The sequence below is a fragment of the Aotus nancymaae genome, unplaced genomic scaffold (genome assembly GCF_030222135.1).
Source record: "Aotus nancymaae isolate 86718 unplaced genomic scaffold, 86718_ANA_hifiasm-v0.15.2.pri h1tg000006l, whole genome shotgun sequence".
Classification (NCBI taxonomy): domain Eukaryota; kingdom Metazoa; phylum Chordata; class Mammalia; order Primates; family Aotidae; genus Aotus; species Aotus nancymaae.
In genome coordinates, this window is record NW_026988417.1 from 9,833,735 (window position 1) to 9,905,823 (window position 72,089).

The 72,089-nt window shown below is 36.7% G+C and overlaps 1 pseudogene; it reads left to right on the top strand.

Moving 5' to 3' along the window:
- The first annotated feature begins 17,353 nt into the window (after window positions 1-17,353).
- Window positions 17,354-50,585, top strand: LOC105725699 (ADP/ATP translocase 2-like; annotated as a pseudogene).
- The last annotated feature ends 21,504 nt before the right edge of the window (window positions 50,586-72,089 follow it).

Below are 72,089 nucleotides of genomic sequence, written 5' to 3' on the forward strand. Positions count from 1 at the left end.
ATTAACTTGTGCTTCTGGTCATGCTTATACCTCTAATCATAATCGTACTACTCTCTTAAATGTCCTTGAACTTAGTAGAACCAAATCACCAAAAAAGAACTTCTATTAGGAAACAAAAAGGGGACAGAAAGAGTACCAGCTATGAAGTTAAAGCTCATTTGGAGGCCGGGCGCGGTGGCTCACGCCTGCAATCCCAGCACGTTGAGAGGCCGAGGTGGGTGGATCACGAGGTCAAGAGATCGAGACCATCCCGGTCAACATGGTGAAATCCCGTCTCTACTAAAAATACAAAAAATTATCCGGGCACGGTGAAGTGTGCCTGTAATCCCAGCTACTCAGGAGGCTGAGGCAGGAGAATTGCCTGAACCCAGGAGGAGGAGGTTGCGGTGAGCCGAGATTGCGCCATTGCACTCCAGACACTCCGTCTCAAAAAAAAAAAAAAAAAAAAAAAAAAAGATCACGCCTGTAATCCCAGCACTTTGGGAGGCCGAGGCGGGTGGATCACGAGGTCAAGAGATCGAGACCATCTTGGTCAACATGGTGAAACCCCGTCTCTACTAAAAATACAAAAAATTAGCTGGGCATGGTGGCGCGTGCCTGTAATCCCAGCTGCTCAGGAGGCTGAGGCAGGAGAATTGCCTGAACCCAGGAGGCGGAGGTTGCGGTGAGCCGAGATCGTGCCATTGCACTCCAGCCTGGGTAACAAGAGCGAAACTCCGTCTCAAAAAAAAAAAAAAAAAAAAAAAAAAGAAAAGAAAAGAAAAAAAAGCTCATTTGGATGCTACTGATTTGTTTTTGGTGTTTCTTTGATAATTTTAGTATTCTTTGTTACTTTCTGCCTCAAACTCAAGCAACTGTTTCAAATCTCAAACATTTTCTGACCACTGAGGTTTAAAACATTGGCTTCATGCGTTAAGTGTTGATTCAAGGGTCCTGAATAACTTAGTACCACTTGTTACATGTGCTGTTGGAATCTAGGTGGCTGTCAAGAAATAATGCTTTTATCTTCTTCTCCCAGATTCCATCCAATTGAGCAGGTGTCTGAAGGTAGAATTCTTCACAGGTCCTGGAACTCAGAAATGTCATTGATTAGTGGTGAAAGAGGAAGCTAATACACAAAGGTCTTTTAAACAACCCCTACCAGGTCTATAAAGACACCGTTTCATTCAACAATTTCATCAAAAGGATGGCATATTCCCAATCATTTTTACAAATCTTACCGGAATGAAAATAAACTCTTTGCTTTCAACAAGTATATGTTTTTCTTTTGCCTTGCTTAAGATATCAAACAATGCATTATTCCATAATCCTTTCACACACACATACAAAAATAATGATAATCATAAATAAGACTGCAAAACAAGTGAATTTTGAACAAGGGGTTTGCAAATCACAATTTTTCTACTTTAATGTATATTTGGAAATGTCTCAGCAACTCTGGCATTTATTCCTAAACATCAGACCTCAAAATCTATATGTCTTATTTGGCATTGGGAAAGGGCACAGTCACTATATAGTGAGAGGTAGAAGGTTTAATTCGAGTACTTTTCCAAAGATTACTCTGTAATATAATATTAAGATAGGATTTCTTTCTACACAGATGTTGCTTCTTATTCATGTGCAAAGTGGGATATTTTCCCTTTCGATACTTTGAGGCATTAATGCGATCATTCAAGGAACATCGTTGTGCATTTGATAGCCTCTTTAATTCCCGTTTTGGAGGAAACTTTGACTCCATCACAGAGAAATTCAATAAAATGTAGTTACAATTAGGACTATTAGCACTAAAAAGGTCCACAGAATTCTCAGCATTCTATTAATCCAACAATAACAACAACAAAATCCTTACAAGTCTACATGGGCATTTTTCTTTAAATGCATTAGATAATTGGGTTGCATTATTTAGATAAAGGAATCATTTAATTATAATTACGCCTTAGCACATTTACTAAGTTATTGCAACTGTGAGTATAGATATATTGATGAGATGAGAAATTTGCCATCTACGAGTTCACTGACAAATTAAGAAAAAAAAATCCTTATATATGTATAGTTAATTCTAGGTAGCTAGAGATAAGCTTCTTAATTAAATAACACCTCTCTTTTCAACTATGATTGTCTATTTTTTAATGACAGCTTTTATATCTCACCCCCTTTTCCCCTTTCTTTCCTATCTGGGCTAGCTAAGATTAAAGCCTAGGTGCTACCTTATTTGATCCCCATGAAAGATTAAAACTCATGCAAGCTTCCGCCTACATGTGAGGACCCTCACCCCGGTCCCACCCTGAAATCACAATGAAACTCAGAGTCAGTCTCCCTTCCTGGTTCTCCCAAGCCATTAAAAGACTTGAGAGGCTTGTCCAGCCTTTCTCAGGGACCTCAAAAAATAAATAACAAACACTTTCATACTTCCTCTGCTGTGTGTGACAACATCGGTCTCAACATTCAAACCAGACTTTGAGTGCAGGTCTACCCTGCCTTTGAGAGGGAAACACAACATCCACTCAGGTTTGAAACCAGTTGAAATGTCACAGGAGTCAGACTCATGGAAATTCATATAATAGCTATTCTACAGATAAAATGCTGAGATGAAGCACATTTTTAGACATGACTGTATGAAGTAGTTTCTCATCCTCTATCCCAGGTAACAATCAAAGTAGTCTGGGTTATTCTAGAATAACAAATATTCCTAAAATATATACATGGCAGTTAATTCCCCTAATTACAAGCACAGCTGGAAAATCACAGTTTTCTGTCATAGCAGTATTACCACCTTATAAAGAGCAGAGCAGAATATGGGTGGGGGGAAGAGAAAGAGAAAGCAAAAGAGGGAGAGAAAGAGAGAAGGGGGAGTATATATTTATATTTATATAATCATATATTCATGTATATAAATATACATGCAATTTATAAATATACATAAAAATATATATATTTATATACACACATATATCTCATAATCTGGCATTATGTTATAAATTATAAGTCATTTTGATATGAAAGGATAACAATTATGTAACCTGGAATAAAAGAAAGCCTTTTTTAATTGAACATACTTCAACTTATTAAAAAACAAATAATTTTAATTTTCCATTTTTTAAATGACTAATGACAGCTTTATCACAGACCTGCACCAAACTCTTAATGACAATTGAAGACATATTTATAAGTGCAGAAGACAATCATGGAACCAGGTGAAAGAAAGATAAACTAAGTCTGACATTGATTATATAAAAGAAATTGATTCTTTCTTAAACAATAATTCATCTTTCTCTTTGAAAAAAAGGCCAGATTATTTAAAAAGTGCTGTCTTATCTTACGATAGCCTCCCTAACACAGGAAGATTCAATAAAAGGCTGTGTAATGAAGTCTGACATGCCCAGAGGATTGTGAGAGAATAGCAGCATTTAGTAGCTGCCTTTCGGGTGTCAGACACAGTACTAGGTCCTGCATATCTATAATCTCCATTAATGCTAAGAGAAGCTGATGAATTTCCCCAAGGTCATACAGCATGTAAATGGAAGACATGAAATTAAAATATAGGCCCACTTGTGTCTTACCATTGCTTCATTTTTCTTCATGTGTTGTATCCAAATATGGCTGGGAAATTGGACAGAGTCCACACAAATATCTCCACCAGTGTGAAAGTTCTGGATCTTGCTCATCTACACTGTGGCAATCATATAGAAGGGAGATGTGGATGTATCAAAAGACAACTGAGCCAAACCCACTCTAACCAGGGAATATGCCACAGAGGTCCACCTAATACATGTTTAATACTGTGTAGCTAATTCAAAACATCTATGAATCCAAGTCATTGCATAATCCAGGGTGGCAATGAGAGAATTGAATAGTGTAACAATCAGGACAGCTAGGAAGGCAGCCAGAAGACGGACTGGATGGACTGGAAGTATTAGGGGAAGATTCTTGTAAGAGACATGGCAAGATTCATGAAGTATAAGAACAACTTGTTCAAGAGGACACAAACCTAGAAGGAATTACATTTTCTCCTCTCCAGTCCCTGTTCACATTACAACACAGCTCACATGTAGCTTTCCTCTTGAACATGTCTCCTATCTCATTCTTTCTCTTTCAGAATTACAGGTCTTCCACTTTGCAACTATTATAGTTGCTACTTGCGGACACTTATGTCTTAGCTGTCATCTATTGCTCAGCTAAGACATTTCTCTGTCTTCCACTATATCCATAATTGTTACTTCCCTGAGGAAAATGTCATATCAGTTACAGGAATGTGTTTGTGTATGTGTATGTGTACATCCATCTTGCAGTAAATAGCAGAGGACCAACTTATGATGGGAGTTTAACACAGTTTTCATGCCTTGAACAAAGGAAAAACATCAACAAAGAAATGAAGGTCCTGTGTTTGACCAGACTAAATAATAGGATGAAAAGAAAGAATTTGTTGAACATAGTATTGAATCAAATAATGTGTTAGGCAATTCCATACCTAAGAGGTTGCAGTCTCCACTCAAACATTTTACAGATGAGAAAATCAAGCTCCACAGAGTATAAGTTGACTGCCCAAGTTAGGACAACTGGCAAACAGCAAGACAAATAATTTCATTTAGGTTTTGTGAATCTCAGATCCTTTCAGTTTTATCACCCTATGGGTCTGCTGATGGCATAGTTGGTCTGCGGAACAGAAGAAATTAGTTTAAATGTGGTATTTGAACCCATCTTGAAGTTGCCCTGCTTCCTCCTTAAATCATCTTGATCCTTTTCTTTCTCAGTGGACTCGGGGTCAGCAGGTACTTTTTGTTTCTGTGCAAGATTTCGCCACCCCACCAATCTTCCTGCTGCTTTTCTCTTGGCAAGGGTCCTCTTTTCTCTATACATAGCTAATGCCCCTGGAGTCATGCTGTAGATTACCCACGGAGCTGAAATGCAATCATTCCATGTCCTTAAGGGCTCTTAACTTTATGCTCTTCATTCATATTCTTCCAAGTCACAGCCTCGGTTTTTGTGGAATGAAATTTTCAGGCTACTTTACAAATGTCAGTCCCATTCCATTTTCTTATCAGTTTAATACGAAGACAGCAGAACCAGAATCTGCTGCTCAGATTGCATTTTGTTTCTACTGAGGGCACAGCTTTGAAATAAGCAAAATAAAATTTTCTTTCCTATTTAAAAAGCAAACTTGGGGAATAAAATAGAATGAGAATAAAAGGAATTATTTTTAGTGACTATTGTATCCTACAAATCCTTTTTAAAATGAAAAGAAAAAGGAGCAAATCATAAAAAACTACTCACGCATATTGAAAATATAATTGCAAATAAAAACAAGTATAATCAGGAATATACATATATTATGTACAAATCTTACAGACATTATGTATACATCACACATTTTATATATTATATGAATTCCTGATTGTGCAGGTTGTACATATATATGTTTATGTATGTTTTATATATATATATATTTACATCTATAATCCTACTAATTAGAACAGCTTCCCAAGAGTAGTCTGCAGATCACCTGCATCTCAAGCCCCTGAGAGACTTGTTTAAAAATGTAGATCGGGCCAGGTGCAGTGGCTGACGCCTGTAATCCCAGCACTTTGGGAGACTGAGACAGGCAGATCATGAGGTCAGTAGTTTGAGAGAAACCTGGCCAACTTGGTGAAACCCCATCTCCACTAAAAATACAAAAAATTAGCTGGGTGTGGTAGGGAGAGTCTGTAATCCCAGCTACTCTGGAGGCTGAGGCAGGAGAATAGCTTGCACCCAGGAGGCAGAGGTTGTGGTGAGTGGAGATCATGCCATTGCACTCCAGCCTGGGCGATAGAGCAAACTCCGTCTCAAAATAAATAAATAAATAAATAAATAAAATGTAGATTGTTCCTGAGCCCTTCTTCAGATTACTGAATCAGAGATTTTAGGCCTCTAGACCAGAAATCTACATTTAGACAACCTCCTTAGCTGCACCAAGTTTAAGAATGCATAATGTAAAAATATCTACTTAAAAATGTATTTTGGAGCATTTCTCTCAGTTCTTTTATGCATGCTTTTTCAACTAGATCCTGTGTGTATCACTTAACATTGCATAAAAATTATCACACAACTTTGGCATGTCTTTGTAAACATCATTTTTAATGGCTGTATAATATAACCTGTAAATATACTCTAATTTACTTAGTTGTCATATTTTTCAACATTTAGATTACTTCTAGATTTTTGCTTTATACAAAAATATTGGCATGGATTTCTTCAGAAATACAATTTCCCCCACATGTATCTATTCATCTCTGTGACTATTGTACTGTACATACTTTCCAGCACTGAATTATCACAATTTCTCTGATAATTTAACCTTGAGAGTCAAATTTATATGATTTTTAACTTCACATTTTTAACTGATTGCACAGTGCTGAATATGATTATAATCATTATTCTCTATTTTATGTAGCATTTGTGAACTTTACTGTTAGTGTTTGCTGTTTTTTCCACTAAAAAACTTATCTAAAGAGCTATTGATTAAGAATATTATGTCTCTAATGCAGCTGTTGCATACTTGTTTGCTATCTTTTTGTCTTTGAAGTTTATTCATTTTAGCTCTTGCGAAACACATTCACTTCAGTCCTTTTGTACTTAACATTTTGCAACATTTCTCTGTTTATTTCTTTTTAAAAATATATTTTATTGTGCATATTAGAGGTATAAAGCATGTTTATTGTATTTTTTCTTAATTCTCAGATTCAAGCGTTTAGCAATTAGTAACTTACTTAATCTTCCAGACATTTTGTGTGTGATTTTTATGTTTTATTGTATTCTTTGGGAGTTATTTTCATGCACATTTGGGGGAGATGACTAGCTCATCAGCCCTATTGTGATGGGCTTGTGATCTCATGGGAAAAATATTGCTTTGATTGTTGGTTACTGAGAACAACCTTTAACAAGCCACCTCCTAAAACCAGGGCCCCAGCATCTGAGCCAGGCTGATCCCAAAGGAGCAAGTAATGGAAACTCCTTCATGTGTATTAGCCAGACACATGGAAGAGGTAAAAAGTCAGAGAGCTCTCCTGAGAGAAGAAACTCCGCATGGGCATTTAGATTCAGGGGAGGCATGCTGCCATCTACCCCAGAAGGTCTCAGTCTTTGGAAAGACTAAAATAAATTTTGGGGGGAGGTCCTGGAGGTCCAGGGATGGCTTTGTTTAAAGATAGAATGGCAGAGGCAGAGAATCAGGCACAAGAGCAATGATCAGTGGTGGTGTGCTTTTTATTAGGTTTGTTTTAGTAGAAAATCATATCCTACAAAGAGTGTCTCTGGCTTCCTTGAATCAAATTTGTTGGCCTTGAGCAAGAACCTCACTTTTATCAACCGGGATATTTTCATAAGGAAGATATTTATCAATAGTATGCATCATTCAAGCTATGGTTGAAAAAGACTAAAGGAAGTTAATCGTAGATATTGTTCCAGTAGTATATAAAATTACGCATATAAGCATAGCTTCTCAAACATTTATCTTAGTCCAATTTTTGGTTCATGAGAAGCACCTCAAATTATTTGACTTTCTCCCAGCCCCATTGGGCACACCACCCAACATCCATCCTAACAAAATGACAATTGGTGCTCACTTTCCCATCTGCTGTATAATAAATTTCATTTCTTTTCACCGTGGATAAAATATTGAGTCTGTTGTAAAGTAAGTTAATCTATATAGGACAGGATACATAATGTATTTCATTATTTAACTGAACTTTCTGAATCATGGAATACACAAACATTTCATGACCATTTTAAAGAGTGTTATATTAAAATATGTATATTTGCATACATAGATAAGAAAGAAATATAGAAATTAAAATGACTACGTTTGGGTAATGGAAATGTGGGTAACTTCTTTCTTCATTTTTTCAATAATTTTATACCATTTATGACACTTTATCAAATGGAAAAGTTAAAAAAATGAAAATGTAAACCTGTTATAATATTTCGATGGTATTACCTTTTGCAAAAGTGAAAGAGGATTTTCTGTCTCTAACTTAATAAAATTCATAGCCAACTATCCCAGTAATTCTACCCTTTCTTTTTGCAAATTTCCCTGTTCCTTCTGCACCAACAGCAGACCTCCTCTTTTTTTTTTTAATAACAGAAGCATTTTTTTTTTCCTGAGGTAAGCTGATAAAAAGACCATTTCGTACCTTAAATTTTATCTCTATTTTCTCATTTTAATAGTTTCCTTTACCATCACTCATAAAGGTTTTTTAAGTTAATGGCTGCTGCTAGATTGTAAAATGACTACAGTTTGCCAGACTTTTGAAAGGGAGCCACATACAGGATTTATAATTAAGTGATGGCTGAGAGGTCCTCCCTCAGAAGGAATAAAAGCAAGTCTCAGCATGAAGCTGTGCAGTTGGGCAGAATAAAAGATTGATACTGCCAAGAGTAAAGGGTGTGAAAATAGGGACTCTCAAAATTCATTCTGTAAACTCTCTGGAGCAATCTCCAGAGATTACTGAAGTTACAAGGTACTGGGTCATTCAGACCTTCATCCTCATCTGTAAAATGGCATATGATTCATTGCTCAGTCTAATCCACATGACTATTGTGAGAAGCTAAGAAGATAAAACATTTAAAATAGCACTGAGATCACGTAAGGGCTTCCAAATGAAGGGCACAGATTTGTTCATTCTCTCTACCCCCAAAGAGCATAGCCAGTATACTGAAATGCACATTGGTGGAAAGTTAGGGACTCCTACGTCTACGTCTGCTCAGCTGAAAGGAGATAATGAACAAAAACATCAATCTGTGCAACTAGCTTTTTGACTAGGAGATAAATTGTTGGAACCAGCTTTGTGGGGGCAGGTGAGCCAGCTGATGCTGCTACCAAATCTAATTCGTTATAGTGTTGATTTCTCTATCAACAAATAGAAAATGACATCTTGAAGCCCAGTTTTATGTCCCTAAGAAATATGTCTGTTTTACAATGTATAAACACCATAGAATACTTACTTAGTCTAAGCCGAGCTGTGCCAAAATCAGCCTTTAAAAAGACGCTATTGTTGTTGGCAAAATTATAGTTGTTGATGTTGGCAAAATTACAGCTATGTGAGAAAAATTGTCTGCTATAGAGACCTTGGGAAATTGTTAAATCCCAGTTTTCTTTTTGCGTGTTTAAAATATCTAGCAATCCTATTGTTTTTCATATGTAAACGAAATTATTGGTTTCAATGAAGAAATCAAATAGACGGTGCTACTGGTCAGTATGTTTTGATTAACCACTTTCCAGATAAATTAAATAGCATCAGTAGTTATTAGCTTCATAAAGCTATCATACAGTAGCCAGAGCTATTCCTCTTCCTAAAGTCTTGTATAGAATTTTTGAAAAATAAAATTGACCCAGGCATATAATTTGAAAATTAAATGGTCAGAAATTACTGGCATGTTTGTCCTATCCTAACATGACCTTATGATAGATGTGGGATGGGGTGGGGTGGGGTGGGGTGAACGGCTGTATTCTTTCTTCATCCAACACCTATTGAGAGCCTCTGTTGTGTCAGATATTGAGACCTGTTCTAGAATATTTGATAGAGGCTTGTTATTTTACCACAAGCCTCTATCAAATATTCCAGATAGGGGCTTGCATTGTCTAGAATTGTACTATACACCATTCATTCAGTTGCCATTTAAAAACTATTTATTAAATGTACTACATTTATATACTTATTAGAAGTAGAAATTTTGGCCAGGGGAGGCATTTATGTTGTCAGTTTCTTGAAGACAGAACTGTGATTGTTCCTCTTGCAATTCCTGCAGCAAACAGCAAAAATCCTTTGTACATGATAGGTATTTAGTGCTTATTAGTTTATTTAAGTTAACAGAGAGGGTTTGATAGAACTTGGATGTTAGACAGGTTCTTTTTATAAGGAATATTGTGTTTTTTTAGGAAAAGGACAGCTGCAGTCTGTCATCCCTCTAGAAGTATGCCCATAGAAAAATATAACACCTTAAGTCTAAAAGGAAAGAATGGGTGGAGTACAGTGTATGAATCTAGAGGCAGGGAAGAAGACAGAACAACTGACATTTGTTGAGTTCCTTGTACATCATGGACCCTGGATGACATTGAGATTAGTATCTGTGTTTCTAGCCCTTGGCTGATGTGTTCTTTGGTTACACCAACCCCTCACTTTGGAAACATTATTTAGCACATATTTATATAAACGGCTTAGTATCATTGTGTCACATGCTCTGTGTGACCTGGCCCTTCATTATTTCTCTACCTTTATTCTCTATCATGTTTTGCTTATCTGACATAATTAGAATGTTTGTCCCCACCCAAATCTCATGTTGGATTGTGATCTCCCAATGTTGGAGGTTCAGCTTGGTGGAAGATGTTTGGATCATTATGGTGGAGTCTTCATGAATGGCTTGGGCCAACCCCTTGGTAATAAGTGAGCTCTTACTCTGAGTTCACATGAGGTCTGGTTGTGTAAAAGTGTGTGGCAACTGACCTCCACTTTCTCCTGCTCTCACCATGTGAGATGCCTGCCCCCATTCACCTTCCACCATGATTGTAAGCTCTCTAAGACCTCCCAGAAGCAGATGCTAGAGCTACCCTTCCTGTACAGCCCGCAGAACTGTGAGCCAATTTAACCTCTTTTCTTACAAATTACCCAGTCTCAGGTATTTATTTATGGTAATGTAAGAACAGCCTAACATATCATCTCAACTTTATTGGTCACCTAGGTCATTTTGGCCACTGTCTCAAATATACCAAGTTGTTGTCCATGCTGGGACATTGTACATGCTATTTCCTTTTCTTGGAACATAAATACACAGCTCTTTGCATAGCTGCTTTTTAATGTTTGGATTTCAACTAAAATATAATTTCACATCAAAGTGATCTTTCATTAAATAATTGCCCATTTTTTTTAATCTCATTCACAAATTTCATGCCTTCATCAAACTTACTGAGCAAAAATGTTTATCTTGTTTGTCACTTTGTTTTTGACTGATATCCACTTGGACAATACTAATGCCTCAGAATTCAAGCACCAGAAGTATAGAAGATACAGAAGACTTGCTGGCACATGTATTCCAGGGGCAGAACCTGGCATATAATGGAGGTCAACACATATTTCATTATCATTACTAGCATTATTATTTGAAACAGGGTCTCAAGCTGTCACCCAGGCTGGAATGCAGTGACATAATTATGGCTCACTGCAGTCTTGACTTCTGGGGCTTAACCCATCCTTGCACCTCAGCCTCCCCAGTAGCTGGGACTACAGGTGCATATCATCATGCCTGACTAATTTTTGTATTGTTAGTAGAGACAGGGTTTTGCCATGTTGCCCAGGATGGTCTGGAACTCTTGGGCTCCAGTAATCCACTTGCTTTGGTCTCTCAAAGTATTGAGATTACAGGCAGGAGCCACCATACCTGGCCACATAATTCATTAGTAAATAGAAGACTGAATGAATGAATGTTAGATGCTTAAGGCATCTGACATTTAATCTGTTGGAGAGTAAATTGTTAGAAAAAGAGGCACAATGAGCTATTGCCCTGAGAGGTATAAGCCAAGAGATTTGGGGTAGCCTGATATAGGGGCCTTGAACCCAGAACTGGGAAGCCAGAGATTAGGGCTTAAGGCTCACCTCAAGAACCAGAGTTAGACCTGAGCTTTCAAGAAGCTGAGGAATAATGAATAATGATAAATTTCACAGTTGAATGTTAAAATATTGCTAAACTGAATAGTGCCCTAGACCTGGCCCAATTTTCCTTTCTAGTCCTCCAGGCCTGTGATGGGAGGGGCTGCCATGAAGACCTCTAACATGTCCTGGAGACACTTTCCCCATTGTCTTGGTGATTAGCATCTGGCTCCTCATTACTTATGCAAATTTCTGCTGCTGGCTTCAATCTCTTACCCAGAAAATGGGGTTTTCTTTTCTACTGAATTGTCAGGTTGCAAGTTTTTCAAACTTTTATGCTCTGCTTCTAAAACACTTTGCCACCTAGGAATTTCTTCCACCAGATACCCTAAATCATCTTTTTCAACTTCAAAGCTCCACAGATCTCTAGGACAGGGGCAGCATGCTAAAGCATAGCAAGAGTCACCTTTATTTCAGTTTCCAATAAGTTCCTCATCTCCATCTGAAACCACCTTAACCTGGACTTTATTGCCCACAACACTATGAGCATTTTGGTTAAATCCATTCAACAAGTCTCTAGGAAGTTCTAAACTTTCCAACATCTTCCTGTCTTCTGAGTCCTCCAAGTCTCTAGGAAGTTCCAAACTTTCTTACATTTTCCTGTCTTCTGAGCCCTCCAAGCTGTTCCAACTGTGGCAGACCAGATCTCACTAATAATTGTTTCAGTGATGACTGAGAGGTTAAGTTTAAAAAAGCCAGTGTCTTTATACAAAGGCTGGCATGTAAAAAGCACATGAAGAAGTTTTGCCTAGGCCTTTCCTGGGCCTTAAAGCATGACAAAATTATGAAGGAATTCTTAACAGGACTGACCCATTTAGGATTAAACAAGTTTTATTGTGGGTCTGAAGAAATTCCCCAGGCCACTAGAAACAAGTTTATTGGGGGTATGAAGGAATTCCTCAAATATCTGTAATTTTGCAGGAGATAAGATAAGGGTAATCACCCCAGCACCTGGACCTATTTAGATTAAGTAAATTTACTGAGGCTCCAGAATAAGGTCTTTTGGAGTCAGACCTTAATTATAGATCAAAAGAAGTCAATCACTTGTCTTTAGATGAATGCACACTTAAATGGAGAATACAGCTTAGAAGGTATATAAGCTCTAGAAAACTTTGTAAGTTTGAGATGGTCTGGCAATAATCTCCAGCCCTTTTCCCTGTAACCAGTTATGGAAATAAAAACTCTCTTCCTCCCCAGTTCATCTGCATCTCGTTATTGGGCCACAAGAAATGGCAACTTGACCCTCAGTTTGGTCTAGGAACACAACCTCTGCCTATTACCCAGTTCCAATGTTGCTTCCCCATTTTCAGGAATCTTTACAGAAGTGCCCCAATACCCGGTATCAATTTACTGTATTAGTCTGTTCTTACGCTGCTAATAAGGAACTACCAGAGACAGGGTAATTTGTAAAGGAAATAAGTTTAGTTGACTCACAGTTCTGAATGGCTAGGGAGGCCTCAGGAAACTTACAGTTATGTCAGAAGAGGAAGTAAACACATCCTTATTCACATGGCAACAAGGAGAAATGCCAAGCAAAAAGGGAAAAGCCCCGTAAAACTATCATATCTTGCGAGAACTCATTCACTATCACAAGAACGATGTGAGGATAACTGACCCTTGATTAAATTACCTCCCACAGCCTCCCTCCCAAGACATAAGGGATTATAGGAACTACAATTCAAGTTAAGATTTGGGTGGGGACACAGTCAAACCCTGTCAACCTTCTTCACAGAATGAAGCATGTTATAAGATATGTAACAAGCACATAGCATGTACTCAAGAATTTTGCTATTAATACTGGTAATGTACCCTTATGAGGGTAGCAATATACGAAGAATCTACTGTCATGACCTAATCACCTCTCAAAGACCTTACTTCCTAATACCAACTCATGGAGATTAGGTTTCATCATATTAGTTTTGTGGAGACACCATCAGTCATTGTATAGCAATGCTATCATACAATGTAATATTACTATATGAGAATGTTATCCTTATTATAGTGTAGTTTTAAGTGCAGATAAAGGAGGGAAGTTGCCTGATGTCAAATACCTGGTAAATGGCAGAGCAAGAATCCCAACCCTGGCATTATGTCTACAATATTAATATCTTTAACATTAATCTTTTTTGGAGGTCAGCATATCTTGTGTTGGTCCTATTGTGTGGGTATGACATTTTAAGCCTCATGATTCATACAGGCTCATGCTAAAATAAATTCCATTGGATTTTATCCACTGCTTTGTGAGCATCTGGCTTAGACCTTAGAGCACACGAGACATAGGACTTAATTGATCTCTGTAATTTAGGGCAACTTTGTGCAAAGGCAAGCTATTTGTTTTGTAGAAACAATGGCATATATGCAGGGTCCAGGCCCGCAGGGTCTAGTGGGTATTCTTTTGTGTGCAAAGATGATAAATCACAGGAAAGAAAGACACAGGTCACAGAGATAAGAGAAGGATTCAGCTGGACCCAGGGAACCACTGCTACCAAGACGCAGAGTCCAATAGTGGCCCTGAATGCCTGGACATGCTGATATTTATTGTATACAAGGCAGGGGGGCCAGGGCCAGGAGAATGACTCATCTGACATGATTGGTAGGGGTCAAGCAAATCACATACTTCCAATACTGGGAGCCACATGGGTACAGTACAGGGGGTCACGTGGATATAGCCCAGAGGATCACGTGGGTATAGCACAGGGTACCCTCCCTATCAAGTAGCCGCTGCAAGGAGGGGAGGCATATAGCGTCAGTATCTTTATATGCACCTATCAGAAAGATCAAAGGCTTTTAGTATTCCTCTATTCTTACTTCTCACGACTTCTAAGAACTTAATAGGAGCACCGGGTGGGAAAGTGAAACACGAAAGTGGACAAGAATAGTGACCATCAGAGCACAGCACTATGAAGAGGCGTTTAAGCCCCTGGATGTCTGCGGGCCGGACTGGCTAATGTCAGGCCTTCCTTAAGAGCCGGTCAGAGCAGGGTTTTCTCTGAACTCCCCGAGTGAAAGCGAAACTCCCCTTCATGGCCTGCTAAGCAACAGGCGACTTCCCAGGCTCTGGCATTACCGCAAGGCTTTAACTCTCACCTCCTGATCACTTCTCACAATGTCCCTTCAGTTCCTAATTATATTTCACCCGATTATGTCTATACTATAAGACTAAGATGTTCCTATACTGTAATATTCAAGCAAAGACTAATAATAGAGAATAGTGATATAATAAGATTGATTATATAATTGATTATGTGATTGTATCTCTATGTGGTGACAATGCTATAACTAAGTAATCAGTAAATATATGATCACTATAACTAAGTAATCAGTAGACATATCATCACTATAACTAGGTAATCAGTAAATGTATTTGGTATCATTGCTATATCTAAGTAATCAGTTACTTATTATGCTGGGACAAACTGTGCCTTCTGTCTCGTGCCTTGGCACCTGGGCAACTTTCCTCCCACACATATATACAAACCCTTATGCAATAGGATCCTGGACTTTATTTGTTTTAAGAAAGGGGAAACTGTAGGAGAGGTATGGACCTCAGGACTCAGGAAAAAGGATGGACACTGGAATCAGTAGCAACATAGAAGTCCTGAGACGCAACAAAATCATGGAGGATGTGGTCTGAGATGCAAATATTGGGCATGTTAGCCTCAGCAAAGATGAAGGCTTCAGTGAAGCTGAGGATCGCCTATGCAATTTGAGGGAACCACCTGGTAGCTCTTAGACTTTGATCACAAATATCAAAAGCTTTACACTTAGTACCCTGCCCGTGACATTGGCCACAGCAGTTGCTTGCTCCATAAAGCCTAGCCACACAGACTAGACTACAACTGGCCTCAGCAGGCAGGTGTGCCAAGCTGCTACAAGCTCATCTTGAGCTATGACTCAACTTTACCCAAATAGCTTTAGCCCAGGCAAATATTCCACCAAAAGATGAAAAGTCTTCTAGGCCTTTTAGACATTCAAGGATAGAGTAATATTCTCCGCTTTCAAATTTTAGGTGCATGAGTTGCCCATGAACTGTGCAGAAGTACTGGAACCTTAGTTTCAAATTATTATTTCAAAAGTAGGCAGGTAGGGTTAGGTCAGGTGCTCCTAATGCCAATCTTCTTTCAGGGACAGGAGCTAACTTTGGATTCGCAGACACATTTCTCCATAGGCAGATTTATGCTGAAGCTAAGAAAACAGACTCCTTTCTAGGTCTGAGAGTTTACAGTGATGTGTTTATAAGGTCATAGATTCTGTAAAATTGGCAAAAGTAAGACATTGTAGCCACAGTTGGTGTGACAACTGCTTATTTGGACTTCATCTTCCCCTTCATCTATCTTCCCCAGTTGAAACTTGGGAAGGGAACTGACATAGACATTTTTGGGATCCAACTAAAGGGAAGTTTAACAGGGACAGCTTTAGTTTGAGTTGAGTGGGATATATCTATGTGGCTTGTGATCACTTTCATGAAGGGTCAGTGTGTTTGTTAGACATTCTGGTGTAGGCACGGCTTCTGAGAATACCGCTACCATTCTCCGTGCTGACCCACCCAAAGGCATTATACAAAGGAGCAGGGACAATGTTCATGGCTGATTTTGTTATTATTTCATATTATTTGATGTGTGTGTGGCTGAGGATCCTTCAAATATTATAAACTGTATCCCGCGTGGGGCCTGAACTTGACCCTGTCCGTGAGCTCATCCCTGCCAGATGGCTTTGGGTTCATTAAGTTTTCATAGGGAAAAAAATGTTGGTCTAGGAGACAATTCCAAAGTAAAGAGCAGTAGAAGGAGGAACTGGGCCAACGGACTTGAAATGTCTAAACAGGAAAGACTGGGCATTATGTTACTGGAAAAAATCTGCATGTTGGCAATTGTTTTCAAGGATAAAAGAAAAAAGAGGGATGGATATAGATATAGGTATAAATATGAAAGAATATATGTACATATGTGTGTATGTGCATGTACATATAATACAGGAAGAAAAATTATTTAAATATTTAACATATCTGACCTGCCAATATTGCATATTTCTAAGTTTTGTGAGAAGGTAGAAATATCTCAAGTGACGTTCTCTGTCAGACAGCACCATAACAATATGAATTCTATGTGGAATTGTTAAGAAGTAAGAAATTTTCCATGGATCTAAAATAGAGAGTTAGGAAAAGAGGGAAAGAAGGAGAGAGCAATAGAGGAATCCTGAGGAAACTGAGCCCATATAAGAAGTTGAAAGAGGGAACTTTAGATTGGAATTTTCTTAAACTCCAATAAACAACAACAACAAAAAATTATTTTAAGCATTAATTCCTTTGCTTAACTTTCTACGTTTTGTAATTTGTGAGGTTATTATTATTGTTTTAATTTTTGGACTTTAATTTCTTCTGGAAATTTTGGGATACAGTTTAATTTGAATTTAAGAACATCTTTACATCGTTTGCATTTTTGGGCATTCTATAGCATTTAATCTCATTGTAGAATCACTAATAAGATACATAAAACATGACTGAATGTAACTTGAAATGAAAAACTAGAAAAACCAAATGCATTTTTAATTTCAGGTTCTGATCATGATGGAATGAAGTAGTCCAGAAATATTCTCTGGCAATATTAAACTAAACAGACATGGACAGAATGTAGAAAATAACTATTTTAAAACATTGGACAACATGCAGAAAAAACATGATCCCTGAAAAAGGAAAAGGAAACAAGGTAGGTCCCAGGATTGCTGTAGCTTTTGATTGAAGGAAATTACTGAATGAGGGGCAGGCAGGGGAAGCCAATCAGAAACCAGCAATCTTGCTGAACAGAGGGGGCAGGGGCCAGAGTTAAAGGAGGCCAAAGCAGCTAGAATGTGTTGGAGGCAGTGCCCCAAACAAGGGAGATGCGTAGAAAAGGAGTTCCAGATGTTTTTACATGTGTCCTCGTGAATGTTTATTTGAATGTAATCTGCTTATCTATTACTAGATAATTTTGGCTGACCTAGTTTAGTGGATTTTCAGTGTATGTTGTCTAGTGTTCTGTTTAGGTATAGAATGAAAATGCACAAGATCAGATAAGGAAAGTTTCCAAGAAAAGAAACATTATAAACCAAATGACTATTAGAGATAGCATTAAATTATATATTGTTAGGTGTCTCTCCAGCAGAAACCTTGGGGAATATGCAGTGCAATCAGTAGTAACAGACAACAGGAGAGCCATGTGCTTAGTGTCCTTAGAGGGGTATTTTTTGGAATAAATATTCTTCTAACTTCACCTTTTCATCACAACCCCAAAAAAAAAAACCTCTAAAGAACAACTGTCAAAATTATTAATGTAACACAAAAATAACTAATTGCCTGCCAGGTAAAGTCAATACTTTTTAACAGAATAAAATAAAATCTAGCAATAAGGAACTTCAAATTACAAAGTATAGTGGTTAAAGAATATTAGCCTATGGGGGAAAAAAACATTAAAATGTAACTCATTGGAGAAACATTTTCTTGTAAAAACCTGATCTTAAAATGACAGAGATGATCACTAGCAGTAGATGATCAACAGTAGTTTAGACAATCATGAAGAAAACATCAACGACACGAAGACAGTGCAGGAGAAACTATCTAAAATGAACCATGAAGAAAGTGAATACTATATAGATAGGGACAGAGGGATATAGATATAGATAGATACAGGTAATTTCAAAATAAAATTATCTTCACCTAATAATAGGATTTTTAATGTATTTACTGATTTTTGAAAATTATACATATATTTGTATTTTATATTATAATTTATTTATATACATAATATTTATATTATAATTATTTATATAAATAAAACAAATCTTTGGGAGGCTGAGGCGGGTGGATCACGAGGTCAAGAGATCGAGACCATCCTGGTCAACATGGTGAAACCCTGTCTCTATTAAAATACAAAAAATTAGCTGGGCACAGTGGCGCGTGCCTGTAATCCCAGCTACTCAGGAGGCTGAGGCAGGAGAATTGCCTGAACCCAGGAGGCGGAGGTTGCGGTGAGCCGAGATTACGCCATTGCACTCCAGCCTGGGTAACAAGAGCGAAACTCCGTCTCAAAATAAAAAAATAAATAAATAAAAATTAAAAAAAAACAACAACAAATTATGGTTAAAATTGAAAGTATGATTATATATGAATTATATATTTAATTAAAAGCTATAATTAAAAGTATTTACTATATAATACCTATCATACATATATACTATATAGCAAATATATTATCATATATTTATATATGATATTTTACATCTAATGAAATTATCTTTATACACTTAACAGTTATAATACATACTATCTATAATCAGTAGGATTTAAGTGATGTAGCATGTATATAATTGGAGTGTCAGGAGAGAAGAGGGGAGGATAAACAAAAATTGAAATAAATTAGAGGCAAAAGAAGTGAGAAAGAGTAACCTTTAGGCATCCAGAGAAATAACATACATTTAATACAGAGAAGCAAAGAAGATTGTAGAGCCAACTTCCTATGTCTTTGTCTTATATTTCACTCTGCTTCAGAATGCAGCCAGAGAACACAGACTCTATTAAATTTCCTTAAATCTGACCAAGTTAAATGTCAAACACAAGAGGCATACTGGTAAAACTGTACAAGTTTCAAAAGTAGAGGACTTGAATGATCTCCCTTGTGTGTTTTCATTTTGCTTATTGTAGCATCAGGTACTTTAGGCTGGCATAGTTCGTGGATTTTCAGTGTATATTACCTAGTTTATGTGAACTAATTGTCACATGACAAAAAAAATGGCTTAGAAGTCCCAGCTAAGAATCTAGCAGAGTTCACATTTGTCCTTCTGCACATACAAGTTCATTTTTAGCAACAATATATCTATAAAATAATGATGATATTGACTGACGTGAGAAGTTACCAAGCAATTTAAAAAATGTCCAGAAAAAACTATTTGAAATGGGCATTTATATACATCTTTCCTAACAAGTTGGGTGCTATAATGCAATACTATGAACTGGATGTCTTAAGCAATAGAAATTGATTTATTACAATTCTGGAGGCTGGAAGTCCAGGATTAGGGTGCCGGAATGTGAAGTTCTGGTGAGGATTCTCTTTCTGGCTTGTAGATGTCCATGTTCTTGCCTCATATGGTGGAGAAAGAGAGAGTAAGCTCTGTATTATCTCTCCTTATGAGGGCACTAATCCCACATGAATGCCCCAGCTTCATGACTTCTCTAACCTTAATCACCTCCCAAAGTTTCTCTTCTAAATATCATCATGATGAGGTTTAGGGCTTCAACATAAAAATTTTGAGGGGATACAAACATTCAGTCCATAATACTAGGGATTCTACCCATTGTCCTAATCATGCTTAGAGTTTATTGATGATTATGAGTTTTCATGGGATTTACATATGCATATTTTATGCACACACTCATATGGGTTGAGTAAAATAAATAAATAGCTTTGGAATCCAGTGATTTTTATGTCTTGTTTGAAATCAGATAATACTGTGTTAAAATCCTGGTAAAGCCACATACTAACTGAGCAATGTTGTGCAAATTCCTTAAACTTATATTCCTATATTCCTCTTTGTAGATTAGGTATAATGAAACATCACTCAGACTAACACATGTATATATACAATTATACACATATATGCATACGTGTGTGTGTATGCAGTACTAGTACAATATCTGGCACACACACACAGTACTCAAGTGTTATCTTTTATTGCAAATAGTAATAGCATACCATTTTAAAATAACAATGCACTTTTTTCATATAGTTTATTACTTAATACATAAGACATTTTTCTAAGTTAATATATACATTTACCAATTACATTTTTATGTAGATTAAAAATAATTTTATTGTTTGGATTTACCATAAATTAATTAATTCCCTATTTAACTACCTTGTGGTATTTTCCAAGATTTCAAAAAATATGAATGATGCTTCACAATTCATTTCTGTTTCCTGATATTTCTGTCTGTCTCTTTAGGATAAATAAATATTGCATGTTTTAAAAATATAATATATAAGAAAATGTTAGAAACTTACCCTATGACAAAATTGTACTGACTGCTATACTTGCTCATAAAAGTACTTGTTTTTCTATTGTTAAATACTATTTACTCTACTTTATTCATGCACTAAAATAACATAATATTATTTTTTACTTTTTAAAAATTTTCACACATTTAATCCCAGGACTTTGGAAGGCTGCGGTGGGCAGATCACGAGGTTAAGAGATGGAGACTATCCTGGCCACCATGGTGAAAACCTGTTTCTACTAAAAAATACAAAAATTACCTGGGCTTGATGGCGCACACCAGTAGTTTCAGCTACTCTGGAGGCCTAGGCCGAGGCAGGAGAATCGCTTGAAACTGGGAGGCAGAGCTTGCAGTGAGCTGAGATCACACCACTGCACTCCAGCCTGGGTGATAGATTGAGACTCTGTCTCAAAAAAAATTATTTTTATTTTTTTATTGACAATTCAATAAAATATTTATTGCTTTTTTATGTTACTCCATTTACTTATTTAACCATATACCTTACCTATTATGTATTGATGTTTTTAAATGTTTTGCTTTTTTTCTATTTTAGATTTTAAGCTCTCCTATATCTTAGCTAGCAAATCTTCCCTATCATGTGTTAAAGTATTTTTTAACTTCTGTGCACTACATTTTTATTTTATAATAACCTATCAACTATCAATATTTTTTAAAGTGAGAAGATCAGTTCCAAAGTACAGAGACTCAAATTTAAATCTTATCATCAAGTGGTAGAGATGGAGTTTGAATACAGGTGTTCTAATTATAAAATTTTTGCTCTTAGTTTCCATATTACAATACTAGATGGTTCTACACTGCTGGGTCCATCCCACAGACCCTGGCTGAGCGACGGATGGAAGGAGTACTGAGACACAAGTATGAAGTGTAAGAGCAACTGGGGGTCTGCTGGGCTCTAGTGGCCAAGGTGCAGCAGCCCCGAAAAGCTGGAGCTGCTTGCTTTTATTCAGTACAGACACAATGCTGCAAGTCTGGGGCAAACACCATCTGTGGGTAATTAACATTATTGTTTCCCCTTTCAGGGAGGAGTCCAGTGCAGATGATCAACCATCGGTTCCTGGTCAACATAAGTAAACAGGCCTATTTAAGATAAATTCCCCTATACTTCTTTGTACCTATTCCTTGCCCTGGGCTTCAGGGTAAGAGAACAGCTGCCTTTAGCGTATTCTCCCCCAAAGCTATGCAGAGCCCTTTGACCTTTCAGAAAGCCTGCTCCTTTCCCTATAGCTTTTCCCACCACTCTGAACCATCTCCTACACTACACAACTCAATTAGTTCCTCTGAATTTCTTCATGTGAGGTAGAGATATCCATATGTATCTTCTAGGGATTGTGAGAGGTAACAACTGCAAAATATAAAGTACTGAACACATAGTAAGTACAGAACAAATGTAAGTATTCCATAGTAAACAATAATACATTAATATTTCAAAACAGCTAGAAGAGAGAATGATAAATGTTCTTATAAAAAAGATGTGTTTGAGGTGACAGATATGCTAATTACTTTGATTTGATCATTATACAATGTACATATGCATCAAAACCTCACACTGTACCCTATAAATATGTACAATTATATGAACTGAAAGCAACATAAAACATATAAAAATATTTTTAAATTAATATATATTTTTGAAAAACTCAAATTAACTTTGTAATCATAAAAAGGATACTGTTACCTGGTAAATCTTCCAATTGATGTAACTTAAAATTTCTGTTAGGGTGACCTTATGTTTATTTCTTCTTCCCTCAATATCCAAAGGGCCAGATCATAAATGTAAAAGGAATCAGAATTGGAACCACTTTTAAACATCTCTGAGAGTTGTGAAAGAGAGATTCTCCATTTGGTAAAGGAAAAATCTTTCAGGAGAGGCAGATAATGGCATTCTTTATAAAGCATTTCACATTAACTGGCCCTACAAAACAGGCTCCTGTGGATTCAGTCACATTATGTGAGCCACTAAGTCTCCTGTGAAGCTGGTTTTATATACTCCGGGAAGCACCAAACCCAAGCAGTTTTGACTCCCAGTGGAAAAACAAGACTCTAGGCAGTTCCAGGAAAAATAAATCATTAAAATGGAAAGAGACAGTGGAACAATTCATCCCCCACATATACAAAGGAATTCTTGGGAGGGAGGGAGGCAAATGCTTTTTTATTTCAACCATTGCCATTAAAGATAAAATTTACATTTTACTTTAGAAAACTGACTTTACAAGTTGAAGGTTGTGACATTTGGCCACACACCTTCACTTGTACAAATAAACACATTAATCTTAATGGAACTATGAATTTGCTTCTTTCGTATTAGTGCCAACCTCAGAATGTGCCCTCATTGCCTGATTTTAAGGAAAACAGGATGTTAAAATTGGGTGAGATGAGGCTTGCATGTTAATGTAATTATTTGGCGTTAATGTTAGAAAATTGCTTTTCTATTTATGGTGGCACCTGGTGTGAGAGTTTTGTAGAGTATTTCAGAAGACTGTTTTATAAGTTTAGGAATCCAAGAGTTTCCCTCTTTAGGAGTTTCCCTTCCTAATACTCTCAAAGAGAATAGTCACGCCTTCTATCTGATTCCTCTTATAAATTCCATGAATACAGTGGTCTGACTCAATTTAGCTACTATTCGCAAATAGATTGAAAGGGTATGGCACTGGGCTTTCAGGAGGGAAGATGCCATTTTACTTGAGATTAGGGACAGATCTCCTAAAAAGGGTCAGTTGTTAGTGATGCCAGTTTGTTGGGGGGATGCTTGCTTCTCATACTAGAAACCAAAGCTAAGAAATAGTTCTGCATAGGAGTGACAATCTTGGTCTTGATGAGGAAGGGGACAAGATGACCAAAAGGATAATAAAGACAGGCTTTAGGTGCTAATTATATAGAAGATTGGGAGGCCGCACTCAAATATGTGTGCCTACCAAGGTTCATGTTTCTTTTGTTATCTCCGTCCATGTGCAGAGGACAGCAAACAAATTCTGGAAAGTTCCAAAAGTTATATTTTTCAATTAGGTTGTTGATATTCCATAATAGAGACACCAAAGTGACATATCCAAGGCCGTGGAGCTTAGAGAAAAGAGCCTGTGAATCCATGAAATGCAGCTCCTTGGCTTAGCATTATTCCTCATAGAGCATCTTGCCTTTTCTGCTATTTCCTTTGCCCTACTTGGTCAAAGTTCAATTTTCCATCATGTTGTTTTTTTTTCTCTTCTCAGCAAGAAGGAATTACACATATAGTTAATTAGTATTCAATAAGTAATCCCTTCATTCTAAATCTGCTTCCTTGTTTTTCAGAGGTTCACAAGGAAAGCTTCTAGCATTGACAAATTGAGTTTGACACTAAAATAAGATTCATATATCAGACTTTCAGTGCAGGCAGAACAACAAAGAAAGGGCAAACAGGTAGAGTGGACAAACATCCTTGGGCACTGGAGCAGGTAAATGTCCTTGAGAAACAGAAAACGCACTCCCTTTGAGGGGCCCCACCAAGGTGTGGAGCTGAATAAGAACTAACAAAACCAACATATATTCCACTAGTGGTTCCTTTGGTGAGAAAAGGACATAGAGGGAAGAAATACAGATTCATTTGTCACAGCGAAGTGAAAAATTTAATGCAGGAAAAAGAATGTAGGCAATGGAATCATCCTGACGTGTATTAGAATACTGCCCCCTCTATATCTCAGCTTAAGCCTAGTTTAGCCCCAGTTCCCTAATCAATATATTGGGGTTAAAAATAATACCATAGAGCTGGGAAAGCTATCAGCTAAATCTAACCAGAGGTTATCAAATTACAGCCCATGGCCAAATCCAGACGCTGCCTTTCCTTATTTTTGTAAATAAAGTTTTATTAAAACATAGTATGCCAACCTGTTTGCATGTCATCTGTGGATGTGTTTCTGCTGTAACAGCAGAGTTGGGTAGTTGTAACAGAGATCTTTTGCCCTGAAAAATCCCAAAATGTTTACCATCTGGCTCTTCACAGAAAAATGTTGCCAACTCTTGGATTAAACTATGTAAAATTCATTAAATGTACCTGGCACATTAAGTGCTGCTCACTTTTGAGTAGCAATTGTTGACTTGGTCATGACCACTATTACCTCTGGATAGAGACTCTGTTTTGTATTAGCCAACTGATGAAAGCAAATGTGATTGTGTTAATTATGACTTAAATTCTAAATCCTAAATCACAAAGAGAACTTCATTAGCTTTCTATCCTTTTGCTAAATCCATAAGCCACTTAAACATATGAACCAATCATACTATTTATTAAAATTTACTATGCAGTTCCTAGTTCCTATTAGTTTCCTATTCTGTGGAAAACTTCCAGACCATGTACTGGCATTCAGAATATGATTTCTTCCTTCAACAAAATATCTAGATTTAAGGTCAGTCTGAAAGCTCTTTTTCTCTATTTTCTACCTGTTTCTTTGGAACATTTCTCTCCAACTGTGAGGAAACTTTCCCTTGAATCAACGAGAGCAGGAATCACTTTATGCGCTCACCAATTCCCCAGAGACACACTCTGGTCCTGCTCAGGCATTCCAAACAGTACTCAGGTACCTAGAGTTAGTCTGGATCTTAGTTATAGCCAGGGTTATCCAGAGGAAAAAATATATATATAGAGAGAGAAAGAGAAGTGGGAGATAAGGTTTATTAGGGGAGTTGACTCACTCACTTATGAGGGCGGGAAAGTCCCATGATAGGTTGTCGGCAAACTGGAGAATCAGGGAAGCCAAAAGAATTGTTTAGTCTATGTTTGAAGGCCTCCAAACCAGGAAAGCTGATGATGTAACTGAGTTCAAAGCCAAAGTTCTGAGAAACTGTAGGGCCACTGGTGAGAATCCTGGAGTTGAATAGCTGAAGACTCTGGAGTGTCTGAGGAACAGTGATGAGATCATAGTGGTTGGATTACAGTGGATGAGAGAGTAGCTCAATAAGAGATGAGAGGGATGAGGGGCAAGCATGCGACGCCCTATAATTCATTGTTAGTTGGATTTTATTTTGAGTAAAGCGGAAGTCATTACAGATTTTGCAGAAGTGTTAAGTGGTCTGACTCAACTTGGCTACCATTTGCAAAGAGATTGAAAGGGTCAAATGCAGAGCAGATCATTGCCATACGGGAAAAGGAAAACTAAATCAAAACTCCAGCTGGCTTCAAAGACTGTCCCATATGGCCTCCAAATACCTTTCCAGCTTCATCTCTCCCCAGTCCCTCTATTTGACCTTTACTACAGCCATATCATCTTCAGACTCCTGAAGAATCTGGGGCAAACTGCCACTCCCTCCATGTGGACGTCCCTCTCTGTCTTCTCAGCAAAAACAATGCCTACATAGCTTTTCAAACCCAGCCCAGTGAATCTGGACTGCTCTGTCAGAAGCCCTTTTCAGCTCTGTTACCTACGGTGACTGTTCTGTAATGTCTCCTGCATCACTTCGTGCATGCTTCAACTCCTAGGCTGGCTCAGTGAATTCATTGTCCTCATTTATTCAGACTCTGAGCATATAGGCAACTAGTCTCTGGGTTGAAGTCAGTGCTCAGTGTATGTAAATGAATGAATAAATAACTTTAAAAAATAATTAATGGTGTAAAAGTACACTCTACAACCATCATGTCCCCTATCCTCATGACAGTGCTGTTCTTAAACTCCAACATGGCAATGATACTTCAGATTTATTTTAAATACGTTTCTGAGGTGTCAAATTTAACTCCCTCAAAGGAAGATAGCAACCTCTCAAAAAGGAGGAAGAGAGAAAAATGAAAAAAAAAAAAAACATTGAAATGAATTAACTAATAGCTTATACTGGTCCTCTGCCTTGGGCCATTAATTACAACCTGTGCAAATGTCCCTTTCTCTCTCTGTTTCAACCAAGTCATCTTTACTCCAAACTACCTAATACAGCTTTTGTGGAATTTTCTAAGTATCATAAGGTCATGAGACCATAGAGGAGCAGAAGTAAAATTACATGAAGAGTTGAGGGGAAAAAAAAAAGAAATAAAAGGTTATTTTGTTTGATAAAGTTCAGTCTAGCTGGACCCCACACATTGATTTTCTTAGCTGCTATAGTTAAACAAGTCTCAAAAATAAATGTATTATAGGCAATGGTATGTTTGCAGCCATTGAGTTAAGCTTTAATTCCAGAATGCAATCAATAAGACTTTGTGTTTCCATAACAGAACATGAGCAAAAAATCTGTGATTAGGGCATATGCGTTTGTATAGTTGCTGGTATTGCAGGCCAGTGACTGCCTTGACAAATGATACCTTGCTTTTAATCAATAACTCATAAGCCACAATGTACTTTTTCCTTACCTTAAACTATAACCAAAAGAGACACACATCATTATAATTTTCACTTGAAACATGGGTAAGAGGTTAAGAGTTGATTGTGGATATGTGCATATATGTGTGTGAGTCTATGGCTTAAAGGGAAAAACACAACCACCAAAAGCAGTGGATTCTGCTGTTAGGAAAGGTGTGAAGGCTCATATAATTGGGGAAGTGAATACTGCTGAGAAATTTGGCAATATATATGAATATACCTCATATCTTTTGACTCAGAATCCCATTTTGTCTGAATGTGTCCAGTGGCGATAATCTACTCACTGGCATAAGGGAAGATTTTATACAAAGATGTTTATTGTAGTATTATTTACAATTGGAAAATATGGAAGAAAGAAAACCTTCCAATAATAGTCATGGTGAGTGTCCCTGGCTGGGTAGCAGATAGCCGCCACTAAAGAAACGGGAAAATGTTAAGGGAAAAAAGTGAAAGGGAAAACTGCAAACTTGGCATTATTAAAAATAGCAGAAAAATATACATATTAAAATCTGGGAGATAAATATGCGAAAACATGTTCATTGATGGGTTTTAGGTTTGAAGAATAAGAAGTTTCAGGTTTTGTTGTCCATCACTATAAATTTGCTAAATTTATTTTGAGTAGCATTTTTCTTAAAGTAAAATTTTCTACTGAATAACTGACTTTTTAAATTAGTGTATTGACATCAAAGGAAGACATAGAATAAAAGGATAATAAATTTACTTTCTACACATTGAATAAGGACAATTTCCTATGCCCTCAAATGCTATAAATAAAAACTACAAGTCAAATGGCACACTGTAGTTGGGAAATGGAATAAATATTAATTTTATTATTATTTGTTAATATTCTTAAAAGTAAATATTCTTAACATGTAAAGAGCAGTAAAACAATACACATACCAGTAAAGGAATTAAGCATAAGCTTTCTAAAATGTGAAATATCTACATATATTTACATATACATATATATATATATTCAGGAATTTTAAATTTCCAAATTTTAAATAAATGTTCAAGATTATTAAAAAGTAAAAAAAAAGTTAGATAAAAATAGCTACTATGATTTGCCTAAAACAGTAGCAACTATATTTTTAATTACAATGCTCAGTTTTGAAAGAGTAGTGTATTCTAGGGTCTGATGGATTCACTGGCCAAAGTCCTTCTTATCACATGTTCTTCTGTGGTCAGGTGCTATGTCTATTAAGGCCTAGAAAGACACCAGTGACTGTTTTTCGAATGGTGGATAACTGATGCAAGTGGCATGGACTTGCCTTGGAACTCTATAGGTATCCATTGTAATTCTCTTATTGTAGTTTGCCATAAATGTTACACAAACATTTTTTCTTTTCTGACTACAGATACACGGAGTACTACGGAGTCTGCTGGGTCATATAGCTCAAGTGGCAGAGCTGCTTGTGCTGCAATCTGGACCTGCTGCAAGAGCCTTTTCCTGCTCTGGAGCCCACTCAGAACTGCCAGCCCTCCATGTCATGAGGAAAATGGATGTAGCAGCATTGTCAAGTGACAGAATGATGCCTCAAGAACCCAGAGAATCTTACAAGCACTCTGCTTCTTTCCTGACAGCCGGAGGTATAAGATGCAATAATTTGTCCTTTATTTTATCATGGATGGTCCAGTGTTCCCAGCCCACTATGGCCCTAAAATATTTAGTGATACGGCAGGACCCTGAATCTTGAGTCTGTTGCCTACCATATGGAGTACATAAATATTAGCAGGGCCTCCGACACACTTGTCATTTGTTGCTCATCTAGTTCACTTAACATGGTGGCTGGCATCGATATGGTGGAGCAATATCTTATTTTGCAGAATGTTAGTCTCTCCAGGTGCTTTCAGACTATATTATAATAAAGGTGGAAGAATTTACATTGTGGGGTAAGAGCGTATTTGTGTATTCTTTTCCATCACATGAACATGTGATATAGTTCTGAGTCTCCTTCTTGTAAGAAATGGAAAAAAACACACTCATTTGCTTGGTCATCTGAGGCCAATCTGCTTTAGTGATTCTGGAGAAATTATCTTACAGAGGTGGTTAAATCTAATGCAACTTGTTGAGTATATTAATAAAGAAAAACAAAAAAAATAAAAGCTTGAGGAGTATTATCAATAATTGCCAAGTTGAAACAAAATGTAAAAGTAGGGAGCTTCTTTGGTGGCATATTACCATATACCCATTTCATCCAGCCAAAAGGTAGATACAGCTGAGGGTCAGGCCAAGGAATTAATTATAAGGATAAAAAAACTCCTGAGAAGATTACATTCTCAACCCCAGAAAGTCTGATAGACAAAGATCAAGAACAGAGGGATATCCAGAATGAGGATCTCTGAAACAACACATTTAAGAACCTTAACATCCAATATTCTCCGGAACCCTCTGGGCTTGCAGAAGTGATCCACTTCTCCCTAATCATAGCTAACACTCTCCACTTGCTTAAACACAACGCAGAGGTCTTTGCCTTAGATAGCAGCCTACAGCTCCCTGAGGATTTATCCCTACCTCCTTACCTGGCCATCAGACTAATAATGCATAGATAACTTGGCCTGAGACATGATGACCCTGCTAAGTAAAGAAAGGGATTAATTGACTTTAACAGTTTAAAAAAAATACATGTATGCACTGACTTTCACACTCAGAATTGTTACAACATAATTTTATATGGTGAAAGAGATAAAAATCTTGGTTTTTATATTAGATTGCTGAGCTAATAGTATACCTACTTCAATTTATAGGAGAATGACACATACCACTCTTGGAAGTATCAGCAGAATAATTTGAAGTTTTATATTCTCTTTTGCTAAGTTTCTTGCTATGAACTGTTATGGAATACAAACAGATTTTTATCTGTGGCATTTCTATGCTATAAATAATTAGGTGTTGTATTTCTAAGGGAATTCAACACAAGGATGTTAAACTTTCAACAGAAATTGCAATTCTGGAATCCATCATGTATTAATTTGTCTCTAAACATAAAGAGGTTACAGTAAATCCTAAGGCAATGTAAAACAGGTGAGAAGGGAAATTTATTCAGTATTCATAAAGAATCACATTTATTGTACCTTAAATTATTTTTCGTTTTACTGTGATTGTTTTTCCTACAGCTGGGTAGCTCATATGTCCTTCATGTTTCTTAATAAATTCTGTCACCTAGCATAGCACTTTTAATATGAAAGGGCTTCTATTGATTTTCGTCCTTTGGGCTGGATTAGTGACTTGAAGTCCAAGGTATTTTTTTTTTTTAAGACAGAATCTCCCTCTGTTGCCCAGGCTGGAGTGCAGTGGTGTGATCTTGGCTCACTACAACCTCTGCCTTCAGGGTTTAAGCAATTTTCCTGCCTCATCCTCCTGAGTAGCTGGGACTACAGGGATGCACCACCACACCTGGCTAATTTTTGTATTTGTAATAGAGACAGGGTTTCACCATGTTGGCCAGGCTGATGTGGAACTCCTGACCTCAAGTGATCCACCCATCTCAGCCTTCCAAAGTGCTGGGATTACAGGCGCCCCAAGGTATATTAAAGGTCATTCAATGTACATTGTGGAGTGCAAACTTGGAGACCTTCATTTATTATGCAAGATGTACTGAGGTCCTACTCTATGCCAAGGAACCTGTCAGCCACTCCATAAGCTGGGTTGATTAAAGCAAGATCTCTGCTGTTGAGGGACTCGCCTCTTATAGGTAAAATGTACTTCAATCCCTTGAAATTGATACATGCAACAACAAATATACCTGATGGAAAAGATCCTCTATGAAGACTGACTCTTGGCGAGTAATAGTAACTTTTAGCTTCCCAGATAGAATCAGTGGTTTGGTGTTAAAATTTGAATTAGGCTGGGCACAGTGGTTCATGCCTGTAATCCCAGAACTTTGGGAGGCCAAGGTGGGAGGATCACTTGAGGTCAGGAGTTTGAGACCAGCCTGAGCAATATGGAGAAACCCCATTTCTACTAAAAATACAAAAATTAGCTGGGAGTGGTGGTGCATGTCTGTAATCCCACCTACTTGGGAGGCTGAGGCAGGAGAATCACTTGAACCCAGGAGGCAGGGGTTGCGGTAAGCAGAGATCGCACCAATGCACTCCAGCCTGGGCACCAAGAGTGAAAACTCTGTCTAAAAAAAAAAAAAAAAAAAAAAAAAAAAAGAATTAGATTTCATCACCATTATGACATCCTTACTGCAAACGATTCCAAAAAATACTATTATATCTCAATGTGATTTATGTTACTCAGTGTATTATTCTGTTCTCAGATGGCTAGGAAGACACACCAGAGACTGGGTAATTTATAAAGGAAAGAGGTTTAATTGTCTCACAGTTCAGCATGGCTGGGGAGGCCTACTGAGCCCTACTATTTTTTGTTCTTATTGCCATGGATGTCTCCAGGATATAGCACAGGAATGCAAGGCCCTAGATGAGACTTGTTAGTCTCTGTAAATTGAGGAGATAGAGCTGAGAATCTGGGGAGACTAAGACAGTTTACATGATGGAATACTGAGAGGAGAAAGTTGCACACAGAGAAAGAGTACTTTGGACAACGGAACACAGTTGAGCTTGAGTTTTCAGCAGATGAGCACATGAATATGGGCAAATAACCTGAGGCTGAGGGGAAAAAAGAGACCTGAAAAGACTAGAGAGCTGGAAACAGTGCCTGTTGCCACCAGTGAGACCAGAGGAACCTTGTGATTCCTGGGACATTTTGTCTTGTTTTAAAGAAGAATCCCCCGCCAAGGGGTCTTGCATCAATGATGGGCAATAATCCTTGACTAAGAACTGTTCAGGTAATACTTAACAAATTTTAAAACAATTGAAAAGGATCAAACTGTTTCCAAGTTGCTGTACTGCGTACAAAAATAAAAATAAAATGCATTCATACCAACAAAAATATTCAGTACCATGCAAGGTACAATTTACAATGTTTGTCATCTATTAAATTATGTCCAGACAGAAAAACCAGTAGAAAATTATGAACCATAATTAGGAGGAAAATAAATTAAAAACTAATCTAGATATGACTCAGACGCAAATCAGAAATTAGCAGATAAACACATAGAAATATTTATTTTAAATGTATTCTGTATGTTTAAAAGGTAAGTGGAGACATAGTCATTATAAAAACTCAAATTGAACTTGTAGAGATATAACTTACAATATGTAATTTAAAAATACTTTGGATGACTTTATTGGCAGAATAAACATTGCGGATGAAACTATGAGTGAACTCAGAGAGCAGAAGAAGTTAGCAAAGTTGGAACTGGGAGAAAAAAGAGAAAACAAAAACAAAATCAACTGAATAATAATGAGCTGTGGAACAAATGAAGCAACCTAAAATACATATAATTGTAGTCCTAAAGAAAGAAAAAATAAAAATATGTATATTATTAAAATTGGTGAGCCATCCTAAAGTCAATAAAAATATTAACTTAAAAGATCCAAGATACTTAATGAACCCAACCATGTGCACACACACAAACATACACACAAATTATTAAGAGCACTGTTATATGTACACCATAATCAAATTGCCCAAAATCAATGATAAATAAAACTCTTAAACCAATCATTGAAAACAGACAAGTCACAGACAAGGAAAAGGCATTATGTTTTTTATTCAAAACACTGCAAACTAGAAGACGGTGGTCCTATATCTTTTATTTTATTATTATTATTTTGTTGTTGGTTGCCGCACCTACTTTAGTAACAACTTAAAAAAAGAACATCTGTCTGGTTATAAATGTCTTTATAAACACAAAGGCTGAAGTCCCAGGCGGGTTTCCGAGGCAGCCCTGAGCATCCCGCAGGCGGCCTGCCGCACTGGGACCACATCACGCCGTTTGCTTAAAGCTAAAACAGTCCAAAGGAGAAAAAGAAAGAACTGGAGAGCCAGCACGTCAAGGGTATTGACAAAAATTCCAGTCAATACGCAGGCAGTTTGCACGGCTGCAGGGAGGTGCGTGGATCCCTGTGCGGAGATCCTCCACGGAACACGGAATCTCGGGCATGTTTAACACCAGCTTGGACAGAGCCCCGTGTCTACGTGGGAGCTGGAGGAAGCAAGGCAGGGAGCAGAAGATCTGACATGGTTCCCTCATAAAAGTGCATTCTTCAAAAACCAAACTATCCTATTCCCTTGTAAATATTAATACAACACAAACAGAGTACATATAGTTGTCAACATGGTATGCAAAGAACTGTCAAGGTGACTTTCTCAAATTAATTAATCCTCTTAAAATGATTTTCTGCAGGAAAGATACTTCAAGTACTAACTGGATTAATTTTGGAAAAAGTGTGACTTCAGGTCAAACACATTTACAAAAGAACAATGATTCACTCAGGAGCTGAAGGCGCAATTTGATCTTAGTGAACTAATCCGGGGGCTGCTTTTGAATGAGCTTTAAAACAATGGATTACATTTTAAAATACAAAATTTGACATCAAGTGTAAATATATCTGTGACTGTAGACACTCGAGATATTGGTTACCTCCTTGTATCCAGCAGCCTACACAAGTCAAGCAAATGGTGCGGTGCTCTTGGAGGTCTCCTCCTCATTGAGACGTAGGTGAAATTGATGGACTTCATTGACAAGAGGCTAAACTGGGCTATTCCACGATCAGGGACGAAATAGACTTTTAGCCTGAAGAAGGACAAGGGATGTGGATGGTGGGGGTGGTTTGAGGGCTGGGGGCCTGTCAGTTTTCATGCAGCCCTGTTGCTGGCTGGAAGAATGGAGGTCTTTTACCTTTGGGATCTAAACACAATTAGAAGAGTGAAGTAAACACTATATAATTTAATTGGATTTGGACTCTGCTAATACAACTAGAGACAAAAGCAAAAAAAATCTGGCTGTCATTGTGCTGCTGTAACTAACTTTCTATAATTTCAGTTCTGGAGATTTTCCTCAAGTGGATCTACTTGGCTTCTCATGGTTCTTCTCACCCCAACCACTCCAGCTGCTAAGATGCTGCAGCACACCTCGGTCCTACATCTTTTAAATCTTGGTAAAAAAATTCAACCTAGAATTCTATACTCAGATAAGATATCTTTACAAAATAAGTTAAAAGACACTATAGACAAACAATGGCTGAAAAAAGTTCATCACTGGGATATTCACACTATATAAAATATTAAAGAAAGCTCTTTGTGGGGGAGAAAAATGATACTAGATGGGAGCATGGATGCACATAAAAGATAGAGAGGAAAGAGACAATATACCTACACAGAAAAATGTACTGGACACTTCTTTTTTTAAGTCACTTCAATCTAATAGAGTGTTTACAAATACTAATTTGTAATTTAGAGTTTCTACCACATGTAAAAATATACTGTATGACAGCAACGACACAAACACTGGGAATAATAAGTACCAAATAGAATAGTATAGTGTTAATGTATGGTTATTTTATGTAAAGTAGAATATTTCCTGAATGTAGAAAACGATAAGGTAAAGATGCAAAGCTAAATAAACCAGTAAAATAACAAAACAAAACGTTGCAGTCTACAAGCCAACATAGCTAAAATGTAATCATAAAAAATTTTGGAAAAATTAAAAAAGGAAGAAAGGATAAAGCGAACAAGAGAAAATAGGTTAAACTTAAATACTACAAGTTGCTATATTTAAAGCTAACATGATTAAATACCACATTAAAAGTACATAGTCTTAATAACACAGTTAATAAATAGGTTGCTAGGTTAGATAAAAAAGAACAGCCCAACAAAATGATGCCTATAAACAAACACACTTTAAAAATAAAGGAAAAAATAAGTTAGAATTAAAGGATGAGAAATAATATTTCAAGCCAACACTAAACAAGAAACACTAAAGAGGCTAAGTTACTATCAGAATGAGAATTTCAGAGCAAAGAATAATGCCAGGCTAAATAAGGTCATTTCATGATAATGAGGTCAATTCAAGAAGAGACTATATTCCTAAATATTTATACCCCTAATAACAAAGCCCTAATAAATATAACACTAATTCATAGAATTAAAGGAGAAATAATCAACTCTATATTCACAGCTGGAGATTTCACACCTCTCTCTCAATAATTGGTGAAATAAATATAAAATTAATAATTATGTCAAAGATATAAAAAGCATGATTAATAAGCTTGACTTGTTGAACATCCCACACAATAGCAGACTATTGTTGAGGTAAGTTAAAGAACACCTTAAAAAATAAAAAATTATACCCTGCTCATTGGTAGAAAGATTCAATATTGTTAAGCTATCGGATCTCCCCAGTTGATCTGTAGTTTTAACACAATCATAATCAAAATCCTCAAAGACATTTTGTACAAACCAATGAGATAATGCTAAAATATATATGGAAATGCAAAAGTCCTAAAATAATCAAAATAACTGAGAAAAAAATGGCAAAGTTGGAAGTCTCACACTACTCAATTTCAAATATTGTTATAAAGTTATAGCAATGGAGACAATGTGATATTGTCAATGTTGTTTAGTAGAACAGATTAGAGAATCTACAAATAAAATTAAATATGCATAAACTACAGATTTTTCACAAAGGTGCAAAAGTAATTCAGTGGACAAAGTATAGTTGTTCAACAAATAAACCTGAAATAGTTATATATTCATATGTAAAAATGAACTTTAGTATATATTTATATGCCATATACAAAAATTAAATAGAGTGTATCATATACCTACATGAAAACCTAAGATGCAAATCTTCTAGCAAAAAAACATTGTGACTTTGGTTTAGGCAAAGTTGCTTAACTAAAACATCAAAAGCATTATTAATAAAGAATCAAATTAAAAAATTAGACAGCATCAAAATAAAAAAACCCTGCTATTTAAAAGACAATGTTAAAAGAATAAAAAGACAAGTCATAGACTGAGAGAAAATGTTTGTTAACCATGTCTCTGTTAAAGTATTTGTATCAGAATAGATGAATAATTATTAAAACTCAATAAAAAATCCACTGAATAGACCATTAAAAATGGACAACAGATTTTAGCATACTATCCTTCACCAAAAAGATGCATTGTTGGCAAATCTGTACATGAAAATATGCCAATATAATCAGCACTTAGGAAATGCAAATTAAATATGTAATGAAATACCACCACACACATTAGAATAACAAAAGTTAAGAAGACTAAGCATTCCAAGCGATATTTGTATGTAAGTGCTCATAGAAACTTTATGATAACCTTAACTGGAAACAACCCAAATGTTAATAAACAAGTGTGTGGGTTAACAATAGTCCTCAGAATTAATATGAATGGAAATTATTCAGTAATGCAAAGGTATGACTTATTGATCCATACTACAACATGGATGAATCTCAAAATAATTTGAATAATGGGAGCCACATGAAGAAACATGTCATTCCCTATGGTTCAATTTATATAATTCCAAGAAGCTATGAAGCAATCTACAGTGACAACAGGCAGAGCAGTGGCTCCCTGGGCAAGTGTGGAGACATGGTCAAAGGGATTAATGAGAAGGATTGCATAATGAAACTTTTGGGACTGATTAATAGTTTTATTACCTTGATCATGTTCAAGATTTCCCGGATGTTTATATATGTCAAAATATATCAAATATACACATCAGATATGTATAATTTCTCATATATTAATTTTCTATGATAACATTGTTAAAAACAAAATAAAAAATTGTAAAAACTAGTATAGGTTTTAGAATGGGTGAATAGAGAGGTTTTTGAAGGATTCCTCTGGGCTCTTTCATTTATTTAATTATGTGATGACTTAATGTACAATAAAAAACTTTAAAAGAAAGTATAGATTATTGCATTAAAAATATGAAACTTGGCCACATATAAAAAGTGAAACTGTGGCTCAAGCCTGTAATCCCAGCACTTTGGGAGGCTGAGGCGAGAAGATCACCTGAGGTCAGGAGTTCAAGACCAGCCTGGCCAACATGGCAAAACCCTGTCTCTACTGAAAATACGAACATTAGCCAAGTGTGGTGGCAGGTGCCTGTAATCCTAGTTCCTTTGGAGGCTGAGGCAGGAGAATCGCTTGAATCCAAGAGACAGAGGTTGCAGTGAGCTGAGATCACGCCACTGCACTCCGGTCTGGGTGACAGAGTGAGCCTCCGCTTCAAAAAAACAAAAAGAAAAAGAAGACAGAAACTGAAAATTAACAAACAAATGAAACTTAAAATACACCAAAATAAATTAAAGATAGAGGTAATATGTTATAATAGAATATAGGTAAATAAATAAAGATTCCATAAGGTAACAATTGCTTTCTAAGATTAAAAGCAAACGGTGAAAAATAATGAAGATTTTAACAGATAAGAATTAAAAATGTTTGCATCTCATAATCATCATAATAAAAATTAAAAGGCAAGTAATGGAATACTAGGAAAAAATATTCAGAAATTAATATATTTTATATAGAAATAGCAATACAGGTAGGTTTATAAGAAATTTAATAACATATAAATTTAAAAATGAGTAAATCAAATCAGTTTTGTTTCAGAAAAGTAACAAAATTAAATGGTTAGTTAATTAACCAGAATGTTCAGCCATACCACTAATAAAGGAAATAAAAATTGAGTTTTTTAGTCTTTAAAAAATAGTATTCACTAATCATTGTTCAAATATTAAAAATAATGACAATGATAAAAATATGAGAGATGGTCACTCATATAATTAGCAATGGAAATGCACACTGGTGCATTCTGTCCAAAAAACAATTTGTCAATCTGCATAAAATGTCTCAAGTTTTTCTCAAATCAATGTAAAACAGCTAATCTCAAATTTTTGATACATATTAACACAAGTATCTCTTAATTTTTATAATAGCAAATTTTTTTTTTTGAGACAGAGTTTTGCTCTTGTTGCCCAGACTGGAGTGCAGTGGTGTGATCCTGGCTCACTGCAACCTCCACCTCCGGGATTCAAGCCATTTTCCTGCCTCAGCCTCCCATGTAGCTGGAATTATATGATCCCATCACCACTCCCTGCTAATTTTTTGTATTTTTAGTAGAGATGGGGTTTCACTATGTTGGCCAGGCTGGTCTCAAACTCCTGACCTCAGGTGATCCACTGGCCTTGGCCTCCCAAAGTGCTGGGATTACAGACCTGAGACACCATGCTCAGCTGCAAACTTTTTAAAACAACATAAAAGTCCAAAAATAGGTATAATATGTGGCAAATATCTTAATATTTTTGAAAAACGATAATATGAGAAATGCCTATGGTTATGTTCAGTAGAAGAAATGAATAAATGTAACTGCATTAATTGCTTGTGATATGAAATTTTTATATTTAAAAAATTGAAGGATAATATGGAGGAATAAAAGTGTTAATTAGATATATTGACTTGCATATTATCTATTATATAGATAAATTTGTTAATGTGTAACAAAGGGGACTGGAAGAATGAATGACAGACTTGCATGATTCCCTGAAATCAAGGAAAGATATTGATCATTGAGACGAATGGAAGAGGGGATTTACAATATGGATTTTGATATTTTACTCTGTATAAGCTGTAAAGTTTAGATTTTTAACAATATGAATGCATTTGTACATTACCTCCATAATATGCAAATACTTCTGTATATGCTGGACTGTCACATCAGTTTGTGTAACCCAGACCTATTTCTTATCTCCAAATTTACTTATAGTTCATGAAGAGATACAAGTAATCACTATACAATATATCTGTTCAATAATTTACAGAGAAATTGTCATTGTGATGCACACACACACTGTGTAGACACACATACACTTGCAGAATAGTTTGGGAACAAATCCATTAGAATGAATTTATTTTGCAAGTAAACTAACATGGTACATTTTGCATATTGTTTACTATATCTATATGTTTCCCTTTAGAGTCAGAGATAATGAAGAAATCCTTTAAAGCAAGTTCTCTTTGAAAAACATTAAGAATATCTTGCTTGAGTTTTTGTTGTTAAGGAGACATAGTATTACTGATAATAATCAAAACCAAGTCATTGAAAATTAATTGGTATGAAATATTTGGCATGGGAATTTTACCTAATTTGAAATTTCAATGGATATTTTGGAAAGTCTTTTTATTGCTGCTATCATTCCATTAACAATTTTCCTTTAATCATTCCATTAACAATTTTTTGAGGGTTGGCACTTGAGCTGTTGCAATCACACCTGCTCAAATATTTATAGCTCTGCATTGTATAAATAAGCTTCAGGTACTTAAAGAGAGAACGCATAAAACTCAGATATTCTGTGAGGAAAGGGTTATTATTGCCATGTAATAGTAATGTGTAACATGTTTCATATTGACGTTTGTGGTTTTCTTCCTTAACATTTATTTACTCTATGCCCCTGTGGTTTACCCTCTCAAATTCAGTGCAGGAGAATCACATTACCATTTGCTTGTCAGTCTTGAGCCTGGGGCCTCTGGAAGTAGGCAGATCTTGTTCTAGGCTGGGAGCCCAGTGGGACCTGGTTGGAGGAAAGTGAGACTCACTGACTTTGAGGTGCCCTGAGGCTCCTCAGAGATGACTCTGCTATGGGACACAAAGCTACCTAGCCACCAGGAAAAGGCCAAGGGACATATGGGGCCAGTCCCTGTGCTTAGCTGAACCAAGATTCCCTGCCTAATGGGTATACTAAGGGACTTGGTGGGGAGATCATGATTATCTCAGTAATAATCGCCTCCTGAATTATATGTGCATGAAATAAACTCTGTCAAAGTCCAAAAGTACTTCAGAGTTGCTAAGTTTGTAACTTTGAGGAAGATGCTCAGCCCTCTGAGAATCTGCCCTCACCTGCCAAAGGAAGCTAATGATACCTGCCCTACCCTCTTCTCTAATGTGCAGCAGTGCTCTAGCTCATTAATTAAGCAGATATGAATTGTGGCTTAATATGTTCCCTGATTCCATGAAAGGCAGCAAGGTCACAAACATGAATAAAACATATCCCTACTCAACAGTGGCTCACAGTCTGTCAGGGAGACAAATAGGTAAGTAACTCATAGTGCCAGAGAATGGGGGTGCCATGATAAAACTACAGCTATATGTGATGTGAGGCTTAAATGAAGAAACAACGTGGTTATGAGAGGGAGGAGTATGTGCAAAGGCTTTACAGAACGGATGAGGTTTTAGAGTCATTTTGAGAAATGAGTAGGAGTTTGCCATTGAGAAGAGCTGAAGGACATTGCACAGGGTGAAGAACATCAGAAAAGATGAAGTGATGTAAAGAAGAAAGGCACATGGAGAAGATGTGCTTTGCTTGATCATTTTACTGGTTCCTTGTTATCTGCAACCTGGCTTACATGTGCAAGGTGACATCATTATCGATACAACATTGAAATTATTTAAGAGCAGAATTCATCTCTGCACCCTACGATGCAGATGACTCAACTACTGGTCTGGTCTTCCTGGCTTCTTTTCCCCTGTTATTTCACTTAATTGTATTCTTATCAAAGTTAACAAATGCACCTAGTTTTAAAAAGTCAAGTAGTACCATAAGTCTTAAAACGCTCTACTCCCTGCTCTCATTCTCTAAAGGTAACTACTTCTATTACAGCTATTGTTTCTGATATTTCTAAATAATGTATTCATACTGTTTGTTTCACTTTGATACATTGTATCTATTAACTTCTCAATATGAAAAATATAACTTTGGCCCTGTTTCCTCATCACTCACCATATACATTTGCTAACCCTATGCATCCAAGAGAAATTTTTGTATCTCATATGTGACAATTATTGCTTAAGTAATTCTTTATACATATAAATTATGACTAAATAAATATTCTTCAATACTAAGCCTGTGTGTTGCTGTATATTACGATGAATCATTTCCTTGTTGTGTGATGCTACTTATTTTCTCATTTCCAAATTGTCTTGATCATTTTGGCTTATTTTGGCTTAGTTTTCTATGTATTTATCCTTAATTATTCCCGACACAAATATCTAACAAAAGCATGAAGCTCCTTTCAATAGAGAAAAACACATAAGGTAAACATTCAGTCTTTTTCTTCATCTATTTTTTAGTGGGGAAAGACACAAATCTTCCTATTTCAATTTGTAGTGATTACTCATTACCCCTTCTTAAACCCTGTTTAAATAATGTACTTTAGTATTTTCTTATTTTTTTATAGTTGATTTGAAGTTCAGGGGTACATGGGCAGGTTTTCTATACAGGTAAACTTGTGTCACAGGATTTGTTGTGCAGATTATTTTATCAGCCACTTATTAAACCTAGTACTCATTAGTTATTTTTCTTGATCCTCTCACTTCTCCCACCCTGCACCCTCCAATAGCCCCATTGTAGTTCCCCTCTATATGTTCCTGTGTTCTCATCATTTATACGTTTCCACTTATAAGGGATAATTTGTGATTATTTGTTTTTCTGTCTCTGCATTAGTTTGCTAAAAATAATGGCCTCCAGCTCCATCCACATTCCTGCAAAGATCATGATCTCATTCTTATTTATGGCTCTATAGTGTTCCAAGGTGTATATGTATCACATTTTCTTTATCCAGTCGATTATTGATGGGCATTTAGGTTGATTTCATTTCTTTTGCTATTGTCGATAGTGCTGCAATGATCATACATGTGCATGTGTCTTTATAATAGAAGGATTTATGTTCTTTGGGTATATACCAGATAATGAGATTGCTTGGTGAAATGGTATTCGATAGGGTTTGGCTTTGTGACTCCACCCAAATGTCATATTGAATCTTGATTCCAAGTTGGAGGTGGGGTCTAATGGGGGTTGTTTCTAATGATCTCGCACTATTCTCCTAGTGTTGTCTTGTGAGAGAGTTCTCATGAGATCTGGTTGTTTAAAAGTGTGAAGCACCTCCCCACTTTGCTCTCTTCCTCCCACTCCACCATGTGAAGAAACTGCTTGCTTCACCCTTCCGGCAGGATAGTAAGTTTCCTGAGGCTTCCCCAACCATGCTTCCTCTACAGCCTGCAGAACTGTGACTCAATTAAACCTATTTTCTTCATAAATCAGTCTCAGACAGTTTTTATAGCAGTGCAAGAACAAACAAATATGGTATTTCTGTTTTTACCTCGTTGGGGAATCACCACACTATCTTCCAGAATGGTTGAACTAGTTCACACTCCCACCAACAGTGTATAAATGTTCCTTTTCTCTGAAATGTCACAAGCATCTGTTACTTTTTGACTCTTTAATAATAGCTATTCTGACTAGTGTGCGATAGTATCTGATTATGATTTTGATTTTCATTTCCCTAATGATCAGTGATGTTGAGCTTTTTTTTGTCATCTGATTGTTGGTCACATGTATGTCTTCTTTTAAAAGGTGACTGTTCATGTCCTTTGCCCACTTATAATGAGATTATTTTTCTTTTGTGAATTTGTTTAAGCTTCTTAAACAAATGCTGGATGGTAGACCTTTGTCAGATGCATAGTTTGCTAAAGTTTCTTTTTCTGTAGGTTGTCTGTTCACTCTGTTAAAAAAAAAAATTTTAAAACTATCTTTTTTTTTTCCTGTGTAGAATCTCTTTAATTTAATTAAACCTCATTAGTCAATATTTGCTTTTGTTAAAATTGCTTTTTGTGATTTCATCATGAAATCTTTTCCCATTCCTATGTTCACAATGATATTGCCTAGGTTGTCTTTCAAAAACTTTTAAGTTTGAGTTTTTAATCCATCTTGAGGTAATTTTTGTGTATCATGTGGGAAAGGGGTCCAGTTTTGATCTTCTGCATGTGACTAGCCCGTTATCCCAGCACCATTTATTGAATAGGGAATCCATTCCCCATTGCTTGTTTTTGTCAGGTTTGATGAAGATCAGATGGTTGTAAGTGTGTGGTCTTATTTCTGGGTCCTCTGTTCTGTTCCATTTGTCTACATGTCTGTTTTAGTACTAGTACCATGCTGTTTTGTTACTACAGCCCTGTGGTATAGTTTAAAGTGAGGTAACGTGAAGCTACTAGCTTTGTTCTTTTTATTCAGGATTGCCTTAGGTATTCAAACTCTTTTCTGGTTCTATAATAATTTAAAAATAGTTTTTTCTAGTTCAGTGAAAAATGTCAATGGTAGTTTAATAGGGATAGTGTTGCATCTATAATTTACTTTGGGTAGAATAGTCATTTTAAGTATATCGACTCTTTATATCCTTGAGCATGGAAAGCTTTTCCATTTGTTTGTGTCATATCTGATTTCTTTGAGCCATGTTTTGTAGTAGTTCTCTTTGTAGAGATCTTTCACCTCCCTGATTAGCTGTATTTCTAGGTGTTTTATTCCTTTTTGATAATTGTAAAGGGGATTGTATTCCTGATTTGGCTCTTGGCTTGACTACTGCTGTTGTATAGGAATGTTAGTTATTTTTGGAAATTAATTTAGTATCCCGAGACTTTGCTGAAAATGCTTATCAGCTTAAGGAGCTTTTTGGCTTAGACTATAGGATTTCCTGATATAAGATTATGTTCTCTGCAAACAGGAATACTTTGACTTCCTCTTTTTTCTATTTGGATGCCCTTTGTTTCTTTTTCTTGCTTTATTTCCCTAGACAAGACTCAAATAATATGTTGAATAGAAGTGGTGAGAGAGATCATCCTTGTTTGTGCCAATTTTCAAAGGGAATGCTTCCAGCTTTTGCACATTCAGTATGATGTTGGCTGTGGGTTTGTCACAGATGGGTCTTATTATTTTCAGCCATGTTCCTTCAATACCTAGTTTATTGAGAGTTTTTAGCATGAAGGAGTGTTGAATTTTATTGAAAGACTTCTCTACATCTATTGAGATAATTATGTGTGTTTTTGTCTGTAGTTCTCTTTATGTGATGAATCACATGTATTGATTTGTGTACATTGTACCAACCTTGCATCCTAGTGATGAAGCCAACTTGATCATGTTGGGTATGTTTTTTTGATGTGCTACTGGATTTGGTTTGCCAGTGCTTTGTTGCATCAATGTTCATTAAGGATATTGGCCTGAAGGTTTCTATTTTTGTTGTTATTGTGTCTCTACAAGGTTTTGTTACAAGGATGATGCTGGCCTCATAGGATAAGTTAGAAAGGAATCCCACCTTCTCAATTTTTTTGAATAGTTTAAGCAGACATGGTATCGACCCTTCTTTGTACATCTGGTAGAATTCAGCTATGATTCCTGGGCTTTCTTTTGCTTGGTAAGCTATTCATTACTGACCTAATGTCAGAGTTCATTTCTGGTCTGTTCAGAGATTCAATTTCTTCCCAGTTAGGTCTTGAGAGGGTGATAGATCCAGGAATGTATTCATTTTTTTCTACATGCTTAGTTTATGTGCATAGAGGTATTCATAATATTTTTCAATGATTGTTTGTATGTCTGTGGGGTTAATGGTAATATCCCCCTTGTTGTCCTTGATTGTATTTATTTGACTTGTCTTTCTGTTCTTTTTTTAGTTAATCTAGCTAGTGGTCTATGTATTTGATTAATTTTTTTCAAAAACCAGCTACTGGATTTGCTGATCTTTAAATGTTTTTTGTGCCTTAATCTCCTTAAGTTCAGCTCTATTTTGGTTATTTCTTGTCTTCTGCTAACTTTGGTACTGTTTGTTCTTGGTTCTCTTGTTATTTTAGTTGTAATGTTAAGTTTCTAATCTGAGATTTTTTTTTTTTTTTTTAATGTGGGTATTTAGTCCTATAAATTTCCCTCTTAACACTGTCTTACCTGTGTCCCAGAGAGTCTGGTATGTTGTATCTTTGCTCATATTAATTTCAAAGAACTTCTTGATTTCTGCCTTAATTTCATTATTTACCCAAAAGTCATTCAGGGGCAGGTTATTCAATTTCCATGTAATTGTATGGTTTTGAGTTAATCTCTTAGTCTTGATTTCTAATATGATTGGGCTGTAGTCTGAGATCATTTGTAATAATTTTAGTTCTTTTGCATTGGCTCTAGAGTGTTATACTTCCATTTATGTTGCTGATTTTAGAGTATGTACCATGTGGTGATGAGAAGAATGTATATTTTTGGGATTTTCTTGGAGTGGTGGTGATTTCTGTAGAAGTCTATCAGGTCTATTTGATCCAGTGTGGAGTTTGGGTCCTGAATATCTTTGTTAATTTTTTGTCTCAGTAACCTGTCTAATATTGCCAGAGGAGTGTTAAAATCTCCCAACATTATGTATTGGAGTCTAAGTATCTTTGAAGGTCTCTAAGAACTTGCTCTATGAATCCAGGTCCTCCTGTGTTGGGTGCATATACATTTAGGATAGTTAGATTTTCTTATTGAATTGAACATGTTACCATTATGTAATACCTTTCTTTAAGATCTTTATTGCTTTAAAGTCTGTTTTATCTGGAACTACTATAACAACCCCTGTTTTATTCTGTTTTCCATTTGCTTGGTAGGTTTTTTCCTCCATCCTTTTATTTTGAGCCTATGTGTTTTATTGCATGTGAGATGCTTCTCTTGAAGGCAGCATACCAGTGGGTCTTGGTTCTTTATTCAGCTTGCCAGTGTGTCTTTTAATTGAAGCATTTAGCCCATTTACATTCAAGGTTAGTATTGATATATATTGAGTTGATCCTGTGGTCATGATGGTGACTGGTTTTTTTGCAGATTTTTTATGTGGTTGCTTTTTAGTGTCACTGGTCTGTGTACTGCAGAGTGTTTTTGTAGTGGCTCATAAAACATCTTTGCTTTCCATATTTAATTCTTCCTTCAGGATATCTCGTATGGCATGTCTGGTGGCAACAAATTCCGTCAGCATTTGTTTTTGTAAAAAGGATCTTATTTGTCCTTCACTTGTAAAGCTTAGTTTGGCCAAATATGAAATTCTGGATTGAAATTTTTTTAAGAATATTAAATATGGGCCTCTAATCTTTTCTGCCTTGTGAAGTTTCTTCTGATAGGTCTACTTTTAGTCTGTTGCACTTCTATTTGTAGGTAATCTGACCTTGCTCTCTAGTTACCTTTAACAGTTTTTCTTTCATTTTGACCTTGGAGAATCTGGTAACCGTGGGTCTTGGGGATGAACTTCTTGTGAAGTATCTTACTAGGTTTTTTGCATTTCCTGAGTTTGACTGTTGGCCTGTCTAGGCAAGTTCAGGAAGTTCTCACAGATGATATCCTGAAATATGTTTTCCAAGTTGGTTCCACTCTCCCTATCTCTTTCAGTGATACAAATGCATTGTAGACTTGGTCTCTTTACATAATCAAATATTTCCTGGAACTTTTGTTCATTTTTTTTCATTTTTTTCTTTATTATTGTCTGACTGTCTTATCTCAGAAAGTCAGTCTTTAAGCTCTGAGATTCTTTTTTCTGCTTATCTATTCTGCTATTAGCACTTGTGACTGTATTATTACGTTCTATTAGTGTGTTTTTCAGCTCCATCAGATCAGTTACGTTCTTTCCTATATCGGCTCTTTTTGTCTGTCACCTCTTGCATTGTTTTATTATGATTATTAGCTTTCTTAGATTGGGTTTCAACATACTCTTGTAGCTCAATGATCTTTTTTCCTATCCTTATTCCGAATTCTATTTCTGTCAGTTTAGCCATCTCAGCCTTGTTTAGAACCCTTGCTGGACAGCTAAAATGATCATCTGGAGGAAAGAAGGCACACTGTTCTAGTTTTCAGGTTTCTTGCACTGATTCTCATCTTTGTGGGCTTACCTACCTTCAATCTTTGAAGTTGTTGGTCTTTGGGCTTTTCTTTTCTTTTATCCTATTTGATGACCTGAGGGTTAAATTTTGATGTACAGTAGATTCAGCTAAATGGCTTCGTTTCCGAAAGATTTTATGGGGCAAACACAAAACTCCCAAATCCTGGACTGGGTGCTCTAACTCTAGGGGATGCGTATTGGGCCCCAATTTTGTTTCTCTGACTCCTCAAGTCTAAGAATCCACTGCACTGGGATGGCCAAGGTGCAGCAGCTGTGGCAGAGTGCTTGTGGGGCCTGGGTGCCTGGTTCCTGGGGGCATTCACGATGGTGGTGGAGGCAATGCAGCTTGGCAGGGAGCAGGGGCCAAACTACTGGGGATTGTCTCTGCAGTCATGCTGAAGGTAGTGTTGGTTTAAAGTGGGGAACTTGTGGGCACAGGACTGGGTGGCTTCTCCGTGCCCCACAAGCAGGAGTGATTGCACAGGGTGGGGGAGTATCTGCTGTTCTCTGTGCAGTGATAGGACAAGGGCTGGGCACCAGTGTGGGCAGGGCTGGCTGGCTCTGTGCCTGCCAAAGCTCTGTCTGAAATGGTGGTTGATAGCGGGAGGGAAGGCAGACTACACTTCTGCTGCTGGTAGTGCAAGAAAGGCTAAACTCATCCATGTAGACACACATCAGCAAGAGTGATTTGGGTAGATTCTGTGGGCCTGGGGGAAGCTGCAATATGGGTAGCGAGTGGTTGGGCTGATTTGTGGCCTCTATGGCCACACAGTCTTGGTCAGGCACAATCCACTAGCACAGAAGCCATGGTGCAGGTCCCTAGCACACCTGAGACTGCCCTGCAAACAGGTGTGGCCAGGCTGGGGCCCCAGGAGAGGCCAGCAGACCAAGGGCTGCTCAAGTCAGCTTAGCCCTGTCTGATGTGCAAGACCTGCAGAGATCAGGTCTGACAGTTGCCCTAAAGCTAAAGTCTCCAATGGGAGTGAGTCAAACCTAAAATGGATGTCCCTGGCCATGATCTGCTAGACAATCCCACACCAAACCCTCTGGGGTCCAAATCAGCTGGATTGCTGCCCCTACTACTTCTCTAAGCAGCTCTCTCTGCCAATTTGTGGGCTCATGGTGGTCAAGGGACTTCCTCTTGCTGGGGTTCCAGAGGCTTATGGTGAGAGGCAGTTATTCCTCATTAGTTCAATTCACCTGTTCTTCCAGAGCCAGGAATGAGTCCTGGTATGAGTAGGCCATACAAGGTTCCCAGATTTCTTTGCCTTGAGTCAAGATTCTGTGTCCTCTCTCCATCCACCCTCAGTGTTTTCCTTCTGAAGATCTGTTTGGAGCATGCTAGTTGTCTCAGTCCCTGGGTAGGAGCTGTTCCACCTGGCTTTATCAGTTGTCCATCTTGTTTTCCCCTATTTCAGCATTTTTATTATATCAAATGCCTGGTTTCTTGGATCCTATAACTTCCTATTTCTTGGTTGAATCCTGCAATGGTTAATTTTAGTTGTCAGCTCAACTGGATTAAAGAATACCTGGAGAAGTGTTAGAGCAGTTCTGGCTGTGTCTGTGAGGTTATTTTCAGAGGTGAAAGGTGAAAGACTGAGCAAGGAATATCTGCCCTCATTGTGGCTGGGCATTATCTAATCAACTAGGGTCTGGGATGAAACAAAAAAAGCAAAGAAATTAAAGATGTTTTTTTCTCTGTCTCTTTTGAACCTGGAACACTCTTTTCCTATGTTTAGACAACAGAACTTCTGGCTTTTGCACCTTTAGATTTCAAAACTTATACTGATCCCTTGAGTTTTCAGGCCTGTGGTCTTGGAATTATAACATTCATTTCTATGGTTCAGGGGCTTTTGGGCTTGAACTGTACCACTACTGGCTTGGACTTGGGCACTACCAGCAGCCCAGGTTCTCAAGCTTGCAGGCAACCTTTTATGGGATTCCTCAGCCTCCATAACTGTATAAGTAAATTATTCTAATAATTTGTCTTTCATATATCCATATATCTATATGTCTATATTTCTCTTATTGATTCTGTTCTTCGGATAACCTTAAATAATAAGGTGTGTTGTGTAAAAACAAAAACAAAAACAAATGTTGTGTATAACAATAGAGATAAAAGAGAGAGAGAGTCAGTGAATTCGTTCTGGTGGATCCAATTGTTTCTCAAGTCCAGCTAGATGCATGTCCTTTATATTATTCATTATTTTTCCTTCCTAAGCCATCTATTTCTTATTCAATTAAATAAGCTGTAGAACTTTCTGTTTACCTGAATTATTTGAGTTTTGTTTCTAGAATTTGGTAAAGAAGGATTCCTGATGTACATTCCCTGAGACTACTATCTGTTTTGTAAAATGTGATGCCAGTAATACAATTATGATGAATGAATTGATAAAACACCTTATGTGAAACACATAGCATAGTACCTAATGCTCGCCGGTTGCTAATTTCCTTTACTACTTTCCATTTCAAAAATTTATCCAATAAAATATAATCTCAAACTAATGTGCTTGTTATTAATCTCAACAGAAGTGTCAAGAGTCATGAATAAGAAAATATACATAGCATTTTGTTATAGCAGAAATAAAAGATTTTAGAGAAATGGTGTGTTAACCTAAGTTCATAACTTTCTAATTTGTGATGTGGAGCAATTTGCTTAACAATTCTGTGTCTCAATTCTCTCATTCATAAAGAAGAAATGCTGGTTATCATTTCAAATGACTGATGTGAGATGTAAATGAGAAGGCAAATGTAGGAAGTACTTAAATGATTTTACTCTCCTATTCTCCCTGAAACTTCACATCTATTCGTACATAGAATATAATTCCAACTGTGATTTGAAGTCCGTGAATATAATTTGATAGTGTGATTCATGGTGTCTGACATGAAGTTGATATAACGTATCTTCAGATGAAAAAACCAATCATCAAAAAGAAAGAAAAACTTAGAAGCTATGATATAATCCACCTCTATTCTATTTTAATAATAGAAGAAGAATAATTTGCCCACAGCCCCAGAGTCAAAGCCGGTTCCCAGACCAGTCCTGTACTGCAGTAGCCTGCCTCCTCTTTCCTTTCAACATAACAGATGCCGCTGTGTCCTTCGCCAAGGACTTCCTGGCAGGTGAAGTGGCCGCAGCCATTTCCAAGATGGCGGTAGTGCCCATCGAGTGGGTCAAGCTGCTGCTGCAGGTGCAGCATGCCAGCAAGCAGATCACTGCAGATAAACAATACAAGGGCATTATAGACTGCATGGTCCATATTCCCCAGGAGCAGGGAGTCCTGTCCTTCTGGCGCAGTAACCTGGCCAATGTCATCAGATATTTCTCCATCCAGGTTCTTAACTTCCCCTTCAAAGATAAATACAAGCAGATCTTCTTGGGTGGTGTGGACAAGAGGACCCAGTTTTGGCGCTACTTTCCTGGGAATCTGGCATCAGGTGGTGCTGCTGGGGCTACATCCTTGTGTTGTGTGTACCCTCTTGATTTTGCCCGTACCTGTCTAGCAGCAGATGTAGGTAAAGCTGGAGCTGAAAGGGAATTCCAAGGCCTCGGTGACTGCCTGGTTAAGATCTACAAATCTGATGGGATGAAGGGACTGTACCAAGGTTTTAACATATCTGTGCAGGGTATTATCATCTACCAAGCTGTCTACTTTGGTATCTATGACACTGCAAAGGGACTGCTTATGGATCCCAGGAACATTCACATTGTCATCAGCTGGATGATCGCACAGTGTCACTGCCATTGCAGGGTTGACTTCCTATCCATTTGAAACTGTTTGGTGCCACATAATGATGCAGTCGGGGTTCAAAGGAACTGACATCATGTACACAGGCATGCATGACTGCTGGAGGAAGATTGCTCGTGATGAAGGAGGCAAAGTTTTTTCAAGGGTGCATGGTCCATTGTTCTCAGAGGCATGGGTGGTGCTTTTGTGCTTGTCTTGTACGATGAAATCAAGAAGTACATATAAGTTATTTCCTAGGAATTTCCCCCCTGTGAACAGACATGTTGTATTATATGACGTATCTTGAGCATTCTCGACAGACTCTTGGCTGTCAATTGATCAGTGGCAACTATTTACTGGTTGAAAATGGGAAGCAATAATATTCATCTGATCAGTTTTCTCTTAAAGCCATTTCCATGATGATGATGATGGGACTCAATTATATATTTTATTTCAGTCACTCCTGGTAAATAACAAATTTGGAGAAATAAAAATATCTAAAATTAAAAAAAGAAAAAGAATAATTTACTTTGTGGGGTGGGGGGTTGCAGCTTCCATCTGAAAAGAATGAGGACATTATTATCTGTTTCCATTTCTTTCTATTTCCTCTTTAAGTTATAAAGTTGAATTGGTTAAGAATATAGATGCAGGAGGTAAGAAGAAGTTTTAGGTCTAGGCAGAATGGTATCTTTAACTAAAATAGATAACCAAGAACACTTTATTTGATTAAGGCAGAGCATTGAGGAGAATGGGATTTTCAGTTTTGAAGAATGTACTTACTTTGAAGTGCCCCTGTGAGAATGAGAAACCAAGTGGGCATGATTGGAACTGTAGGTCCAGGATTGAGCTGGTGACAAGGACTTTGAAGTTGGGTATAGGTGATACTCCTGAAGAAGAATACATGGGTCTGAGAGCAAAAGGCCTAAGACAGATCCTGAGGGACACTGATTCTAGAAAAAGGGAAAAGAAGGAAGGCTTTCCAAGGTGTCTGAAAAAAAAAAAAAAAGCCAGAAAAACAAGTAGAGCTTGGGATAACCTGAAGATGAAGTATAAATCAGAAGATTGATGACTCTTGAAAATAGGGATAAAATCCATGATAGAACTGAACAATTAGCACTGAATCATCTCTTGTTTATGACAAGAGAGAAAGATACACATAAGTGTGCAAATAAAGACAGGTTTATATGTTTGTGACATCTTAAAACTAAGATATATAAAATAGCATTACTGATATTTTCTTCCAAACCAGCTTCCTTTTACAGTCTTTCCATCTCATTTAGGAAAAATTCATTTCTTCCAGTTTTTAAGGCCAAACACATTGGTGGCTGATATGGTTTGGCTGTGTCCCCACCCAAATCTCATCTTGAATTGTAGCTCCCATAATTCCCAAGGGTGGTGGGAGAGACCTGGTAGGAGATAATTGAATCATGGGGCAGTTATCCCCATATGGCTCTTGTAGTATGAATAAGTCTCACAAGATCTGACGGTTTTATAAGGGAAAAGCCCTTTCACTTGGTTCTAATCCTATCTTGCCTGCCACCAGGTAAGACAGCCCTTTCCACCATGATTGTGAGGCCTCCACAACCATGTGAAATTGTGAGTCCACTAACCCTCTTTTTCTTTATAAATTACCCAATCTTGAGTATGTCTTTATCAGCAGAATGAAAATGAACACAGTGTCTTTTTAAAAAATATGTATTTTTATTGAGACAAGGTCCCACTTTGTTGCCCAGGCTAGAGTGGAGTGACACAATCATGGCTCACAGCAGCCTTGATGTTTGCAGTTCAAGTAATCCTTCCATCTCAGCTTCCTGAATAGCTGATACTACAGGCATGTGCCACCACGCCCAGCAAATTTTGTCTTATTAGTCCTTTTTGTAGAGACTGGAGGTCTCACTGTGTGGCCTGGGCTGGTCTAGAGTTCCTGGGATCAAGGAATCCTCCAGCTACAGGGTCTTGAAGGGTTGGTATCACAGGCGTGAGCCACCACACCCAGGCTTTGGTGCCATTTTTGACTTGCCTTAATCTCACAACTCACATTCTGTCCCTCAACATACTCTTTCAACTCTATTTTTAAAATACGTCCTGAATTAAACAACTTCCAACCCTTCCACTATCCCTTTTCATATTAACTATTTTTCTTTCTTACCTGGATCCTACATTTATCTGCTTATTGCTTAAGGACGTAATCCAATGTATGAAAAGACTATCCAGAAACAGCAATACTGCTTCCAAATGCATAAATACACATCTTTATGTTTCGTATATATGTAGTTAGTGACTTTCTAAAATAACAATACTGGTTTTAAGGCCACAAACATTGTCTCTCAATTGCCAATATAATGCTTTAGCTTTTGTAATGATAAATAAAATGCATATGTTTAAATATGCATTTATTTAATCATTAGCATCTCTAGGCTTCACAAATTGCATTCACCCTTAAACAATCTAGCCTCATCTTTTATCAATTCTACTCTCATCCAAGATTTTTGTCCACAGTGCCTTCCATTAAGCTGTTATAATAAAGTTATAATTTTAGTTCATGGAATCCAAATATGGTATTCATAGAAAAACCTCATTAAAGGCAAAGACTTACCTAGGATTTAGGAACAAATTTGAACATAGGCTTCAACTAGTACAAGATGTGCTGTTTCTAGTTTCCCTTTTTCTCTTTATATGTTTTTTTGTTCTTGTTGTTGAGATGAGCTCTTGCTCTGTTGCCCAGGCTGGAGTGTAGTGGTGCAATCTCGGCTCACTGCAATCTCTACCTCCCTGGTTCAAACAATTTATTTGCCTCACCATCCCAAGCAGCTGGGCTTACAGTCTCACACTACCAAGCCTGACTATTTTTTTTTTGTATTTTTAGTAGAGATGGGGTTTCACCATGTTGACCAGACTGGTCTTGAACTCCTGACCCCAGGCAATCCACCTTCCATGGACTCCCAAAGTGCTGGCATTACAGGCATGAGCCACAGCACATGGTCAGTTTTCTTTTCTGTCACTGCAGACCAACTATCCTTATAGATGGTAAGAATCATTCTTAGTAGAAGAAAGAGGTAAAAAGTTAGGGAGATACAAAAGGCAACACGATATTCTGAGAATTTCAAGTACTTTTCTGGGAAAGCAGCAAAGAAGACAAAGTCACGAGAAAGATAATGGAGATGACTTATATGCTAAAAAACTGAACCTCTATTTTGACTAAAGGAGTGAAGGCAGGAAAGTGAAGTGATCACTAGAAAGATCTTGGCAGCAGTATGCAAGATGGCAGGAAGAACAAGACTGAAGGCAATGGACTAAATCACACAAGACAAAGCTGGCTTGACCTAATGGTGTATGGAATTGTGGTGACCCAACTCATCACCAATGACCATTGTGTCTGTTACCCACTGGGTCTCAAATCCAGGTATATATTTAGACAATACTACAAACACTAATTTATTTTAGAAAACTGTTTACATAATATAATATAAATGAAAAAATGGCAGGAATTTGACACAGGAATATCAATGTGAAAATATTAATAATGAGAAGTAGGATTAGAAGTCATGTTTTTCTTCTCATTATTGATGTATTCCAAATGTTCTGTATAATTAAAAATAAATTAAAAAAAAAAGAATCACAGCTAACTGCTGCTTCCAAATGTCACACAATATTTTTTTTTTACCTAAATTGAAACAAAATGACTTATAGAAGGACAAAAATACTACAGTACTACAGAAATTGAATGTTGGTAAAATTTAGTTGTAATTTGGCTGTAGTTGTGCCATAAACACATTGAATAAGTGAGGAAAAAAGAAAAACATCGTTTAAAAATAAGAATGTATATACATTTCTATATTTAAATTTTTACGTGTACTGTTATAATGATTTTACTATTAGTTTCTACAATCACAATTTTAAATAGCTGCAAATAATTCAATATGGTATATATCACTATTTGTAAAATAACGTTTATATTATTGCACATTTAATTTATGTTGCTATAGCCAATATAAATTATGCCATTATAATCGATTTTGTGTTTATTAGATTACTAAATAAGTTCATTAAGTGTCCATTGAAAAATGCAAAATATACTCAGAAATAATTGTTTCAAATACATTTAGATGTTGCAATCTTTTCAGTTATTTTTGTTTAATAATTTTCTTTTCTTTTTTTTTTTTTACTGTAGGACATTGGTGTTCATAGATGCTGTGGCAATGTTTGCTTCTCCATCTCCAGGTTTCCAACTTTGAATTTAAAGGTGAGAGATCTCATTTAGGGAATAAATTATAACAACATAAATAAATTTTGACACGTGGCTGATGAATCCTGTGTTTTCTAAGTTGAACAAAATAATTTACAGAGTCAAAGGACATCAGTAAACCAATGGATATGAAATCTCCTAAAATTTATAAATAATTGGACTGTGCATTACATTTTTGTAGCTGTATCTAAACACAATAAAAAATAGAGGTCTTTATAAATAAAATGCTCAAAAATCTAAAACCAAAAGTCTAAGATCTCTCCCAATGAGAAGAGTTTCATACGACATTTTAATCTAATTGTCTGTGGCATCTCATTAAAAGCACTTTCTAAAGAACTGTATTTAATTCTATAAGATGCAAAGCTGCGTGATACAAGCATTCTTTATATTTTAGATTTCTGAGATTCAATTTTCTGATTTGTAAAATTCTGGAAATACTCATTTCTAGGAATTATATTTAAAACACCAATAATTTGTATACCAGAGGCATTGAGCCCTCCTTTTAAAAAAATGCTGATTCCAACACAGGTATAGGTAATTAGTGCACCCAACTAGGACAAGTGGTCCTTATTATTTGCTGGATTACAAGAATCTGTAAGAACGGTAAGGAGAAAACACAGCTGATATGCTTGACAGGAAGCCACCACGGCACTGGGGAAGTGGCTATTTACTCTTTGTCATGGAAATAATTTAATATTTTAACAACCAGTATGTCTACCCCAGTATGTATGGCTGACCATCTGCCCTAGTTAATAATGTTTTCATAAGTATTGAATGAGCAAATGCTTTTGAAACATTTTATGTTATGTTTGTACTATTCTAAGAATTTGATAAATAATAATAGTAGCATTGGCAAACTTTATCAATTTCATTGTCATAATTCACATTTAAAAGTTTGTGATAAAAGCTCTGGAGGATATTTGAGTAAAGGAAAGAGAAATAATTTTGGAAGTTTCTCTTTTTGCTTTTTCTACAACAAATTCTTTAGAAACCACTGTCTATTCACAAGCAATGGAATCAAATGGGGCTACCATCCAAGTGACCTAACTATGGTTACAGCCTTAGAACAGGCCAAAACACATCTGAATGAAAGCATTGATGGTGATTTCAAATCTGCCACAAATGCCTTACACATCAGCAGAGGAAAAGACAAACTGTGCCTTTTGTTTAATAGAACCATTCTCCTTAACCTCCATGTACCTGGCTATCATTACAAAATGCCGGTCATTGCTCTTGAAATAATAGTTTTTGAATTGTCATAAAGCCTAGGGTAAATTTGTCCTCCTCTGGATCTCTGTGTTTTCCTATGTCAGGTGCCTGAGAACATTACCATTTGATGATGACTTTAAACCAAAGCTGTGACTTGACATTTCCTGACCCACCCAGATGACATACATGAGCCACTCATGCAATGCACATAAAGGCTGGTCTGTGGATGGAGCTTCTCAGGAAGGATAATTTTTGTATTTCCCTTTTTTGTTCCTTGCTTTAATCAGCATTATAGTAAGCTTCTTTACATTAGACTGAGCTTAAGTTAGCATTGTTTTATTGAGGTTTGCCTTTATCCTGGAGGATGAAACCTTACGGGATACAAATAAAACTATTTCCTATGGATTTTACATTTTGTATACTGCATAATTTCAGGAGTCACAAATTACACTGTAATGTATCAGAATGTCTGCTCAGTTCCCCTTGCCATCCCAATTCCCCCCATACTTTACAATGTACAGTTGTACTTAACGGCCCTGGTCTCAGCTTAATGTTTGAAGAGTAGCTATGTGATTATCTTTATTGAACAGTCAATGCACCTGAAATTCTGTCTTCATCACCCCAGTAAATCATAAAATTCTGTCTTCAACACCTCAGTAAATCACAACCTTAAGTTCAAATGTGTGGCAATTGTCAGCCCCATTTAAATATCTTTGCTGCTCCTATAATCTGGTTGTCTACCTGTGTTTAACCGTTTCTCCAAAATTTGACTTGGCAGTATTTACGCTATCTTTTCAGCTCTTCAAAGTTTTGTGGTAATTTGCAAATATGTTAATCTGGCGTTTTAAACTGCATTTAGTGGGAGAGTCAATTTATACAACCTGAGATAACAAGAATCCATTGGTCTAAGATTACTGACAGCTATGTGATAATGAGAGAAGATCAAAAGTGGAAGCAAGGAGACAAATAGGGCCTGTTGCAATAATATAAGCAATAGCCTGGACCAAGGTAACTCAGATATGGATGGTGATAATGTATACCAAGGAAAGCTCGGTAAAATGCTTCTGTGAATTTTGCCCATCCTAGTAAGTGAATGATTATTTCTATACTTTCATGGTTATGGTATCGAGCTTCAGCATGAACCGTGGCAGTGAAAAAAAGATAAAATTTGGTGATGTTCTCAGGCATATCTGAATAAAAATTGCCTTCCATATTGAGTGTGATTGACTGTGTGTCTATATGTTTTAGAGTGTTATTTACAGGGGGAGAAATGATGGATGAAATAATGCATTTTGATCCATCATTTTAAACCATCAGAGTTGCAATGTGATCAGTCTAATTTGATTCGCAAAGTTGTAAACTTATAAGTATATCAGCCTAATGGGTTTTTCCCCCTGAAAATTATGCACTGAAATAATATCTTCTTATTTTTGCCATAAATATGATCATCACTCATCTTTATTACTTATTTTACACGTTTTAGATATGCTTTTGTAGTACTTTCAGATTAAGATATCTGATTCTTGCTTCTGCCATTGCAAACACTACCAATTTTCAAAGGGATATCCTTGCTTAACTCGTCTGTCCACTCTAGTTCCAGAATCTGACTGAAATATACTAATATACAACTCTTAATATGCAATGTAAAATGTAGACCATTTATATTTAGGATTCATATTGATATGTGAGATTTTGATCCTATCATTTTGTTGTTAGCTGGTTGTTTTGTGGACTTAATTATGTAATTGCTTTATATTGTCTATGGTCTGGGTATGTGCTTGAGTGTGTTATCAACGAGCTTGGGACGTCTTTCTAAATTAAAAAAAAAAACAGAAAAGAGAGTTTGTGCATTTGAAATTAAAGCATAACAATTTTATATTTTGCTTGTAGCCATTTATTATATAAAATCCTTTGAGTTATGTTATAACCATATTTTGAAGGTGCTATATTATGTTTATAATTATCAAATTAAGTAACAGAAAATCATTTCATAGAGTTAATGTACCAACTCACCAATTATCCCTCATTTAGATAATAAGAAATGTAGTCTGTGAGTGACCTGAATGGGTTCACAGCTAATTTAGGTGTAAATGGAGGTAAAACCCAGTCTCCTAATTTTCTGACAAAGTAGCCTTGCTAGTGAATCAAATCACAGGGAATTGATGTCAGGGTAAACTGGGAAGCATACATAAAAAGTAACTTAATGAAGATAGTTTGTAAGCCAAAAAAGTCTCAATTAGTAAATTTCTAAAGGTTTATTTACCAATTCTCTCATATACATATATATATATAAATTTTTTAATTAGTAAATATATTCTAAAATATTGAAGTCCACTTGAGAATTACAACTTTAGACTGCAGAGTGAGAGTTATTTTAAAATACATTTTTCCTTGTCATATGAGGAAATTTAGATTAGATGCAATCTCCAAGGGCTATGAGATTATATGTTCAAGAACCCTTGATCTAGCCTGTGATCTGGTCTGACTTCTTTGGAAGTTTTCTTTTGGGTCACAGAGCAGATGGACAGGCTGACCTGGTGACCATCCGCATGTGTTTGAACAAACTAAATTCACAGCCAAGAACAATTAGAGACCATATAAATACCCTGGCAAGGACTGTTAATACTGGTTGGGTGATATGCTGACTGGACATAAACAATCTCAAGTCAGTTAGGGCTGCCATCCAGACATTCCTAATAAAAACCAGAAGCATTCAGGAAATTCTAGCTTTAAATTATAATGAAAAGAGCTTATTTTCACTTAAAAAAATAAACTTGGTTATATAGAAAGGCCTTTAATAGAAACAACAGATAATGTTGCTAATTCACTTTCCCTTATTCTATTTCTACTTCAACTCCATCTTTTGCTTTCATAGTAAATGTGAGCTTTCTCTCTAGAAACTAATTGTGGTGAAGGGCTGTTATGTAATAGAGGCAATGCCAAAAACAACTATATTAGTCTGTTTTCATACCGTTATAAAGGAATACCTGAGACTGGGTAATTCATAAAGGAAAGAGGGTTTAATTGACTCACAGATATGTATGGCTAGGGAGACCTCAGGAAACTTACAATCATGGCAGAGGGAAAGCAAAGCACATCTTACATGGCAGCAGGAGAGAGAGAGAGAGAGAAAGAGAGAGAGAGACAGAGAAGGGAGAAGTACCAGACACTTATCAAACAACCAGATCTCATGAGAACTCACTATCAGGACAACAGCAAGGGAAAAATCCACCCAGAAGATCTAGTCACCCTCTACCAGGTCTCTCACTCAACATCTAGGGATTACAATTTGAAATGAGCTTTGGGTGGAGACACAGAGCAAAATCATATTATTTAGCCCACAGCCCTTCCCAAATCTCATGTCATTTTCATATTTCAAAACCAGTCATGCTTTTCCAACAGTCCCCCAAAGAAATTTTAACTCATTCCAGCATTAACTCAAAAGTTAAAGTGCAAAGTCTCATCTGAGAAAAAGCAAGTCCATTCTGCTGATGAGCCTGTAAAATCAAAGGCAAGCTAGTTACTTTCAAGATACAATAGAGGTACAGGTATTGGACAAATGTTCCTATTCCAAATGTCAGAAATTGGCCCAAACAAAGGGGCCACATGCCCCATGCAAGTCTAAAACCTGGCCTGAGAGTCATTAAATCTTAAAGCTCCAAAATCTCCTTTGAGTCCATGTGTCACATTAAGGGCATGTTGATGCAAGGCGTGGGCTCCCAAAGACTTTGGCAGCTTCATCCCTGTGGCTCTGCAGGGAACAGCCCCTACAGCTGGTTTCACAGGCTGGCAATAAATGCTTGTGGCCTTTCCAGACACACAGTGCAAGCTGTTGGTGGATCTAGTTTTCTGAGGTCTTGAATATGGTGGACTTCTTCTCACAGCTCCACTAGGCAGTGCCTCAGTGGGAACTATATGTAGGGGCTCCAACCCCACATTTCCCTTCCATGCTGCCCTGGTAGAGGTTCTCCATGAGAGCTCCACCCCTACAGCAGACTTCTGCTAGGACATTCAGGCATTTCCATTCATCCTCTGAAATCTAGGCAGAGGCTCTTGAAGCTCACCTCTTGTCTTCTGTGTACCCACAGGCCCAACACCATGTGTAAGCCAACAAAGACTGGGGCTTGCACCCTCTGAAGCAGTGGTATGAGCTGTACCTTGCCTCTTTTAGCCACAGCTGGAGCTGGAGTGGCTAGGACATAGGGCACCAAGTCTCAGTGCTGCACAGAGCAGTGGGGCCCTAGGCCCAGTCCATGAAGCTAATTTTCTCTCCTAGGCCTCTGGGCCTGTGATGCAAGGGCCTGCTGTAAACAACTTTGGCATGCCCTGGAAACGTTTTCCCAGTTGAGTTGGCTATCAACATTTTGCTTCTCATAAATTATGAAAATTTCTGCAACCAGCTTGAATTTCTCCCCAGAAAATAGACTTTTATTTTCAATATCATGGTCAGGTTGCAAATTTTTCAAATTTTTAATCTCTGCTTCCATTTTAAGCATACTTTCCAATTTTAAATCATCTCTTTGTAAATGCATATTAGTATACACTTTCAGTAAAAGTCACATCTTGAATGCTTTGCTGCTTAGAAATTTCTTCTACCAGATACCCTAAATCATTTCTCTCAATTTCAAACTTCTAAAGATCTCTAGCGCAGGAGCAAAATGCCACCAGTCTCTGCTAAAGCATAGCAAGAGTCACCTTTGCTCAAATTCCCAATAAGTTTCTCATCTCCATCAGAGACGACCTCAGCCTGGACTTTATTGCCCATGTCACTATCAGCATTTGGGTTAAAGCTATTCAAAAACTACCTAGGAGGTTCAAACATTCCCACATCTTTCTGTCATCTTCTGAGCCTCCAAACTGTTCCAACCTCTGCCTGTTACCCAGTTCCCAAGTCACTTCCACATTTTCAGGTTATTTTTATAGTAGTATGTGACTTCCAGTACCAATTCTCTGTATTCATTTGTTTTCACAGTGCTATAAATAAATACCTGAGACTTGATAATTTATATAAAAAAAAGAGGGTATAATTGACTCATATTTCTGCATGGTGAAGAGCGGGGGTTCAGGAAACACAATCATGGTAGAAGGGGAAACAAGGCATGTCTTATACCATGGAGAGAGAGAGAGAGAGAGAGAGAGAGAGACAGAGAGACAGAGAGACAGAGAGAGAGAAGGGGGAAGCACCAGACACTTATCAAACAACCAGACACTTATCAAACAACCAGATCTCATGTGAACTCACTCCCTATCATGAGAAGAATGAAAGGAAATCTGCCTCTGTGATCCGATCACCTCTGATCAGGTCCCTCCTTCAGCATGTGGGGATTACAATTCAAGATGAGATTTGGGTGGTAACAGAGAGCCAAACCTTGTCAATAACTAACTTCACAATCCTTGGTTGAAATATCACATGGGCTACCAAATTATACTTATTTATTCCAAAGAGCATGTTAATTTAAGAGGACTGGGATATGAAAATTGACTTTAATGACTCATTATTCAGAAGAATTCAGGAGAATTTACTTTGTCACTCTCTATGTGTGTAACATTTTATTGTTTGCAGAACACTTTTCTCTTAAAATATCTCACTCAATCTTCACAAAGATTATTCTTTCAATTTTTTAAAGCAAATAGGAGCAGGAGTAATAAAGTTCAGGAAAGTAACGTAAGCATGTTCAAAATGTTCACTGTTTATAGTATATGAAAATTCCCACCCTTGAATTCCAGTTTTCTGCAAATCAGGCATTGTTGCTGGATCCATAAAGGTCACATGGCAAAGGTATGAGAACAACTCATTTCCTGGGCTGATGGGTCCCCAAATGACGCATTCAGTGTAATCCTTCCCAAACACTCTCTTTATAGTTTAATACCACATCCAAAACAGATACTTTCTCAGAAGTATCTGTATAGTTCATTCACCAAGACCTATGTGGGGCCATCTTTAAAATTTTGCATGAGCAATATAACAACATCTGGCCATTGTAAGAAGGTGACCAATTGCTTAGCCAAAATGCATGCAGCAAAAGACTCATGACTGGTCTCTGATGCTAGTTTTAACATTTATTTTTATTAGAATTAACTTTGCCTCCACAACTTCAAGATGTACTGTACAGCTACAGTAGTCAAGACAGTATGGCTTTGGTGAAATAATAGATAAGTAGATCATTGGAACTGAATAGAGAACCCCAAAACAGACCCACCTAAATACATTCAACAGATTGACAAAGGAGCAATGACAGTACAATGGGGAAAACATAGTCTTCTCAACCAGTGCTACTGGAAAATGCAGCTACACGTAACACAATTAATTTAAACACAGCACTTACACCCTTCACAAAAATTAACTCGAAATGAATCATAGGTCCAAATGTGAAATGCAAAACTATAAAACTCCTAGAATACAACATAGGAGAAACTCTAGAGAATCTTGGATTTGATGATATCTGCTAACTGCAACACCAAAGACATAATACATAGAAGAAAAACATTGACTTCATTAATTTTTTTTTAAACTTCTGTTCTGTGAAGAACATAGTCAAGAGATTGAAAAGGCAAGCCACAGACTATGGGAAAATAGTTGCAAAATGCATGTCTGGTAAGAGAGTGTTATTCAGAATACAAAAATAACTCTAAACTCAACAATAGGGAAAGAAATACCAAGGTGTAAAAATGGACAAAGACCCTAACAGAAAGCTCACAAAAATATACAAATGGCAAATAAAAATATAAAGGTTTCTGAATATCATATGTCATCAGAAAATTTCAGATTACTAAAGCAATGATACCACTACACACATATTAGGATGGTTAAAACTTAAAATACTGACAATACCAAATTCTGGTAAGGAGGCGGAGCAATAGAAAGTTTATTAATCATCTATTAATGGAATCATTTATTAATGATGTGAATGCAAAATGATGCAGTCACTGTGGAAGACAGTTTAGCAGTTTCCTGTAAGACTAGATATACTCTTACTATAGCATCCAGCCATTGTGTTCCTTGGTATTTATCTGAATGAATTAAAACATATAACCACACAAAAACCTGCACATAATTATTTATCACAGATTTATTGCTAATTGACAAAATTTCAAAGGATCTAAGATGCCCTTCAGTAAGTGAATGGATAAAGGAACTATGGCACATCCAGACAATGGAATATTGTTCAGCTCTAAAAAGAAATAATCTACTAAACCTTGAAAAGATGTGGAGGGACCTTAACTGTGTATTACTAAGTGAAAAAAGTCAATCTGAAAAGGCTACATACTATATCATTCCAACTGCATAACATTTGGAAAAAGCGAAACTGCAGAGACTGTAAAAGGATCAGAGTTGACAAGCATTAAAGGGAAGTGAAGAATCAATAGGTGGAGCACAGAGGAAATTTAGAGCAGTGAAACTATTTTTCATGATGCTATAATAATGGATGTATATCATTATATATTTATCCAAACCCACAGAATGTGCAACATAAAGTATGAACCCTAATGCAAACTGTATTCTGGGTAAAAATGATATGTCAATGTAAGTCCAGTTGTAACAAATGTACCACTTTGGTGGGGATTATTGATAGTGGAGAAAACTGCACATGTGAGGGCCAGGGAATATATGGGAAATCTCTGTACCTTCTGCTCAATTTTATCGTGAACATAAGACTACTTGAAAAAAATATTTTTTAAATGTTGATATGTTTTTTTGCAGTTATTCTTTTTCAGGTTGGAGAATTTATTTTCTGTTTCTAGTTTGCTGAAAGCTTTTTGTCAAAAATGGGTGTTGAACTTTGCCAAATGCTTTTGCTAAGGGTATTGAGATTATTGTATGGTTTTCTTGATTGTTTATTCAGTATGTTAAGTTACCTTAATTTTATGATATAAACACATTTGTGTTTTTGCAATATATACTACTTGGTCATGAAACAAACAATAACTTTATCCATTCAATTTGCTGATATGTGACAACTCTCTTCTGTATTTTCTTTCATGCTGCAATTTTATAAAAATATAAAATAATATATATGTATAAGGTATCCAGGAATATATAGAATTTAAGAAGTAGGTCTTTTTTCTAGTCTACCACATCTCCATTCCATATCTCACAATAATATGTGCATGCTATTTTAATTATTACTTTTTGATATTTTCTACTGAATTTCTATTATAAGGGAAAAAGATTTCCCACATATGCTACCTCACTCTCCTGTATTCTTTCATCTTACACACCAAATTATATTCACTTCCTCTACTGTTTAACTCTGCAAATTCAAATAATATGCTTAAACCTACAGTTATATTCCATTAACCATACATGGTATGCCAGGAATCTTCTTTGATTCTGACATATCTCTTTGAACCTCCCAGCCTTAGGACTTTTATTTCCTAATAAAAGTGTATATTTTCATCATTCTGCTTTTAATTGTAGATAAGTGTTTCATAGTTTATGTATATATATTGATTCTAGCAGTCGAAAAGTAATACAAAGCATAGCTTAGTAATGGCTGTTACTACATACATTTTTTTTCCTTTTCCTTTTTTTTTTTTTTTTGACTGCTAAAATAAATCCTGGGACAATTGTGGACAGCTGTTGCACAGAAGAAAATTAGTATTTTACCACCAGAACTATCATCATTACTACACAAGTGAAAAAAAGCATAATGTGCAGCCAATTGACAGAAGAAAAATCCAAGAGGTCAGTAAACATATAAAAACATACCCATCCTTAAGAATAAACAGGGCAGTTAATATTAAAACAACAATAAAATACCGTTGATAATATTCTCAGATTGCCAGAGTTGAAAAGTCTGACAATAGTATATAATGGCAATATGTGAGAACATAGAAACTCTTATTCATGGCTGGGGATTGTCTAATTAGAGCTACTTTGAAGAGAAATTAGGCCCTATCTATTTAAAAATACACATTTCCGGTGTCCTGGTAATTTCTCTTCTTCATAGATAATTGAGAGGAACTCTTACATATTTGCTGAAAGAAACCTATAAAGGGATGCTGATTGCAGCATTGTCTCTGAACTAATTAAAATAAAATTAAAAAAATCCTAACATCTGTGAGTATGGATAAATAAAATGGAATAGATTCATGTTAGAGAATATTATATGTCAGTTAAAAGGAATATATTAGTTATTTTATTCTAAGAGTCCAAAACTAAAGTTAAAATAAAAAAAATCAAAATTGATGAATGATATGTTTGTGACATTAAACATTAATTATACTACAATAAGAACTAATATTTATTGAACGTGTGTGTGTGTGTTTACTGATATGTGGGTAAATTGCAAAATTTTAATGAACCCTTCTATTAAGGAAGAAGAAATAGAATGCTAACTTTTATTTATAGTTGATTTTTTAATAAATTGAAACAATAACAAAGAAATTATTATCAAACATAGATACTGGATGACTGCATGACAAAGTGATACATTTAATTTATTTCCTTAAAAAATTTGTACAATAAATACTGTTATATACATACAAGCTTTTTATATGCATATAAAATATAATGCATATCAGCTTTTTGTTTTCTATAGGTGTATGACATGAATCTCCAAGATAATAGATCATTAACATTCTAGATTTTCTAAGTGTTTATATCTGAAAAGTACCTTTCATTTCTTTGGTCTAGTTTAATAATAAATGCATACTTGAAAAACATCGACATACTGCCAATTGAGCAAAACAAAAGGCATTTGTTTCTCTCACATGGATATAAACAAAGGGATCCCTTAATTTTTCTCTATGAAAATGCATGAATAAAAAAAATAAATATCCCTCACATGCCCATTGCTTGCAGATCCTGAGACTTGCTCACACATCTGCTCTGGTGATCTAAATCAAGCTACTGCAATATTTCTGTTTTTTTTTTTCATAAGTTGTGAGCAAGTTTTTTCAGTATGACCAAGTTAGAGCAGCTGGTTATGTCTGAGGAATTCAACCTATCCGGGTTAACATTTACTGAGCACTGTCATTGGTGTAGTTAGAGAGTCAAATACGAGTAAGAATCAAATATAAATATTTGCAGTTCAAAATAGATTAGAAGATCCTTTTAAGAGCATGTATAATTATAAGTCATCGCACTGTGACAGAAGTGTTCTAAAATTGCTCTGGAGTTACAGAACGATGGGCTTTCTCTTCTGTCCTTCTAATTAGGACTTGCAGATGTTTCATTGCAACTGCTCCTGGAAGGCTGCACAAGATTTGAGTGATAGAGAAGGAGATCTCTCCAGACACAGGGAATCTTCATACATATATTTTTATTGGATTTAAATCTACACTATTATTAGTGATAAGGTAATTTAGTAACTGTTCTCACCACAAATTTTTTATACATAATTTATTATCATGATTATAATTACTGGCTAATATTTATGAGTCATCAATATATGCCAGAAGTAGACTAAAATTTTTATATGTTTTAGTTCATTTAATTACCAAATACAAGTATATATTATCATTTCCAGTTTACAGAAGAGGAAACTGAAACTCAAAAATATGAAGTGACAGCTATATGTGACATTCCTGGGTTTCAAACCCTAGTCTATTGATTTGAAGGTTGTGTTTTTCTCAGACTAACATGATGATTTGGGGAAACTAGTAAGTGACAGAGCTTAGGTTTCATCATACGAAAAGTCTGGCTCCAGACTCTTTGCTCTTTCTCCTCATATAGTAATCTCGACACACTGGCAAGACATGGGTAGACATAGTTTTTGACTGGGAGGGTGCAAGTCCTTAAAGCAGAAAAACATTCCCATTATATTAGTTCATTTACACACTGCTATAAAAAACTGCCCAAGACTGGGTAATTTACAAAGAAAAGAGGTTCAATCAACTCACAGTTCTTCATGGCTGGAGAGGCCTCAGGAAACTTACAATTATGTCAGAAGGCAAAGGGGAAGCAGGGTGGCTTTTTCACAAGGCAGCAGTAGGGAGAAAAGAGTGAAGGAAGGGCTGGGTTCAGTGGCTCAGACCTGTAATCCCAGCACTTTGGGAGGACGAGGTGGGAGGATCACCTGACGTCAGGAATTTGAGACCAGCTTGTACAACATGGCGAAACTCCATCTCTACTAAATATACAAAAATTAGCCGAGTGTGGTGTTGGGCACCTGTAATCAGCTGCTTGGGAGGCTGAGGCAGGAGACTTACTTGAACTTGGGAGGCGCAGGTTGCAGTGAGCCAAGATCACGCCACTGCACTTCAGCCTGGATGACAGAGCTAGACTCCGTCTCAAAAAAAAAGAAAAAAAAAAAAGGGAGTGAAGGAGGAAGAGCCCCTTATCAAACCATCAGATCTCATGAGAACTCACTCACTATCATGAGAAGAGCATGGGGAATACCACCTGCATGTTCTGATAACCTCCCACCAGGTTTCTGCGTCATCACGTGGGGATTATGGCGATTACTATTTGAGATGATATTTTAGTGTTTTAGTGGGGACACACAGCCAAAACACAACACCCTTGAAAATAATTTTCAAATTTTCTGACCTACATAATAAATAGAGTGCCCGATCTCTGAGCACTGGAAATTTCCATGCAAACGTCCACTGACACCTCAACATTTATACTTCCCCAAATAACTGACTGAATCCCTTTTCATGATTCTTAAAAGGGTGCACGTTTATATTGTCATGCATCCCAGAACTAGGAAGGTAGTTTTGATTCTTTTCTTTGCTGATTTTACATATACATTTGTTGTCCAAATGGTATTGGTTTTATTTTCTAAATATATATAAAATGTGTCCCCTCTGCCCCATTCCTGCCAAACTGAATTCCATCAGACTCATCATTATTTGTCTGGGGACACCTAATAAGACTTTTTCTCAAATCTGTTATCAATAACCTTGCTGAAATTATTTTTTAAAACAAGCTGATTCTCACTTTTGTGGTTAAATTCTTGAATCTTTAATACATTATACAAAATTGTTCCTACAGTTCATCAGGGTACCTTATAACCTGGCCATTAAAGGTCAGGATTTTAGAATCAGGTTGCTAGTGTTCCAATCCTGGCTCTGATGTTTATTAGCTGTGTGATGTTGGACAATTTATTTAACCTTTTAGAGTCTTTTTTCTCATCTCTGAAATGCTGATCACATTATGTACCTAATAGAATAGTTGCAAGGATTAAGAGTTGATACAGGTAAAATGCTTACATCAGTGTCAGTAATCACTATCAGGTGTTTGCTATAAATTGTTATTCTATTACACATTGGCATCCGTGTATTTTGGATACACCATTGATATGGTTTAGCTGTGTTCTAACCCAAATCTCATCTTGAATTTTAGTTCCCCAAATCCCCATGTGTCATGGGAGAGACCATGTCAGGGGTAACTGAATCATAGAAGCAGTTACCTCCATGCTGTTCTCATGGTATTGAGTGAGTTCTCATGAGATCTGATGGTTTTGTAAGGAGTTTTTCCCTCTTTGCTCAGCACTTCTTTCTGTCATCACATAAAGTAGGATCACTTCTTCACAAGGCAGCAGGAGGGAGAAAAGAGTGAAGGGAGTGCTGGGTGCCGTGGCTCAGACCTCGTTTTTGTTTTCCCTTCCACCAAGATTGTACGTTTCCTGAGGCCTCTCCCACCATGATGAATTGTGAGTCAACTAAAGATAATTCCTTTATAAGTTACCCAGTCTCAAGTATGTCTTTATTAGTAGTGTGAGAATAGAATAATACAGTAAATTAGTACTGCGGGTGGGGTTGGACGGCTGTTTGCTGTTATAAAAATACCTAAAAATGTGGAATTGACTTTGGAATTGGGTAAAAGGCAGAGGCTGGAACCATTTGGAGGGCTGAGCAGAGGACAGGAAGTTGTCAAAAAGTTTGAACTTTCTAGAGACTTGTATAATGGCTTTCAGCAAAATATTTATAGTAGTATGGACAATGAAGTCCAGGGTAAGGTGGCTTCTGATTGAGATGAGGAACTTGTTGGGAGCTGAAATAAAGGTGATTTGTTATGCTTTAGAAGAGAGACTGGTGGTATTTTGCCCCTATGCTGGAGATCTGCGGAACTCTGAACTTGAGAGAGAGAATTTAGGGTATCTGGTGGAAGAAATTTCTAAGTGGAAAAGCATTCAAGAAGAAGCAGAGCATAAAAGTTTGAAAAATTTGCAGCCTGATGATGCAATAGAAAAGAAACTTGAATTTCTTCTGGAGAGAAATTAAAGCTGGCTGCAGAAATTTGCATTAGTAATAAGGAGCCAAATGTTGGTCACCAAGATAATTGGGGAAATGTCTCCTGGGCATGTCACATACCTTCAAGGTGGTCCCCATCACTGGCCCAGAGGCCTAGAAAGGAAAAATGGTTTCCTGTTCTGGACCTAGGGCCCCCCTTCTCTGTGCCACCTTGGACATGGTGCCCTGCTTCCCAGATGCTTCAGCTCCCATCTTGGCTAAAAGGAGCCGATGTACAGCTCAAGCCATTGCTTCAGAGGGTGCAAGCTTCAAGCTTAGGCAGCTTCCACATGGTGCTTGTCCTGAGGATATACAGAAGACAAGAATTGAGGTTTGGGAACCTCTGTCTAGATTTCAAAGAATGGATGGAAATGCCTGCATGTCCAGGCAGAAGTTTGCTGCAGGGGCAGAGCCCTCATGGAGAACCCCTCCTAGAGCAGCATGGAAGGGAAATATCGGGATGGAACTCCCACACAGAGTCCCCACTGGGGAACTCCCTAGTGGAACTGTGAGAAGAAGATCACCATCCTCCAGACCCGGAATGATAGATCCACTGACAGTATGCACCATGCACCTGAAAAAGCCACACTCAATGCCAGCTCTAAAAGCAACCAGGAGAAGGAGGCCGTACCCTGTAAAGCCATGGGGCAGAGCTGCCCAAGACCATAGGACACCACCTCTTGCATCAGTAAGATCTTGATATGAGACATGAAGTCAAAGGAGATCATTTTAGAACTTTAAGATTTAATGACTGCCCTACTAAACTTTGGACTTGCATTGGGCTTGTATTTCCTTTGTTTTGGCCAATTTCTCCCATTTGGAATGTGTGTATTTACCCAATGCCTGTACCTTCATTGTATCTTGGAAGTAATTAACTTACTTTTGATTTTACAGGCTCATAGGCAGAAGAGACTTGCTTAGTCTCAGATGAGACTTTGAAAGTGGACTTTAGAGCTAATGCCAGAATGAGTTAAGCCATTGGGGGACTGTTGGAAAGGCATAACTGTGTTTTGAAATGTGAGGACATGAGTTTTGAGAGGCGCCAAGGGTGGAATGATATGATTTGGCTGTGTCCCCATCCAAATATCATCTTGAATTGTAGTTCCCATTATTCCCACGTGTCATGAAAAGGACCCAGTTTTGGGTAATTGAACCATGGGGGCAGTTACTCCCATGCTGTTCTCATGTGAGTGAGTACTCACGAGATCTGATGGTTTTATAAGGGGCTTTCCCCACTTTGCTCAGCATTTCTCCTTTCTGCTGCCATGTGAAGAAGTATGTCTCTGCTTCCTCCATTGCCATGATTACACATTTCTAGAGGCCTCTCCAGCCATGCTGAAGTGTGTCAATGAAACCTCTATTCTTTATAAATTACCCAGTCTGGGATATGTCTTTTTAGCAGCATGAGAACAGATAATACAAACATGTTCTTTCAGGCTCTTGGACCTATGCCTACAATACTCTTGTTTCCTATCTGGCAAACTCTGTTTATTCTTTAACAACCAAATAAGAATATTTCTGTCACTTCGATATCTACCTTGTTTATCTTATAATTAATAATAGTTAATTCATAGTCTAAAATTCATAATTTCTCAGTGTTTTCATAGCAGTTTGTTCAGACTGTGATTTTAACATACATAACTGTTGTAAATCTTTGTTTAAGTGACAGCAAACCACATGAAGCTCTCTCCGTGTCTGAACTTGGGTTTTATTCAGCTCTGTTTTTCAGCAGCAATGACAGAGCCTAGAGAAGAGTAACATGAACATTAATTAGGAAAGTTAACTCTGGCAGGAGAAGAAATGAATGGAAAGAGGGAATCTAGGGGCTGGGTAACTGGCCTGGAGATTAGGCATAACGCAAACAATGCATAATAAAATACGTGGCCATGAAATAGTCAATTCTAGGGGATTGCAGAGAGTGAATTAAAAATACATAACTAACAGGGCAATAGAGAAAAACTATATCAAATGTAATGCTTTTTGTGGATATAAAGTATCATAACTTGTTTTCGTGTCATCAGTCTTCTTCTTTATCCTTATCTTCCCCTTCACCCTCCTGCTGCTTCTTTTTCTTCTTCTTTGTTCTCCTTCTCCTTCTCCTTGTCTTTGTCTTTCTTCCTCTCCCCTCCTTTCCCTTCTGCCTGGATTCTCAGGTCTATTATGTTAATCTTTATATAAGCAAATGATTGGAGCATATTTGAATGACATAATTACCCAGATGACTTTGAAAGTATAAATCAGCATATAAAGTATAGCATAGTCTATTGGAAAGACAGTGAGGCAAAATTTCCAGGTGCTTGTCCTAATGTCAGTGTTTATTAGTTATGTGACTCTTTGGTCTTCTAACCACTAGATAAGATTTTACCGGTGTTAGTATAAGATGCAACTGAAAAATATGTGCAAATCTGTTTTGAAAATTATAAAGAGCTCCACAAATAAGATGTATTACTTTTCTTATCACCAGAGTGTTGTAACAGTTTCTACGTGCTATGTTTAATTATGTCTTGCTTCTAGGAAATGTAGTACTTCTACGTAGATTGCATTTGCATGGTCTGGTTGAAGTTTCTAGCGTATTATTCAAACTTCAATAATATTGGCCAAAACTTAGTACCTAGATTTGCTACCATGTGATTTATAACTGAAAGTACTCAGGTACTCCATTTATATGTGAAGAAAATATGCTTATATACACACTTTTAAAAATAAAATAGCCAGGGTCATTTCTTTGCATTACTTTGGACTATTTATCTTCTAATATCCAACAAAGTCAGTAGCCTTTTCAAATTGAGGTAAAACTTAGCCTGCACCCTGCTCTTGCTCCGCTGGGTGAAGGGCATGTCATGTTCTATCAAATTCTGGAGACCTAAAGGCAGGGAGGATTTACAACAAAATGTTTTGGATGTTATTTTTTGATATTTTGTTAAATATCAAAAAATAACTTTTTTGTCATGTTTCCCAAATAAAATGACATATAGTGACCTAATTGTAAATGTCACTAGATCATTAATACAAGGTATCAGAACTACGGCAGCCTACAACAAAATAATTGCCAATTAACTTGTAAAGTATCTTTTCCTGGGCTAATATATAGAGATATATTTAAGGAAACATAT